Source organism: Eretmochelys imbricata, chromosome 4 (assembly GCF_965152235.1).
Source record: "Eretmochelys imbricata isolate rEreImb1 chromosome 4, rEreImb1.hap1, whole genome shotgun sequence".
NCBI lineage: Eukaryota > Metazoa > Chordata > Testudines > Cheloniidae > Eretmochelys > Eretmochelys imbricata.
Window position 1 is genome coordinate 102,906,978 of NC_135575.1, and position 60,948 is coordinate 102,967,925.

The 60,948-nt window shown below is 42.8% G+C and overlaps 1 protein-coding gene across 1 annotated transcript; it reads right to left on the reverse strand.

Annotated features, from left to right (window-relative positions):
• Positions 1-18,535: 18,535 nt before the first annotated feature.
• DTHD1 (death domain containing 1) lies at positions 18,536-60,532 on the reverse strand. The gene is made up of 10 exons (XM_077816172.1): positions 60,250-60,532; positions 52,957-53,788; positions 52,127-52,457; positions 51,147-51,326; positions 48,763-49,007; positions 45,201-45,365; positions 42,776-43,065; positions 40,629-40,873; positions 19,663-19,720; positions 18,536-18,855 (listed from the first exon to the last, which is right to left on the reverse strand). Exons 1-10 carry the CDS (start codon positions 60,530-60,532, stop codon positions 18,536-18,538), a joined length of 2,949 nt encoding a protein of 982 aa, XP_077672298.1.
• Positions 60,533-60,948: the final 416 nt, after the last annotated feature.

Consider the following 60,948-nt stretch of genomic DNA (forward strand, 5'->3'; position numbering starts at 1 on the left):
AAGGCATTAAGTACATTCACATGCAATCATATTCTACATCACATGTAACCAAAATGCATTTTTCAACAGTTTTGACTTATTCATGGATCTCTATCTTTAGTGACTGATTGTAATATAATCAATAAAATGGGAACCATTGGTTATTAAACCCCTTCATTAACAAGCACGTGTCTTATATAAGAGGAGCTGCTGCCCTAATTAATTCAGGTATACAGCTACTTTCCCTTAGTGTCTGGGCAGAAACTTGCCATAACAACCTCTCATTAAGTGACAGCACTATTGTTCTTCCTTCTTCAGAGTAAAATAAAATGCTTATGATTTTGTGGGAAACAATGTCCTAATTTCAAATGAAAACATTCTTACATGTTATGTTCTTTCTGATAAGTACAAAAAAGTCATTCCAAAATTCTGTTAATTGTCTGAAGTGACATTATTGTGAGTCATCACAATAATCCCTTGAGATAGATTCCTCTTCATCCCTAAAGGCATTTGGCAGACAGGTTTATAAGCATGATGGACAAGTCTGTCACAGCAACTGCACCTAGTAATTTCCACTCTGTGGCCCAAAAAAGGGGATCCACTCTCCGGTCCAGGCTTTTCCGCCATCACTTCTCTTGGTGGAGATCTACATCTCTCTCTATCCCTCCTGACTGGGATATTTCCAGGCTGCAATCTCTATGGCTGCATTACTGCAGAGTCAGAGTCAAACCAATGGTCAGAGCTGGAATTGGAAACCAGGGGTAGGGACCAGCAGCAAGGAAGGAGAGCAAGGCTCAGGGGTCGTGCAAGAAGGCAGGGTCCAAATGTAGCAGCCAGATAGGAATTTATCCAATTCATGGACAACTTCCTGTGCCACCTTCTGACTTAAGTAGCACAGCTGGGCCAATTGGTGGGGCTGGATGGTCCTCAAATCAGGACATCCGTGAGTGGTACCACTGGTAGGGTCAGGGTTCTGTTAGCTACTCAACTCACTAGTTACTAGCAAGCCTCAGAAGGGCTGCCAGGACGTGAGAGTTGCCTAGGACCCATGGATCAGGTAAAAGACCCATGGATAGTCTCTGAGGGCACTCCCTACCCAGGGGACTTTAAGGGAGTCACTGGACTGGGTTTTTAGGCTGTCTCTTATCACAGAATCATTGTGTTAGAAGGGAACACAAGGGTCATCTAGTCTAACTCCCTGAAGGATTTGTTGTGTCTAAACCAGCCAAAAAAGATAGCTATCCAGCCTCTTTTTTCCTTCAGCATTCTCTGTATAAAGTTGAAGTACTTATTCCCACAGCATCTAGTTGTCAGCTGTGTAATTTGGGCCCCTGTCACCACCTGGTTGTCCACCTGAAAGCAGGATACCCATTCTGGTGATTCCTGTACCCCTTGGAGAACGGGAGCTCTGCTGGTCCCATCTTTCCCCATGTATTCCACCCCGAAGGCAGTCATCTGTAGTGGTTGGAGCAGGAGTTAGAGTCAGGAATCAGCCAAGGATCAGAGCTGGTATCAGTCAGAGTCAAGGCAAGGGTTGGTGCTAGACTTGGAGACCAGGGGCAGGGGGCAGGAACCAGGTGCAAAGCTGGGGAGTGGGGCTCAGGAGTCGGGCAAAAAGGCAGGGTCCAACATAGCAGCCAACCACAAACTCACCCAGGTGCATAGATGACTTCCTGTGCTGCCTTCTGGGTTAAATAGCACAGCTGAACCAGTTAGTGGGTACTCCTCCAATCAAGACACCTGTTAGCTGTGCCTGTGGAGGAAGTTGGAGTTCCATTAGCCACTCAGCCTACCTGTTACTAGCAAGACAGGATACAAAGGTTGCCTGTGGACCTGAGTTCAAGACCTGTGAATCCTCACTGTAGTCTGTAACATTTTGGTCAGTTTCAGCAATTGGATTTAGTGTGTGGGTGCTGAGTGATGTTGGTGGTCTTCAACTCTATGGCTGTGTGAGCACTACACATCAGAGGCGGCAGTGTGTAGTGAATGTATAGTTATGAACAGCAGGCTACAACACTAGGGAGGCGGTGGAGCACTACCTGGCTAGTGGCAGTGTAGATGGGGAGGCTCAGTTGGGTGAGTAGAGAGTCATGTAGGTAGGGTATACACAGGTACACACCCACAGGCTTCTTTACTCATCTATGCTGCTATTTATACCCATGCTTTGGGGCTCCCCATGCATGTACTCTGGATGCTGCTGAAATAAGTATGCAGTGTAGACATGCCTTATTATTTCATTTCTCTGTACCTCATTTATTTATATTTTTATGAGGACAGTGCTTTCCTATATTAGAGGCCTCTTTTGAGGATCAAATCATTTGTTTTTGTGCATTTGGCTAGTGGATGATAATTGCCATCTAAAAAGCCTATAAATAAATTTCAAAACCCCATATCCTTTATTAAATGGCTCACTGACACATTTTATGAGGCAAAGGGAAAGGTGTATGACAACAATGTTGTCATAAATATAAAGGGAAGGGTAAACCCCTTTGAAATCCCTCCTGGCCAGGGGAAAGCTCCTCTCGCCTGTAAAGGGTTAAGAAGCTAAAGGTAACCTCGCTGGCACCTGACCAAAATGACCAATGAGGAGACAAGATACTTTCAAAAGCTGGGAGGAGGGAGAGAAACAAAGGGTCTGTGTGTCTGTCTATATGCTGGTTTCTGCCGGGGATAGACCAGGAATGGAGTCTTAGAACTTTTAGTAAGTAATCTAGCTAGGTATGTGTTAGATTATGATTTCTTTAAATGGCTGAGAAAAGAATTGTGCTGAATAGAATAACTATTTCTGTCTGTGTATCTTTTTTGTAACTTAAGGTTTTGCCTAGAGGGGTTCTCTATGTTTTTGAATCTAATTACCCTGTAAGATATCTACCATCCTGATTTTACTGGGGGGATTTCTTTATTTCTATTTTCTTCTATTTTTATTAAAAGTCTTCTTGTAAGAAAACTGAATGCTTTTTCATTGTTCTCAGATCCAAGGGTTTGGGTCTGTGGTCACCTATGCAAATTGGTGAGGCTTTTTACCAAACCTTGTCCAGGAAGTGGGTTGCAAGGTTTTGGGAAATATTTTGGGGGGAAAGACGTGTCCAAACAGCTCTGCCCCAGTAACCAGTATTAGTTTGGTGGTGGTAGCGGCCAATCCAAGGACAACGGGTGGAATATTTTGTACCTTGGGGAAGTTTTGACCTAAGCTGGTAAAGATAAGCTTAGGAGGTTTTTCATGCAGGTCCCCACATCTGTACCCTAGAGTTCAGAGTGGGGGAGGAACCTTGACATGGTGGCATAGTGGTGGGATTAACCTGAAATCATTTTGAAATCCAGCTGAGATTTTTTGAACTAGAAATAGAGATTTTAAAAAGGAATTTTTTTTTTCCTTTGGAAAGGAAGTCCAGAAAGCAGCTGAAACTGAAAGCAGCTTGTTTTTTCTCTGCTTTGTGGCCAAGCAGAGACAAAAGGGGATTATCTTTGTGAATTGCCCTGGGCCCAAAGCCCTGAGGTAAGTGGGAAAGAGGGATACCGGGAGGAAGCACAGGCAGAAATGTCTGTGAGGGGAGGGCTCCTGCCTCATACTGGGAATGAGGGGCGATCAACAGGTTATCTCAAGTGCTTATATACAAATGCACAAAGCCTTGGAAACAAGCAGGGAGAACTGGAGGTCCTGGTAATGTCAAGGAACTATGATGTGATTGGAATCACAGAGACTTGGTGGGATAACTCACATGACTGGAGTACTGTCATGGATGGTTATAAACTGTTCAGGAAGGACAGGCAGGGCAGAAAAGGTGGGGGAGTAGCACTGTATGTAAGGGAGCAGTATGACTGCTCAGAGCTCCGGTACGAAACTGTAGAAAAACCTGAGTGTCTCTGGATTAAGTTTAGAAGTGTGTGCAACAAGAGTGATGTAGTGGTGGGAGTCTGCTATAGACCACCGGACCAGGGGGATGAGGTAGATGAGGCTTTCTTCCGGCAGCTCACAGAAGCTACTAGATCGCATGCCCTGATTCTCATGGGTGACTTTAATTTTCCTGATATCTGCTGGGAGAGCAATACTGCGGTGCATAGACAATCCAGGAAGTTTTTGGAAAGCGTAGGGGACAATTTCCTGGTGCAAGTGCTAGAGGAGCCAACTAGGGGGGGCGCTTTTCTTGACCTGCTGCTCACAAACCGGGTAGAATTAGTGGGGGAAGAAAAAGTGGATGGGAATCTGGGAGGCAGTGACCGTGAGTTGGTTGAGTTCAGGATCCTGACGCAGGGAAGAAAGGTAAGCAGCAGGATACGGACCCTGGACTTCAGGAAAGCAGACTTCGACTCCCTCAGGGAACGGATGGCCAGGATCCCCTGGGGGACTAACTTGAAGGGGAAAGGAGTCCAGGAGAGCTGGCTGTATTTCAAGGAATCCCTGTTGAGGTTACAGGGACAAACCATCCCGATGAGTCGAAAGAATAGTAAATATGGCAGGCGACCGGCTTGGCTTAACGGTGAAATCCTAGCGGATCTTAAACATAAAAAAGAAGCTTACAAGAAGTGGAAGGTTGGACATATGACCAGGGAAGAGTATAAAAATATTGCTCGGGCATGTAGGAATGAAATCAGGAGGGCCAAATCGCACCTGGAGCTGCAGCTAGCGAGAGATGTCAAGAGTAACAAGAAGGGTTTCTTCAGGTATGTTGGCAACAAGAAGAAAGCCAAGGAAAGTGTGGGACCCTTACTGAATAAGGGAGGCAACCTAGTGACAGAGGATGTGGAAAAAGCTAATGTACTCAATGCTTTTTTTGCCTCTGTTTTCACTAACAAGGTCAGCTCCCAGACTGCTACGCTGGGCATCACAAAATGGGGAAGAGATGGCCAGCCCTCTGTGGAGATAGAGGTGGTTAGGGACTATTTAGAAAAGCTGGACATGCACAAGTCCATGGGGCCGGACGAGTTGCATCCGAGAGTGCTGAAGGAATTGGCGGCTGTGATTGCAGAGCCATTGGCCATTATCTTTGAAAACTCGTGGCGAACCGGGGAAGTCCCGGATGACTGGAAAAAGGCTAATGTAGTGCCAATCTTTAAAAAAGGGAAGAAGGAGGATCCTGGGAACTACAGGCCAGTCAGCCTCACCTCAGTCCCTGGAAAAATCATGGAGCAGGTCCTCAAAGAATCAATCTTGAAGTACTTGCATGAGAGGAAAGTGATCAGGAAGAGCCAGCATGGATTCACCAAGGGAAGGTCATGCCTGACTAATCTAATCGCCTTTTATCATGAGATTACTGGTTCTGTGGATGAAGGGAAAGCAGTGGATGTATTGTTTCTTGACTTTAGCAAAGCTTTTGACACGGTCTCCCACAGTATTCTTGTCAGCAAGTTAAGGAAGTATGGGCTGGATGAATGCACTATAGGGTGGGTAGAAAGCTGGCTAGATTGTCGGGCTCAACGGGTAGTGATCAATGGCTCCATGTCTAGTTGGCAGCCGGTGTCAAGTGGAGTGCCCCAGGGGTCGGTCCTGGGGCCGGTTTTGTTCAATATCTTCATAAATGATCTGGAGGATGGTGTGGATTGCACTCTCAGCAAATTTGCGGACGATACTAAACTGGGAGGAGTGGTAGATACGCTGGAGGGGAGGGATAGGATACAGAAGGACCTAGACAAATTGGAGGATTGGGCCAAAAGAAATCTGATGAGGTTCAATAAGGATAAGTGCAGGGTCCTGCACTTAGGACGGAAGAATCCAATGCACCGCTACAGACTAGGGACCGAATGGCTAGGCAGCAGTTCTGCGGAAAAGGACCTAGGGGTGACAGTGGACGACAAGCTGGATATGAGTCAGCAGTGTGCCCTTGTTGCCAAGAAGGCCAATGGCATTTTGGGATGTATACGTAGGGGCATAGCGAGCAGATCGAGGGACGTGATCGTCCCCCTCTATTCGACATTGGTGAGGCCTCATCTGGAGTACTGTGTCCAGTTTTGGGCCCCACACTACAAGAAGGATGTGGATAAATTGGAGACAGTCCAGCGAAGGGCAACAAAAATGATTAGGGGTCTGGAACACATGACTTATGAGGAGAGGCTGAGGGAGCTGGGATTGTTTAGCCTGCAGAAGAGAAGAATGAGGGGGGATTTGATAGCTGCTTTCAACTACCTGAAAGGGGGTTCCAAAGAGGATGGCTCTAGACTGTTCTCAATGGTAGCAGATGACAGAACGAGGAGTAATGGCCTCAAGTTGCAGTGGGGGAGGTTTAGATTGGATATTAGGAAAAACTTTTTCACTAAGAGGGTGGTGAAACACTGGAATGCGTTGCCTAGGGAGGTGGTGGAATCTCCTTCCTTGGAAGTTTTTAAGGTCAGGCTTGACAAAGCCCTGGCTGGGATGATTTAACTGGGAATTGGTCCTGCTTCGAGCAGGGGGTTGGACTAGATGACCTTCAGGGGTCCCTTCCAACCCTGATATTCTATGATTCTATGATTCTATGATTCTATGAATTGCAGGTTTTCTTTGCCTGGAGACAGGGTACTTAACTCCTGCAGGGAAATTCACAGTCTTCCAACCCAGAGTTTTTTTTTTTTTCTTCCTAAAAGTAAATGGGGGGGTGTGTGTTCTACCCATTTGCTTTTTCTTTGGGCTGGGTAAGCAGGTTTCCAAGTAGTTGGAGGTTTTTTGCTTTAATTTGGGCGCAGAGCAGAGACAAGGGAATTGTCTTTTTCTGTAGGCTGACAATCACTATCAGAGAACAAATATTCTATTCCAGCACAGCAAAATTTTACAGCCAAGTTTTGTTTATTTTTAAACCTCGGGTGTAAAGTTAGTTAAAAACAGAGAGGTTAGAATGACAAAATCCGCGGTTCGACTACAGCTGGAATTAGCCAAATTTCAGGCTGAGGAAAGACAAAGGGAACATGAAAGACAGATAGAACTCATGCGGCTGAAGAAGGAACAAGAAAGGGAGGCAGCGAGAGAAGCAGAACAACACCAAGCGGCTGCTCACAGGAGAGCTATGGAAGCAAGGGACAAAGAACTGGAGGAGAAGGAAAAAGAGAGGAAGTATGTGGAGGAGATGGAGAAGATAAAGGCTCAGCAGAATATCCCAACAAACCCTAGTAATCCTTCTCCAAGTACCACTTCCCATCCCAGAAAGTTCCTCACCTACAAGGCAGGCGATGATACTGAGGCCTTCCTAGAAAACTTCGAAAGGGCCTGCCTTGGGTACAACATCTCTACTGACCAATACATGGTAGAGCTGAGGCCGCAGCTCAGTGGACCCTTAGCTGAGGTGGCAGCTGAAATGCCTAAAGAACACATGAACAAGTATGAACTGTTTAAATCCAAGGCGAGAGTCAGAATGGGGATAACACCCGAGCAGTCTCGTCGGAGGTTCAGAGCCCTAAGGTGGAAACCAGACGTGTCATTTACCCGACATGCCTACCACATTGTGAAACATTGGGATGCCTGGATATCAGCAGCAAGTGTTGAATCTTCAGTAAATTTGCCCTTCCTAATGCAAATGGAACAATTCTTAGAGGGTGTTCCTGATGAAATAGAAAGATACATCCTAGATGGGAAACCCAAAACTGTAATCGAGGCAGGAGAGATTGGAGGCAGATGGGTGGAGGTGGCAGAGAAGAAGAAAACTGGCCGCAGTTGGAGCGGAGACCAGAAGGGACAACCCCAGACCACACCCTATTACTGGGGGCCACCCAAGGCCCCACCTACCTCCCGAAGAACCCTCCAGACCCCTTATCGTCCCACCACCCCATTCTCCAGCAACCCACCTCGCCCTAGTGACCCGTCAGCTGGACAATGTTTTAAATGTAACGAGCTGGGGCATGTAAAGGCCAACTGCCCCAAGAACACCAACAGATTACAGTTCATTGCACCGGAATCACACCAGAGGTCTTCAGGCCCAGATACCTCCCAGATACCCTTAGAGCGGAGGGAAACTGAGTGTGGGCGGGAAGAAGGTCACCGCGTGGAGGGACACCGGAGCACAAGTGTCAGCTATCCATGCTTCCTTAGTGGACCCCAATTTAATCAACCCAGAGATCCAAGTGACGATTCAACCCTTCAAGTCCAACTCTTTCAATTTGCCTACAGCCAAGTTGCCTGTCCAGTACAAGGGCTGGTCAGGAATGTGGACTTTTGCAGTCTATGATGATTATCCCATCCCCATGCTGTTGGGGGAAGACTTGGCCAATCATGTGAAGCAGGCCAAGAGGGTGGGAACGGTCACCCGCAGCCAGGCTAAACAAGCAGTGAGGCCTAGCTCTGTTCCGGAAACTTCTATCAGGACCCGGTCAGAGGTGATGGACCCGGACCCCAGGCCAATGTCTGCAACAGCAGTAGTGGATCCAGTCCCAGAGACCCAGACGGAACCAGTCCCAGAACCGGAACCAGCCGAACAACCAACACCAGACCCCGTGTCAGTGCTGAATCCAGTACTTGCAACCTCAACACCAGAGGGCCCCACCGAACCTGAACTGGCAGCAGCCGATAACCCTACACAAGAGGCTCAGCCGGAGCCTGAATCCCAACATAGTGCACCAGCGGAGAGCGGTTCACAGTCAACAGAAACAGCTCCATCCCCTATATCGCTTCCAGAGGGACCAAGCCTACGTCCACAATCCCATGAGGAACTGATGTCTCCAACATCAAGGGAACAGTTCCAGACCGAACAGGAAGCAGATGAAAGCCTCCAGAGAGCTTGGACGGCGGCACGGAGCAACCCACCGCCTCTCAGCTCTTCTAATCGATCCAGTTTTGTTGTAGAAAGAGGACTTTTATACAAGGAAACTCTTTCTGGGGGACACCAGGAAGACTGGCATTCTCAGAGACAGTTGGTAGTTCCAACTAAATACCGGGCCAAGCTCTTGAGCTTAGCCCATAATCATCCTAGTGGCCATGCTGGGGTGAACAGGACCAAAGACCGTTTGGGGGGGTCATTCCACTGGGAGGGAATGGGCAAGGGTGTTTCTACCTATGTCCAGTCTTGTGAGGTGTGCCAAAGAGTGGGAAACCCCCAAGACCAGGTCAAAGCCCCTCTCCAGCCACTCCCTATCATTGAAGTTCCATTTCAGCGAGTAGTTGTGGATATTCTGGGTCCTTTTCCGAAAAAGACAGCCAGAGGAAAGCAGTACATACTGACTTTCATGGATTTTGCCACCCGATGGCCGGAAGCAGTAGCTCTACGCAACACCAGGGCTAAAAGTGTGTTCCAGGCACTAGCAGACATTTTTGCCAGGGTAGGTTGGCCCTCCGACATCCTCACAGATGCAGGGACTAACTTCCTGGCAGGAACTATGAAAAACCTTTGGGACGCTCATGGGGTAAATCACTTGGTTGCCACTCCTTACCACCATCAAACAAATGGCATGGTGGAGAAGTTTAATGGAACTTTGGGGGCCATGATATGTAAATTCGTAAATGAGCACTCCAATGATTGGGACCTAGTGTTGCAGCAGTTGCTCTTTGCCTACAGAGCTGTACCACATCCCAGTTTAGGGTTTTCCCCATTTGAACTTGTATATGGCCGTGAGGTTAAGGGGCCATTGCAGTTGGTGAAGCAGCAATGGGAGGGATTTACACCATCTCCAGGAACTAACATTCTGGACTTCGTAACCAACCTACAAAACACCCTCCGAACCTCTTTAGCCCTTGCTAGAGAAAACTTACAGGATGCTCAAAAAGAGCAAAAAGCCTGGTATGATAAACATGCCAGAGAGTGTTCCTTCAAAGTAGGAGACCAGGTCATGGTCTTAAAGGCGCTCCAGGCCCATAAAATGGAAGCATCGTGGGAAGGGCCATTCACGGTCCAGGAGCGCCTGGGAGCTGTTAATTATCTCATAGCATTCCCCACCTCCAACCGAAAGCCTAAGGTGTACCATATTAATTCTCTTAAACCCTTTTATTCCAGAGAATTAAAGGTTTGTCAGTTTACAGCCTAGGGAGGAGACGATGCTGAGTGGCCCAAAGGTGTCTACTACGAAGGGAAATGTGGTGGTGGTGTGGAAGAGGTGAACCTCTCCATGACCCTTGGGCGTATGCAGCGACAGCAGATCCAGGAGCTGTGCACTAGCTACGCGCCAACGTTCTCAGCCACCCCAGGACTGACTGAACGGGCATACCACTCCATTGACACAGGTAATGCTCATCCAATTAGGGTCCAACCTTACCGGGTGTCTCCTCAAGCTAAAACTGCTATAGAACGGGAGATCCAGGATATGTTACAGATGGGTGTAATCCGCCCCTCTGAAAGTGCATGGGCATCTCCAGTGGTTCTAGTTCCCAAACCAGATGGGGAAATACGTTTTTGTGTGGACTACCGTAAGCTAAATGCTGTAACTCGCCCAGACAACTATCCAATGCCACGCACAGATGAACTATTAGAGAAACTGGGACGGGCCCAGTTCATCTCTACCTTGGACTTAACCAAGGGGTACTGGCAGGTACCGCTAGATGAATCTGCCAAGGAAAGGTCAGCCTTCACCACACATCTCGGGCTGTATGAATTTAATGTACTCCCTTTCGGGCTGCGAAATGCACCCGCCACTTTCCAAAGACTTGTAGATGGTCTCCTAGCGGGATTAGGAGAATATGCAGTCGCCTACCTTGACGATGTGGCCATATTTTCGGATTCCTGGGCAGTCCACCTAGAACATGTACACAAAGTCCTTGAGCGCGTAAGGGAGGCAGGACTAACTGTTAAGGCTAAGAAGTGTCAAATAGGCCTAAACAGAGTGACTTACCTTGGACACCAGGTGGGTCAAGGAACTATCAGCCCCCTACAGACCAAAGTGGATGCTATCCAAAGTCAAAGAAACAGGTTCAATCCTTCTTAGGCTTGGCCGGTTATTACAGATGATTTGTACCGCACTACAGCCAAATCGCTGCCCCACTGACAGACCTAACCAAAAAGAAACAGTCAAATGCTGTTCAGTGGACCGAAAAGTGTCAGAAGGCCTTTAACAAGCTTAAAGCAACACTCATGTCTGACCCTGTACTAAGGGCCCCAGATTTTGACAAACCATTCCTAGTAACCACAGATGCGTCCGAGCGTGGTGTGGGAGCAGTTTTAATGCAGAAAGGACCCGATCAAGAATTCCACCCTGTAGTGTTTCTCAGCAAAAAACTGTCTGAGAGGGAAAGCAACTGGTCAGTCACTGAAAAAGAATGTTACGCCATTGTCTACGCTCTGGAAAAGCTACGCCCATATGTTTGGGGATGGCGTTTCCACCTGAAAACCGACCATGCTGCACTGAAGTGGCTTCACACCGTCAAGGAAACTAACAAAAAACTTCTTCGGTGGAGTTTAGCTCTCCAAGATTTTGATTTCGACATCCAACACATCTCAGGAGCTTCTAACAAAGTGGCTGATGCACTCTCCCATGAAAGTTTCCCAGAATCAACTGGTTAAAATCGTCCTGAGATGTGGAAAATATTGTTAGTCTTTATGTACTTGGTAGTATATTTAGAGATGCATGTGTCTTATTAACTCTGTTTTTCCTAGAACTCCAGGAAGAAATCCCAGCCAGTGTTTCACCCTAGCTGAGATTTGGGGGGCATGTCATAAATATAAAGGGAAGGGTAAACCTCTTTGAAATCCCTCCTGGCCAGGGGAAAGCTCCTCTCGCCTGTAAAGGGTTAAGAAGCTAAAGGTAACCTCGCTGGCACCTGACCAAAATGACCAATGAGGAGACAAGATACTTTCAAAAGCTGGGAGGAGGGAGAGAAACAAAGGGTCTGTGTCTGTCTGTATGCTGTGCTTGGCCAGGGATAGACCAGGAATGGAGTCTTAGAACTTTTAGTAAGTAATCTAGCTAGGTATGTGTTAGATTATGATTTCTTTAAATGGCTGAGAAAAGAATTGTGCTGAATAGAATAACTATTTCTGTCTGTGTATCTTTTTTGTAACTTAAGGTTTTGCCTAGAGGGGTTCTCTATGTTTTTGAATCTAATTACCCTGTAAGATAGCAACCATCCTGATTTTACTGGGGGGATTTCTTTATTTCTATTTTCTTCTATTTTTATTAAAAGTCTTCTTGTAAGAAAACTGAATGCTTTTTCATTGTTCTCAGATCCAAGGGTTTGGGTCTGTGGTCACCTATGCAAATTGGTGAGGCTTTTTACCAAACCTTGTCCAGGAAGTGGGTTGCAAGGTTTTGGGAAGTATTTTGGGGGGAAAGATGCGTCCAAACAGCTCTTCCCCAGTAATCAGTATTAGTTTGGTGGTGGTAGCGGCCAATCCAAGGACAACGGGTGGAATATTTTGTACCTTGGGGAAGTTTTAACCTAAGCTGATAAAGATAAGCTTAGGAGGTTTTTCATGCAGGTCCCCACATCTGTACCCTAGAGTTCAGAGTGGGGGAGGAACCTTGACAAATGTGTATTTAAAATGTCCTTTATGTCAGAATAGTAAACAAAATTGTAGTGTTCTGTAACCCCCCCCCCCCCAAAAAAAAAAAATTATACAAAACCATTTGTGGAAGTTCTAAATACAATCAGTAACTCTTTCTGTAAAAAGTCAGTGTTTGGGCATTTCTCTCAGTCTGTCTTGTATACTTAGTTGTTTCGTACTAAGTAACTAGCTTCTGTCTTAGCTCAGTCAAGTTTCACTTTGGCATGGCCGTTCACTCACAGTTACATTCCTCTGTCTGGACAAACCTGCAGTAACTCCTCTTTGTTTAGGGATAGGATTTTAATTTATTTCTGCTACTCAGTAAAACTCAGATTCTGCTCTCAGTTAAATGTATGCTACCGCACTGCAGGCAATGGGGTTACATACATACAACAGAGCAGAATTTAGCCCTAGGTAGACTCTGTACCCCTCAGTGCTCACCTATTTTCAGTTCAGTGAGTCTAAGCTCAGTGTGCACTCCTACTCAAGAGCTAATATTTGATTTGATTAGATGATGGTAAATCAATATCTGGAGGTCAGTATGAGGAATGGTTATTACTAGGGAAGCCCAATGTCATAGCAACTAGGGCCGGCTTCAGCGTTTTTGCTGCCCCAAGCGGCAAAAAAACAAAACTAAAAACCTTGCTGCTGAACACGGGTTGCCACCCCAGAGCCTGACGTCCTGTCATCCCTTTACATTTGCCACCCCAGGCACCTGCTTGGTTTGCTGGTGCCTGGAGCAGGCCCTGATAGCAACCTACAGGTGACACTTCTTAAATACGAGTTTGAGTAGTTGGTCATTGCTCTTTCCTATAAAGATCCGAGCACTGTGGCTGTCATGTTTTCCTCCATATGGTGAATTTTGATTTGACTGTGGTTTGAATCTAATCATCCATGGCTATAAATTGCTAAAGCATGGTTTTGAATGCTACTGATGGAGAAAAGCTCACCTCATCCTTCTGGTGTAGGCTATGCTTTGACCTGAAATTTGTTTACTTGTTTATGTTCTTACATCACATGGACATGAAGTGTAGGTGAGAGAGGAAACTTTTGATACCTCCCTGCTCCAAAAACTGGAATTGAACTGGGGAAAAATCACATCTTAGCCTCATGGAGGGCTACATTTTTGTGTGTGCATTTTTATGAAACAGAAAGGAAGAACCATGGGATGATGGGAATATGTACAGAATTTTGCATATGTAGAGCCATGGAAGGAATGAGTCTGTTGAACAATCTAAAGGAGGCTCAGTACAAAGTGAGGTTTGGAAGATCTCTGTACAGAAAGGAGAGCCTTGGCCAGGCAAGTTAAGGAACAGCTTCAGTCTCATTGCAATAATGTTCTGCGTGCTAATCTTAAGGGAGTGTTTCTGTATCAGACAAATTTTCCATCCATTCAGAGTCCAATATATTATTGGACTGTTACACCCTATCACATGGCCTATGGTAATTGCTATTCTGTTATACAGTGATAGATGACGTTTTAGCATTTGAACTGCATTAGTCCTCCTAGTTTACTGAAAGTGATTGAACAGAAATTCTAAGCATTGGCAATTGATGTGTGGCAATTTTGTCATTGCTGGATAAGGTTTGGCTTGTATCCTTTTGTTGCAGAACTGTAAGCAAAGTCAGTGAGTTAATAACGGTAAATTAGGAAGAAGAAGGATGTGAACTTTGCTTCACACTAATTCAATTAATTCTGTCCTATTGATCTTCATAAATGTAAGCAATGGCTCTTCTGTCTGAGCCCTCATGTTGGTATCCTTCCCTCTCTAAGTATCTGAATTTGGGTCTAATTTGTATTTTGTTCAGTTGTTTGATATTTATACACCTCTGAACTTAACTTGAATGAAACCCTTAACAACAGAAGGGGAGACGCTGAAAAGAAAAGAAGTATTGCTAGTCAGGAATTTTTTGACAAAGTGTTGGTGGTGGTGGTTGGAAAATACTGAATCATCAAAAATGAAACATCCTGGGAAAGGGCCAGTTTTGACAAATTTATTGTTTCAAATATTGCCTGGAAAAAGTTTTGAAAATGTCAGAATGTCCCATTTTGACTTTCAAAATGCAAAATTCCATTTTTTGATGTGAAACTATTTTTCTGTTTAGAAATTTAAGCTAATTATAGTAATAAAATTGTTACAGTCAAAACTGAAAGGAAACAGAAATAATTAAGCAAAATATTTCAATTGACCTGAACCTAAATTTTTATTTTTGTTTGGATGGTCACTTTGCAAAAACTTTCAAAATTTCAAGCTTTCCAGACAAGAAAAACTTTCCAAATCTCAAAAATGTTCCTGGAATGGGAAAACAATTTCCTGCCCAGCTCTAGAAATACATTCTTTGTTCTCCTATTTCTCAGCTTGTTTCATATAGATTTCTCTCAGCTTCCATTCAGATAGATCTCATATGTATTTTTCATATATATATCTAGTTTTTACTTTCATTTCTCATGCTCAAGACTTTTGGAGTGCCCCAATTATAGTAATGAACTTTATTAGTGATGCAATGCTGTTACAGCAGAAAGCTAGAGAGACTTAATGACAGCCACTTCACCTGTGTCTATTGCATGTACTTCTTTAGCCCTCAAGCAATTCTCACTTTTGTCATAATAGCTCCTAAATCTTCTGACCTGGGACACAGAACACAGCCACCTAGTGAACTTGCTAACAGGAAGTCCTCCAGGAAAGATTTTGTTTAGAATCCTCACTAGTATGTAGGGGAAAAAAGAAAGTTCCTTATCTTATCATTCTGTTATATGGAGATGGATTATCTTGTAAGATTCTCAGTCCTGGGTCTTCTGCTCCTTGGCATTAAATAGGTGAAACTCCCCGATCACTAACGGGTTAAAGCATGAAGCTTGGAGAATTCTGCTTGTTTTACCCTAGGGAACACAAGATTCAAGGAGTGATAATCCTGCCCAGCTGGTATCTTTAGAAAATCTTTCTTCCTTCTCTGTGTACCACAAACAGTGTGGAGTTGTTTGATTTTGCTGTTGAAAGTAAACCTTTTGCTCTCCAAGTAACAATTGAGTCCATATTTATACCTTTGAATAGCTAGTCCTCCAGAAAATCCAAACACATTATAGTAGGACATTTTTCTGAAATTTCCCACTCTCTCCTTATGTTTGTCTACTAATGTATTAGACAGTGGATAAAGGCTAATGTCAGAGCTGATCCTGAGTCCACTGTTTATTGATAATGCTCATCTCAGCTATTAGGTATTAATACTGTGTGGGACTTTAGGATTTGTTCCAAGTACTAGAAGCTGTCAAAGTGTAAGGAGCTCAGAGATGACACTGCAAAAGCAACATTTATTGGTTCTAATTATTGAGACTTCTTTCTTTGCCTTGGAAATAAAATTAAAAGTAAACCCATCCAACATTACAGTAAGTTTTAAAACAACATAAAATGTTTGGCTTTATTCAATACACAGAATAAAAGTTGAGGCAAGCTTCGCCATATCTGAAATTCTTGATAGGCTAGTGCACCTATTGCATTGTTGTCTAAAGTGGATTTTTTTGTTACAGTAGAAGTTAAAATAACTATAGCTAGCACTGCGAGTGGCTTTTCATTCGTAGATTTGAAAGGGATTAAAAAAGCAAGGTAAGCATTATTATCGAAATGTAAGAGAAGCCCTAAAAACTTGCATAGCATTATCTTCTTTATAAATGGTTTGAAGACCTACTCTAAGTCCAAAAGTCAGAATTTTATCCATAAACGCAATTTAGGTTAGAAATGACACATTGTGAATTTATCATTGGTAAATTTCCCAATTGATTACAATGTGCAGATGGTTTATACAACGTAATTAAACTATACATCTGTTTGAAGCCAGCCTACATTACAAGTTTGTAATGGGCCTGACTCACCGTTGCTTTGCACTTTCGCTAGTCATACTTGTGAAGTGCACACAAACCAGAACCACAGCATTTTTTTACATCAACTTTCTATCCATCTATCCTCAGTTCTGATATGATGCCCATTGCTGTACTGTCTGAGCATCTGAGGATGTAGTTATTCTCACAACACCCCACTTAAATAATTACCACTTTTTTACAGCAGGAGAACTACGTGACTTGTCTAAGGTCAAGGACGAGAAAGGTGGCCAGGAATTAGGGCCCTAGCCTAGGATTTGGGAGACTCCATTTCAATTGTGTGCTCCACTTCAGACTTTCTGTGCGACCTTGGGCAAGACAGTTAACCTCAGTGTCTCAGTTCTCCAGCCTTAAAATGGGGATAATAGTACTTCCATGGATAACAGGGGTATTGTGAGTATAAATACACTGTGAGGAACTCAGATACTCAGGCAAGCATAGGTTTCAGAGTAACAGCCGTGTTAGTCTGTATTCGCAAAAAGAAAAGGAGTACTTGTGGCACCTTAGAGACTAACCAATTTATTTGAGCATAAGCTTTCATGAGCTACAGCTCACTTCATTGGATGCATACTGAAATGGCCCAACTTGATTATCATACACATTGTAAGAAGAGTGGTCACTTTAGATAAGCTATTACCAGCAGGAGAGTGGGGTGGGAGGAGGTATTGTTTCATGGTCTCTGTGTATATAATAAAATCTTCTACACTTTCCACAGTATGCATCCGATGAAGTGAGCTGTAGCTCACGAAAGCTTATGCTCAGATAAATTGGTTAGTCTCTAAGGTGCCACAAGTACTCCTTTTCTTTTTTTTCAGGCAATGATGCACATGTAAGTACCTATGATAGATTAGAGGAGCAGGAAATTGAAACCAATCTTATCACTTCTTTGCATAGATGTAAAGGACTGCACAAGGTGCAGAGCACTGGAGAATCAAAGTTCTTACAGAGGAATTGCACGTTATCCTTTATTACTGTATTCTTCTGCAACTGAAGCTTAGTTGAATAAGCTTTATGCTAGACACAGAGGCCATCTTGTGGTAGAATGTAGGTAGTAGCACAGAATGCTTGTAATTTGGAAATAAAGTTCTCTCACAATAGTTTCATGATTGTGATTACGATTTATATCTGTATTACTGTAGCACCTAGGAACCCTCATCATGGACCATTCCATTATGCTAGTTTCAGCTATGTATTTTTACAATATCTGGATCTAGAGTTGCTGCAGAATAAGTAACTAGAGAGAGAAAGTACTCAAAATAATTGCTTTTAATGGACGACTAATGTGTTAGCACAGTATGTATTTGTAATGTGTTGAACTGGAATTCATTTGCAAATTGGATACAATTAACTTAGGCTTGAATAGAGACTGGGTGTGGCTAAGTCATTATGCAAGGTAACCTATTTCCCCTTGTTTTTTCCTACCCCCCCAGCCTCCCCCAGACGCTCTTGTTAAACCCTGGATTTGTGCTGGAAATGACCCACCTTGATTATCATGCACATTGTAAGGAGAGTGATCACTTTAGATAAGCTATTACCAGCAGGAGAGTGGGGTGGGGGGAGAGAAAACCTTTTGTAGTGGTAAACACCCATTTTTTCATGCTTTGTGTGTATAAAAAGATCTTCTACACTTTCCATAGTATGCATCCGATGAAGTGAGCTTAGCTCACGAAAGCTTATGCTCAAATAAATTGGTTAGTCTCTAAGGTGCCACAAATACTCCTTTTCTTTTAGCACAGTAAGTGACCTAAATACAAGATAGCTAGATTCAATTGCTATTGACAAAATGATTGGCACCACTTAAATGTAATCTGGTCTTAGTGGGTTTTTTTCTTTTTAAGAAAAAAGAGTGCATATTTTTGCACTTATGTCTCACTGAATGGACCAAAAAGAAAAGGAGTACTTGTGGCACCTTAGAGACTAACCAATTTATTTGAGCATGAGCTTTCGTGAGCTACAGCTCACTTCATCACTGTAGCTCACGAAAGCTCATGCTCAAATAAATTGGTTAGTCTCTAAGGTGCCACAAGTACTCCTTTTCTTTTTGCGAATACAGACTAACACGGCTGTTAATCTGAAACCTGAATGGACCAAAGTAATTCTTTTGCTGTTTCTAAATTGCTTAAAAAAAGTGGTGGTTGACAGCTTCAACCTGAAGAATTAATAAATTGTTTCTCTTACTTCTATTGTAAAGCTGTAGTTTTCTTACATGTGATAGCTACTTCGGGATAGTCTAATAACATGAGCTCCAATAACTGGATATCCGGAACAAAGTTATACAAGTTTCCTAAGGTGAAAACATCTAGAAATCCGTCTTTCAGTTGTCCATCTCAAACCAGTGTTTTTGCCAAGTGAATGCTTTATTCTCCCACTTGAACCTGAGCTCTTCTGAAAGATCACTTCTGCCACTCTTACGAAGATAACGAGATAGGAGTCGCTGTTTATCAGCTGATCTTGGAAGATTCTTTTTCCAGAAGCAAAGAAGCTCATAGATCTGATGTGTGAGATTATCAGGGCACTTCAGTCTAACAAGCTGAAGAGTGCTCCGACGGATAGGCAGGTGCAGAGAGAGCAATGATGCATTATCTTCTGAGAGCTCCTCTGCAAGCCAGTACAGCAAGTTATCCCACAGGGCCTCTGTTAGTCAAAATGTAAATGCTTTAAAAGGTGTTATTTAGACTTTTTAAAATAATATTACAAATATATTTTAAAAGATCTATAAAATCATTTATTCCTGATGCCTTCTCCTAGACAAATGTTTAATTTTTAAAAAGATCTCCAAAGCTGAACATACTGTAGACTAGGGGTGAAATCCTGTTCCCATTGAGGTCAGTGGGAGTTTTGCCCCTGACTTAAGCAGAGTTAGAATTTACCCTGTCTATGCCTGTAATTTTACACTCTAGCACAAACTTTGATTATTAACTTCCCTGACTCAGTAATGATCATTATACTTTAATTGTGTAGAGGAAATCAGCAATAAAATGCAGCAGCTCAAATATTTTCTACAACAGACCAGGGAAGAGAACACACCTTCCCGAGGAAAGGGCTGAGGGAAAGCAGGAACTTCTTTGACAACCACCGCCTGAAGGTTCCTCCCAGAGGGCCACGTCACTGGAAGATGCAGGCCACTGCAGAGGTGGAGCAACGAGCGGCAGCAGACCTCTGTGGCAAGAGGGCTGCCACACCATGTTGAGCCATGAGGAGGCACCAGTGATGAGCTGACCCCCTTCACAGGACTATATAAGCTATTTGTTTCCCTGCTAAAGTTTCTCAGTAACCTTTTTTTTTTTTCATTTCCTTTAATATCATTTATTTACATTCTTCTGACCTGACTATGAAAGGGTCAGTTTAATAAATGAAAATATTGGCACCAACTAGGTTAGTGTAACTTAATAAAAATAACTTTAAGAATAACTCCCATCTAGTGCAAAAAATAGCTCTTACCTGATGAATCAGTAGAAATTCTTTTTGTGCTTTGTGGCCGGTTGATTAATTTTTCATGCTACCAAAGAAAAAGTATTTAGGGAGGGAGAATGAACAAATCTGCCTGGGGAGGGGGATATGAGGGTGGAAAACAGTAAATCAACGTTTCAAGCAGAGTGCTGCTTATGCCATTACCACATACTGGGCCAGATTCAAAGCTACTGTAATCAGCATACTCCAAATGAAATAATTGAAGGTATGTCTCTTGCAGCAGCTGACAATGGGCCCACTGTACTTGACAGTATGTCTACACTGCAATCATAAGGTGTGATTTGGAGCTTGTGTAGACATGCCCAATTTAGCTTTAATCTAGCTAGCTAATCCAGAGGTGAAGGTGTGGCAGCATGGGCTTCAGCACTGGCTAGCTACTCAAGTAATTTTCCAGGGTTCTTATGGGCCTCAGTGCCCTGATACTCATGTTATCTAGACCAGCGATTCTCAAACTGTGGGTTGGGACCCCAGGGTAGGTCAGGACCCCATTCTAAGGGGTTTCCAGGGCTGGCTTTACACTTTCTGGGGCCCAGGGCCAAAACCCAAGCCTCACTGCCTGGGGTCGAAGCGGAAGTTTGAGGACTTCAGCCCTGGGTGGCAGGGCACAGGTTACAGGCCCCCTGCCTGGAGCTGAAGCCCTTGGGATTCAGCTTTGGACCCCCGCCACCAGTAGGGGGCTCAGGCTTTGCGCTCCTCTTCCCCCCTCCCCCTCCTGGGGCAGAGGGACTCAGAGGAGGCGGGGAGCTTAGGCTTTGGCCTCCCTCTGGGAGTCATGTAGTAATTTTTGTTAGAACGGGGTCATGGTTCAATGAAGTTTGAGAACCCTGATCTAGATTAAAGGTGTGTGTGTGTGTGTGTGTGTGTGTATATATATATATATATATAGCTTGGGGTATCCTTTATGAACAAGTTGCTGCATTTGTGCAGATGTGCACAGTAGCAGATGTTCTAAGATATGATTCACATTGCCATCTATGTGTCATATGACAAATCTATTATGAAGGGGGGTGTGTGTGTGTGTGTGTGTGTGTGTGTGTGTGTATAACATGAAGGAATGGAGTCTAATTTCAGATACTGAAAGAAACGTGCCTGTGCACCCACATGCACTTGGTACAGGTTGAACTTCTCTAATCTGGCACTTTCTGGTCCAGCAACATCCGTAGTCCAGCATAGGTGCCGACTCTGTGGATGCTCCAGAGCTGGAGCAGCCACGGGTTAAAAATAGTGGGTGCAGATCATCCACCGGCACCAAGCTCCTTGCGAGCCAGTGGCCCTGTGCTTACCAACTCCTCTGCCTCCCTCCCAGCGCTTCCGGAGCACCATAAACAGCTGATTCACGGCGTTCCAGCTCTGGGAGGGAAGGAGAGGATCTGGGGCCAGCGGCCGGGCCCCCAGGGAGGGGGTCATTCTGGGCGCAAAGCCTGGGGGCTGCTGCAGCACTTCCTGCACGTATGGAGACCTGCTGGCACTCTGCATTGACCTCCCGTGGTTCAGCAAATTCTCTAGTTCCAAGGCTGCTGGACTAGAGGTTCAACCTATACATGCAAGTGTCACTGTTTACAAAGATGATGATACCTAGCACATACCTAGAAATTGTTGGCTTATTAATTTCATAGCACAAACTTTAGGAAGGGCACACTCTAATAAACATGTTTTGTGGGTTTCACTGTACATGAGGAAATGTGTGAAACTTCTCAGATGTATAGATTAATCAATAATTCTACCATTGCAGCGACACTTACTCTTTTATTGTCTGGTGCAATATGTAATTTTAACACATTATAAGCAATGGTCTGTATTCTCAATGATAAAGTGCAGTATTTTTTCCTACTGCCCTTGATTCACTGAGTTGGGGAACAGAGCCAAAATATTGCCTGCTTTATTCCCCTTTCCCTGCTCCCTTCTACCTGCTTGGGATGGGGAAATTAGAGGTATGTAGCCCCTACTCTTACCTCCCTCTAACAGCAATATGGGGACTACTAACATGGTGCTGCGTGACTTGGCCTCCACCTGACCTTACGTTAACAACCTTTTGAAAAGAGAGACTTCAAATGTTGTTTAAAAATTGGAAAGAAGGAACTGAGGTCTATGGGTATTGAGTTATGTATTCTAAAAGCCACCACAACCATGAGTTCCCTACTCACCTAAGGTTTAGCCTCAACTCTGAGGCTGATTGCTAGCAGTCCAGAAGGTAGGAATCCTAATGTGGATTTTGTGCATGGCAGTGCAAAACCCAATCAATCTTGTATGCATCTGAGGGCCTAATTCATCATTGTAATACACAAGTTTTACAGCAATGCAACTCCCTTGCAGTCAGTGGAGTTGTACCAATATAAAATGATCATAAAGTGCTAGAAAAATAAAGTATTAAATGAAATGGGATGAGAATCTCTTCCAGAGGGGGCACTGTTCTTCTTTCAAGATGACAATGGTCTTTATTTTTGTCTTGCTCAAATAGGCAGTTATATTTAAACATGGAGTTTAATTTGCTAATGGGGATTTAGAGCTAATGGGGGGGGGGGGGAAGGAGGGGGGGAGAAATCACCTCTTGGAATCACTTGATTGTTTTCTCCTCATATTTACTCCACTTTTACACCCGTGCAGTTAGTCCTGATTTATACCAGTAGACTTGAGTTCAGAAACAGGCCTATTGTTTTCTCTTTGAGTTAAAAGGAAAAAGTTGAGGTAGATGTGACGGGGTATATCTGGCCCTTTGAGGCTCCCCCCTGGAGGCCCCATGGTCCTACCACTCCCTGCCCCAGGAAAGGAGCAGTGAAGGTGGATCCTCCAGGCCTGCCTAGAAAGGCTGCACAGAATCAGCAAATCAGAGCCCAGCTAGCTCAGATAAAAGGAACTGCAAAGCCTGCCTAGATCAGTTCCTGGGTTGGTGCATGCTTGTTTGTTGCTGGTCACAAGAGCTCAAAAAGAGAACTAGTAGATGAATTTTGGTGATATTTGCATTCAGTGAGGAGGAAGAGGCTCTGAGAACTTCAGCACTGAGGTACAGGTGAAGACAAAGGGGCTACATGGGAAAAGGCCCAGAGAATAGTATCAGGTAACCGAAGGAAGCAGTATGTGGCTGCTGTGAGGAGGGTCCCTGGGCCCAAGTCTCCCCACCGGCCACAGGGCAGTGGCCTAAGCCCTGAGAACGGGACAAGTCTCCTTTAGAAGCCCAAGCAAAGAGCTGGAATTAAAGGGCCCAGAAACAGAGCTGAACATCCTGGTGAGGGCCGTCAGGTTGTTGGACTTTCCCTACCCTGGAAGGGGTTCATCCATTTTACACTCTGGCTTGTCTGGAGGGCTGAGCTACTGAAGACCTACCTAGTGAGGTCAACAACCTACAGAGGTGCCTGGGGCAGGAGAGCTTGCAGCATCACATCCAGCTGACAAGAGGTACCCACTAGAGGTGAGTGTCACAGTAGGCAACAAAATTCTTAAATGCAGTTAAAACAAGATAGCTCCATCACTGGGTAGCGCTGCTGAATACCAATGTGATATTCTGTGATATTGTGGCACATAAAAATATAAATGTGAGGAGAATGGTCATGGTTTGGACGACACCATTATTTTTTTAGAAAGTCATTTTTCAGGAATTTTATGTTGAAAAATAAGAAAAAAATGAATATAACACTGGAAAGTCCAAAACGTAACTTAGTTTGCAAACTTCTGCTTAAGATTGGATTTATCAGCAACTTCTTTTGATAATATTTTAACTTATTAAGGCTTGGGATATGGCCAGTTCTCAGTGTCATTCTGACTAAAATTGAGAAAATAGCTAATGCTCAGAGCAGGCAGGGGTACATGGAGTATTTAATTTCCACCATTACTGGTTCTCCCCATAATGGAGGTGCCAAAGAGGTCTGCTGTCAGAAGAGAGAAATTAAGGCCAAGGTTAATTGTGGAGGAAGATACTATTCAGTGTGAAGAAGGGGTTACAAGGTTTGGATCCAACAATTTTTAGGAAGAATGATTTTGACATTTAGAATTCCAATGGTCAGTGTACGTATCAAAGTTATCAAAGAAATCTGCTGAGGGTATGCTTCCTATAATAAGGAAGACTGAAAAGGGGTCTCTGTAGGTTTCTGGCTGGCTGGGTTCCTGTTGAATTAACTATCTAATGCTACTGGAATTTCATTGTATTACATGTATTTTTAATGGTGTATTACGGTGCCTACAGCCTTGGATAAGCATCTCTTTATTATTTTGAATCTAAATAAAATAAGGCCGAGTAATATCTTTAAATAAAAAATACATTAGGTGGGTGTAAAAGAAAGAGCTCTCTCGGAAGTTATAATAATTCAAATTGGTTTGCAGTCCAACTTGGTGAAAATAATTTTGTCCTATGCAATTATTCTCAATGAGCATTAGGGTGAAATCCTAACCCCAGAGAAATCTCTGGAAAAACTACTGGCTTCAGTGAGGCCAGGATTTCACCACTAGGATCTAAAACGCATAAGCTTGTGCATTTCTTGCGGGGGGTGTTTTTTTTAATTGGGGGTGAGGGTTGGGGGACATAACTATTTTTCAAAAAGTTAGCTATAGTTAAAAGTCTCATAATTTAAAAATGACGCGTAATATTAACCTTAAACTTTCAAAAAATATTCTTTTGGGCAGAGATTGCGCAAGAAGCATTCTGGGCAGTAAAGAGCTTCGTGGTTTTTCCCCAAAGTTTTACAGGATGCAGATTGGCCTTAGAGGGAAAACTAGCTCACCACATACTAACTCACTATCATATCACTGTAATTAAACACACTTAAGGGGGAGCTGAATACAAATAACTGAAAATATTGTCAGGTGGGTAAGTAGTGGGTCATTTTAAAAGAGATCCCATTTGTTCATGTCACCAAACAACCAAACTGTCTGCTTAGGGGATATTGTTGGCTGGTATAAAGTGTTGTGGGTCAAAATAATGGTGGCTTCTGTACTGAGATAATTGCTCAGTGTTTTCCTTTATTGTTGCTATTGGTCTTTCACTTTCATGAATATGAAGCTTAATCCACAAACAACATTTAAATTAAATTCAGAGTTTGTGAGAGCAAAGTGGTAATTATTTACAGTTCCAAATAGTAATTATAGAGAAAAATACATGAACTGAGGGGCCAGATTCTCATTTTATTTACACTACTGCAATTCTGGGGTAACTACATTATAGTGGTGGATGTGAGATGTTTTAAGTGTTGTTAAATTTAACATCCTCTAGATGCCAGTGTCATGTCTACATTTGCCTTATGTGAAACATGCTTTGAGAAGAAAAAGTCAAAAGCCTGTGGTTAAAGAATAAGCAGTTATGGTATAGAAGGAATGCTCATTATTGTAAACTGGATATTTTTTAGCTTAGATACACTGATCTAAGTGTAAGAAGAGTTATGGTCATTTTAACAAACTATATTTTGTTGTAGTAGATTGCAATGCATTTTATTTGTCTAACTGGAAGAAAATTGGCCCTTTATTATCCCATAAAGGCGAAAAGCCAGTGTTGTTAGGACTGATCCTGGATCTCAAAGAGGAAAGTTTTAGCAGAATTTGGGGGATGGGTGCACGTGTGGATTTAAGAATATATAAGCCCCTCCATTTTCCGTTAAAACTGATTTTTTACTGAAAAATTCTTGAGCTTTTAAAGAAAGTATTCCATTTTTTTATTTTTCACCCTACTTTAGTATCATTCAAATATATAAAAATATTAGGAAAATGCAATACATTGTATAATGTATATATTACAATAATGCATTAGTCTGTGTATATACAAAGCTGCCTGTTGAAGTAAGGCTATGTATTAGTCTAGAAGATACACACAACAAACTGGTTTCAGAGTAGCAGCCGTGTTAGTCTGTATTCGCAAAAAGAAAAGGAGTACTTGTGGCACCTTAGAGACTAACAAATTTATTTGAGCATAAACTTTCGTGAGCTACAGCTCACGAAAGTTTATGCTCAAATAAATTTGTTAGTCTCTAAAGCTTATGCTCAAATAAATTTGTTAGTCTCTAAGGTGCCACAAGTACACAACAAACACGCATGCTCACAAGCTCTGAAGTATGTGTGCATCTGAACGTACTAGCAGTGGTGAGCTGGAGCCGGTTCGCAAGAACTGGTGGTTAAATTTAGAAGTCCTTTTAGAACTGGTTGTTCCGCGTGGGACAACCGGTTCTAAAAGGGCTTCTAAATTTAACAACGGGCCAAAAGTGGCACCTTAGGCGCCGACTCCATGGGTGCTCCAGGGCTGGAGAACCCAAGGGGAAAATTTGGTGGGTGCAGAGCACCCACTGGCAGCTCCCCACCCCGGCCCCAGCTCACCTCCACTCCATCTCTGCCTCCTCCCTGAATGCGCCACCTCGCTCTGCTTCTCAACCCCACCCCCCCGCCGGCTTCCCGCAAATCAGCTGTTCGTGTGGGAAGCCGGGGCAGGCTGAGAAGCAGGCGGCAGCTTTGCACTCAGGCCCAGGGAGGCGGAGGTGAGCTGGGGTGGGAGGGGGGCAAGGAGGGCCACCCGCGCCACAGCAGGTAATCTGGGGGGGGCTGCACGCAGGGGAACCACTTCCCGCCCCAGCTCACCTCCGCCACCCTCGGACTGAGCGGGAAGCCACCGCCTGCTTCTCAGCCCTCCCAGGCTTCCTGCCGAACAGCTGATTTGCGGGAAGCTGGGAGGGGGCGTGGAGAAGCAGAGCAGGGTGGTGCGTTCAGGGGAGGAGCGGAGGTGAGGTGAGCTGGGGCCGGGTGCGGGGTGGGGAGCTGCTGGTGGGTGCTCTGCACCCACCAAATTTTCCTCGTGGGTGCTCCAGCTCCGGAGCACCCACGGAGTCAGCGCCTAAGGTGCCACTCGTGATGTGATCAGTGGGGGAAGTGGCCACTCCCCCTACTCCCTCCCCCCCCCCAAGCTATGCTCCCCCAACCCTAGGAGCCAGAGGGACCTGCCGGATGCTTCCTGGGAGCTGCCCCAGGTAAGCACCTCCGGGACTCCCCACCTCAGCCCCCGGCAGGTCCCTCTGGCTCTTAGGGGTGGGGTGGGCACCCACTATGGTGGCCCATGAGACCATCCTGCCTGGTTCTGGGGGCAGTCGGGGGACAGGGGAGGGGGGTGGATGGGGCAGGGGCCCTGGTGGGGGCCTCAAGGAACGCGGGGGGTTGAATGGGGCAGGAGTCCCGGGGGGGCGGGGATGGGCAATGACCCCCTCGTGGGGTGAGGAGGGAATCGGTTGTTAAGATTTTGGCAGCTCATCACTGCGTACTGGTGAATCTCACACCCACTATGTAAACATTTCAAGCTGTTAGCAGATAATGGTTTAAAGGTTTGACACACTAAAATTGGAAGAAAACAAAAATCTGTATCAGAATATGTTTCAGAACACAAGGAAGCATTTGAAAGTTTTAAAAACAAAAACAGGAGAAAAGGATTAAATTAAGTGTATGCACTGCAAATGGTGTGGCCCAATTATTAAATGCAAACATTTATTTAAATGTTTTTAAATAATAAAAAACAGAAAATGTTCTAAGTGCATTAAGTGCATTAACTCGGCGGAGTGCTTCCACAGTACCGAGGCTAGAGTCGACTTCCGGAGCATTGCACTCTGGATAGCTATCCCACAGTTCCCGCAGTCTCCGCTGCCCATTGGAATTCTGGGTTGAGATCCCAATGCCTGATGGGGCTAAAACATTGTCGCGGGTGGTTCTGGGTACATATCGTCAGGCCCCCGTTCCCTCCCTCCCTCCGTGAAAGCAAGGGCAGACAATCGTTTCGTGCCTTTTTTCCTGAGTTACCTGTGCAGACGCCGTACCACGGCAAGCATGGAGCCCGCTCAGGTAACCATCACCCTATGTCTCCTGGGTGCTGGCAGATGCGGTACTGCATTGCTACACAGTAGCAGCAACCCATTGCCTTCTGGCAGCAGACGGTGCAATATGACTGGTAGCCGTCATCGTCATGTCCGAGGTGCTCCTGGCCACATCGGCCAGGAGCGCCTGGGCAGACATGGGCACAGGGACTAAATTTGGAGTGACTTGACCAGGTCATTCTCTTTAGTCCTGCAGTCAGTCCTATTGAACCGTCTTATGGTGAGCAGGCAGGCGATACAGATTGCTAGCAGTCGTACTGTACCATCTTCTGCCGGGCAGGCAAGAGATGAGGATGGATAGCAGTCATATTGCACCATCTTCTGCCGGGCAGGCAAGAGATATGGATGGCATGCAGTCCTTCTGCACCGTCTGCTGCCAGCCAAAGATGTAAAAGACAGATGGAGTGGATCAAAACAAGAAATAGATCAGATTTGTTTTGTACTCATTTGCTTCCCCCCTCTCCCCCGTCTAGGGGACTGATTCCTCTAGGTCACACTGCAGTCACTCACAGAGAAGGTGCAGCGAGGTAAATCTAGCCATGTATCAATCAGAGGCCAGACTAACCTCCTTGTTCCAATAAGAACAATAACTTAGGTGCACCATTTCTTATTGGAACCCTCTGTGAAGTCCTGCCTGAAATACTCCATGATGTAAAGCCACCCCCTTTGTTGATTTTAGCTCCCTGAAGCCAACCCTGTAAGCCATGTCATCAGTTGCCCCTCCCTCCGTCAGAGCAACAGCAGGCAATAGTTCTGCGCCTTTTTTCTGTGCGGACGCCATACCAAGGCAAGCATGGAGGCCGCTCAGCTCACTTTGGCAATTAGGAGCACATTAAACACCACACGCATTATCCAGCAGTACATGCAGCACCAGAACCTGGCAGAGCGATACCGGGCGAGGAGGCGACGTCAGCGTGGTCACGTGAGTGATCAGGACATGGACACAGATTTCTCTGAAAGCATGGGCCCTGCCAATGCATGCATCATGGTGCTAATGGGGCAGGTTCATGCTGTGGAACGCCAATTCTGGTCTCGGGAAACAAGCACGGACTGGTGGGACCGCATAGTGTTGCAGGTCTGGGACGATTCCCAGTGGCTGCGAAACTTTCGCATGCGTAAGGGCACTTTCATGGAACTTTGTGACTTGCTTTCCCCTGCCCTGAAGCGCATGAATACCAAGATGAGAGCAGCCCTCACAGTTGAGAAGCGAGTGGCAATAGCCCTGTGGAAGCTTACAACGCCAGACAGCTACCGGTCAGTTGGGAATCAATTTGGAGTGGGCAAATCTACTGTTGGGGCTGCTGTGATGCAAGTAGCCCACACAATCAAAGATCTGCTGATACCAAGGGTAGTGACCCTGGGAAATGTGCAGGTCATAGTGGATGGCTTTGCTGCAATGGGATTCCCTAACTGTGGTGGGGCCATAGACGGAACCCATATCCCTATCTTGGCACCGGAGCACCAAGCCGCCGAGTACATAAACCGCAAGGGGTACTTTTCAATAGTGCTGCAAGCCCTGGTGGATCACAAGGGATGTTTCACCAACATCAACGTGGGATGGCCGGGAAAAGTACATGACGCTCGCATCTTCAGGAACTCTGGTCTGTTTCAAAAGCTGCAGGAAGGGACTTTATTCCCAGACCAGAAAATAACTGTTGGGGACGTTGAAATGCCTATATGTATCCTTGGGGACCCTACCCCTTAATGCCATGGCTCATGAAGCTGTACACAGGCAGCCTGGACAGTAGTCAGGAGCTGTTCAACTACAGGCTGAGCCAGTGCAGAATGGTGGTAGAATGTGCATTTGGACGTTTAAAGGTGCGCTGGTGCAGTTTACTGACTCGTTTAGACCTCAGCAAAACCAATATTCCCACTGTTATTACTGCTTGCTGTGTGCTCCACAATATCTGTGAGAGTAAGGGGGAGACGTTTATGGTGGGGTGGGAGGTTGAGGCAAATTGCCTGGCTGCTGGTTACGGTTAGAAGAGCACAGGAGGGCGTGGTGAAAACCAGTTTCATGACTGGCCAGGCTACGGTGTGAAAGTTCTCTTTGTTTCTCCTTGATGAAACCCCCCGCCCCTTGGTTCACTCTGCTTCCCTGCAAGCTAACCACCCTCCCCTCCTCCCTTTAATCATTGCTTGCAGAGGCAATAAAGTCATTGTTGCTTCACATTAATGCATTCATCACACAAATAGGGGGATGACTATCAAGGTAGCCTAGGAGGGGTGGTGGAGGAGGGAAGGAAAATGCCACAAGGCACTTTAAAAGTTTACAACTTTAAAATTTATTGAATGCCAGCCTTCTTTTTTTTTGGCAATCCTCTGTGGTGGAGTGGCTGGTTGGCTGGTGGCCCCCCCACTGCGTTCTTGGGCGTCTGGGTGTGGAGGCTATGGAACTTGGGGAGGAGGGCGGTTGGTTACACAGGGGCTGTAGTGGCAGTCTGTGCTCCAGCTGCCTTTGCTGCAGCTCAACCGTACACTGGAGCATACTGGTTTGGTCCTCCAGCAGCCTCAGCATTGAATCCTGCCTCCTCTCATCATGCTGCCGCCACATTTGAGCTTCAGCCCTCTCTTCAGCCCACCACCTCTTCTCCCGGTCATTTTGTGCTTTCCTGCACTCTGACATTATTTGCCTCCATGCATTTGTCTGTGCTCTGTCAGTGTGGAAGGACAGCATGAGCTCAGAGAACATTTCATCACGAGTGCGTTTTTTTTCTTTCTAATCTTCACTAGCCTCTGGGAAGGAGAAGATCCTGTGATCATTGAAACACATGTAGCTGGTGGAGGAAAAAAAAAAGGGACAGTGGTATTTAAAAAGACACTATTATAAAACAGTGGCTACAGTCTTTCAGGGTAAACCTTGCTGTTAACATTACATACATAGCACATGTGCTTTTGTTACAAGGTCACATTTTGCCTCCCCCCACCGCGTGGCTACCCCCTCAACCCTCCCCCCTCCCTGTGGCTAACAGCGGGGAACATTTCTGTTCAGCCACAGGCAAACAGCTCAGCAGGAACGGGCTCCTCTGAATGTCCCCTGAAGAAAAGCACCCTATTTCAATCAGGAGACCATGAATGATATCTCACTCTCCTGAGGATAACACAGAGAGATGTTGTTTGAACACCAGCAAACATACACTGCAATGCTTTGTTGTACAATGATTCCCGAGTACATGTTACTGGCCTGGAGTCGTGAAGTGTCCTACCATGAAGGATGCAATAAGGCTGCCCTCCCCAGAAACCTTTTGCAAAGGCTTTGGGAGAGAGCCGCGAATGCCAGGGCAAATTAATCCTTTCACATGCTTGCTTTTAAACCATGTATAGTATTTTAAAAGGTACACTTACCGGAGGTCCCTTCTCCGTCTGCCGGGTCCAGGAGGCAGTCTTGGATGGATTCGGGGGGTACTGGCTCCAGGTCCAGGGTGAGAGAGAGTTCCTGGCTGTCGGGAAAACCGGTTTCTCCGCTTGCTTGCTGTGAGCTATCTACAACCTCATCATCATCATCTTCTTTGTCCCCAAAACCTGCTTCCGTGTTGCCTCCATCTCCATTGAAGGAGTCAAACAACACGGCTGGGGTAGTGGTGGCTGAACCCCCTAAAATGGCATGCAGCTCCTCATAGAAGCGGCATTTTTGGGGCTCTGACCTGGAGCGGCCGTTCGCCCCTCTGGTTTTCTGGTAGGCTTGCCTCAGCTCCTTAAGTTTCACGCGGCACTGCTTCGGATCCCTGTTATGGCCTCTGTCCTTCATGCCCTGGGAGATTTTGACAAAGGTTTTGGCATTTCAAAAACTGGAACGGAGTTCTGATAGCACAGATTTTTCTCCCCATACAGCGATCAGAGCCCGTACCTCCCGTTCGGTCCATGCTGGAGCTCTTTTGCGATTCTGGGACTCCATCATGGTCACCTCTGCTGATGAGCTCTGCATGGTCACCTGCAGCTTGCCACGCTGGCCAAACAGGAAATGAGATTCAAAAGTTCGCGTTTTTTTTCCTGTCTACCTGGCCAGTGCATCTGAGTTGAGAGTGCTGTCCAGAGCGGTCACAATGGAGCACTCTGGGATAGCTCCCGGAGGCCAATACTGTCGAATTGTGTCCACAGTACCCCAAATTCGACCCGGCAAGGCTGATTTAAGCACTAATCCACTTGTCGGGTGGACTATGGAAATCTATTTTAAGACCCCTTTAAGTCGAACTAAAGGGCTTCATTGTGTGGACGGGTGCAGGTTTACATCGATTTAACGCTGCTAAATTCGACCTAAAGTCCTAGTGTAGACCAGGGCTAAGTCTTATACAATGTGAACTAGCCAAGGGAAACAAGAACCCCTCTGCCTTCAAAGAAAAGAATGAATTCCCTTCCTAAAGACAGCTAGCTGAGTGAACTCCAAATTAGATACAGCTGTGCCCAAGGGGTGAGGCTCTGATTCTGAAGTGCTGTTAAGTGATACGATAAGTGACTTACTTTCCTGTCTGTCTTCTACAGATAGACTCTCCTTTTCACCATCTGAGAGGGAAGAGGTTTTTTTGGTTTTGGTACTGAAAAGCTTACTAATTTTAATTGCTTTGCAAAATTGAATTATCGTAAGATCAGGAACTATGGCTGGCGTAACTCTGCTCCCATTGAAGCTGGTGGGAGCAGTATAGGGCTAATGCTGAATGCTTCTGAAAATCTCATCCTAAAGCAAAGGAAGTACAAAGTACTAATAGTTTAAAACAACATTCTGTATTGACTACTAGTGTGACTCTTGTTCCCAATCAACCAAAGAGGGAAGAAAGATGCATCTTGAAAGCAAAAATAAACTCCACGTATATAATAGTGCTAAGGGCTTTAATACTTAATGCATGCTAAAAGGACAGACCCTTTCAGAGGGGCTATGACAACCGGAATAGTAGTCTACAAATAGACTGGGCTGTATTGTTATCCCTATACCAATACCATGCACACACTCTGCGTTATCAATATGCCAGAGATGAACAGTACTGAGTAGAATGAGCATTGTGTTTACTGTGCCTGTGAGATACATGGTAGTATAACCACTGTACAGGATTAACGTAAACCTCATAGAACTGGGTAGAGAAAAAACAATGTGGCTTCAGTGTATCTGATAAACAGAAGTGGGTTACATATTCTGAAGAAACAATGCTGGAGAAGTGTATTATATACTTACTGTAATATGGCAAGTGTGTAATATAGGCAGGAAGTTAATTGTGCATGGGGGGAAGTAACTGATTAAATTTCCTGATGAAATGACATAATTTTATTCTCTGCACACTAATGTGATAAGGGTATTGTAACTGCTTCATTAAGTACATCAAACACTGTGTATTAACATCACATGGAATTTGAAATTGCCTGCAGTAAGTTATCAACATTGCTATTGTAAGTGCATTTGTAAGCATATGAAATTGTATGGCGGGCCATGAATGCTCACACAATTGGGGTTGGGGTGCAGGAGGAAGTGAGGACTCTGGAGTGGGGCCAGAAATGAGGGGGCTGGGTGGGGATGGGAGGTGAGAGCTCTGGGTTGGGGCTGCGGGTGAGGGGTTTGGGGTGTAGGAGCATGCTCTGGGCTGGGACCAAGGGGTTTGGAGGGCAGGAGGGGAATCAGGGCTGGGGCAGGAGGTTGGGGGCGGGGGGGTGGCTCAGGGGTGCAGGCTCCAGGCAGGGCTTTCCTCAAGCAGCTCCTGGAAGCAGTGGCATGTCGCCACTCCGGCTCCTACATGGAGGTGCAGCCAGGCGGCTCTTTTGTGTGCTGCCCCTTCCGCAGGCACCGCCCCTGCAGCTCCCGTTAGCCGTGGTTCCTGGCTAATGGGAACTGGTGGGGGCAGCACCTAGGGCGGGGGCAGTGGGCGGAGCAGAACCCCCTTGCTGCCCCTAGGTGTAGGAGCTGGAGGGGGGACATGCCACTGCTTCCAGGAGCTGTGCAGAGTGGCCCCCAACCCTACTCCTCAGCTGGAGTGCCAGAGCAGGGCAAGCCCCAGACCCTGCTCCCCAGTGGGAGCTCGAGGGCCGCATTAAAACAGCTGGCGGGCTGTAGTTTGCCCACCCCTGACTTATATGCATACCTATCCTTGCTTGTCTAGTTTTACTTGTTTTATTAAGATGCTTTTGTTCTTTAGAAGCCAAAATCAATGGGAAGGACCTCTATATAATTAAAATTTGTGGATCACACCACTGAGCTTAAAAATTAGGATGAACGTTTTATAACAACTTGGCCTACAGACCTTTTTGCCATGTTAGTAATTGTAGATCAGGTTATAAAGCACCTTAGCTAATCAAAATCTTCCTTTTAGCTACTAGAATATTAAACTGAATAATCCATATTATCAGACTCATGGAACCCTTGTCCTTTGCTATGCCATTCTGTTTTTGACTCTGTCGCCCTCACTTCCAATGGCATGAGTCAAACTGTGCACTCTCGACCTGTGCCCACTGACTTCCCTGTAAGCTCTTCTGGGCAGGGGCTGAATCTTTTTTTTTAATGTATTTTGTTAAATGCCTAGCAGAATTTTTGGTGCTATAAAATAACAAATCATCCTAGCTTTGCTATGCTATCCCAAATCACATATAAAGATCAAAGAATTATGACACAAATTGATAAAAAATACAAAAATGATTGGCTTTCATTGTAAGCCAGATTCTGACTTTCAGTCAAAACAAAGTGGAAGTGGAACTGGTGCTTACTCAAATTCAGCATTGCACAAACTATTGCAAGAGTGTTTCTTTCTTTGGCTCATATCTCTTTGTAGCAGACTCTTGGATGGGGTGTTAGCAGGGACTGAATCCAGAATCCAACAATCAAAATATAAGTCCTGTACTGCTTGAACTAAACCTATTAGCTGGAAATAGCAGCAGCCTCAAACTTCACATTGACAAGCCAGTAAAGGAGGACAAAAACTCTTTGGATTATACTTCCCCCATGCTTGGGACTATGAATCCCAAATGTCTACAGTTCATAGCAGTGGAATTCCCCATATGGAACATAAACTCATAAACCACTCACATTGACCAGCCAAAAAGAAAGGACAAAGGCCTGGTTTACACTACAAAGTTAGATCAATGTAAGCTGCCTTGTGTTGACCTACTTGTGCATGTGTCTACGCTTACATTTGTTTCCCACCAATGTAAGTACGCAGTTATGGCAACCTACTAACCCTGAGTAGCACTGATGATCGATGTACTGAGGTTGACGCAGCACAAGTGTACACACTGTTAACTATGTTGACCGTAACAGTCCTCCAGCAGCTGTCCCACAATACCCAACACTGATTGCTCTGGTCTCTATTGTAAACTCCTCTGCCCAGGGATTACATAGACTGGAAGGCCCCCTCCCATTTAAAGCCCCGCACATTTTTTAAGTGCCTTTTCCTAAGTGCACAGCTTGGTGAGCACACCTAACAACTCTCCATTGTTTCATGTAATTTCCCAACCCTCCGTGTTGGCTACATGCCCCAGCTTGGAGTAGACAGGAGATATTGGATCTTTTGTGCCTTTGGGGAGAAGAGACTGAGCAAGCACAGCTCTGGACCAGCCATAATAATGCTGACATCTATAAGCAGATCTCCTGGGGGATGCAGAAGAAGGGATATGACAGGGACCAGTAGCAGTGCTGTGTGTAAGTGAAGGAACTGAGGCATGCATGCCAGAAAGCCAAGGAGGCCTTTTGTCAATGCAGTGCCAAGCTGCAGACCTGCCACTTTTATAAAGATGTATGTCAGACTTGGTGGAGACCCTACCACCACCCTGCATGCCACTCTGGATTGTTTCACTAAGCTTATTACCGAATAAAATTCTATTATTTGGAACATAATTAATCTTTATTAGTTCACAACATATGTTGCAGAGTGCCTACCAATTCTGAAGGCACCCACTTGTTGCTGTACAGTGTGACACATCTCATGGGATCAGTGACAAACACACTGTAATAACCATAAATCAAGCACCACACAATTCCTAACAGGCTCCCAAACAGCCAGGCCAGATACAGTACAGTGCACAACACACTATTGTGGTTCACTGTTAAAGTAAGAGCTCCTTCAATGCTTCCCTAAGCTGCATAGTTCTGCATTGAATTCTTCTCATATCTTTTGTGTCTGGCTGTTCAAACTTAGCAGATAGCCACTTTCCCCCTTTGCTTCACACATATTATGCAGCACACAGCAGGTATCTATAACCATTGGGCTATTTTTCTCACACGGATCAAATCTTATGAGTAAACGATGCCAGCAGCCTTTCAATCTACCAAAAGCACATTCAACTCTCATTCTGCACCTCCTAAGTTTGTAGCTGAATCTTTTCTTGCTGCTTTCAAGGTGGCCTGTGTACAACTTCATGAGTCAGGAGAGCAAGAGGTAGACTGGGTCTCCCAAAATCACTATTGAGTGACATTTCAACATTTGCTAATAATCATCTGGTAGTTGGAGGGGGGGTGGGGAAGTCCCTGCTTGTAGCTTTTTGTGTTCTTAAAGATACAAGTGTCATGCACTTTCTGTGACCACTTCACCAGGGATGCATCACCAACATCAGGGTGATCCACCAATGTTTGCATAACCATAGAAAAGTAGCCCTTTCTGTTGATGTACTCTGTAGCAAGGTGGTCTGGTGCCAAAATATAGGGATATGCGTGCCATCTGTCACTCCACTACAGTTTGTTGAAAATCCATCCAGTATCCATCCAAGGTTTTTCGCCTTCCTCTGTAGCATGGGGCACAGGTCACTTGCTGGAGGATTCTCTGCTTCTTGAAGTCTTTAAACTACGATTTGAGGTCTTTAATAGCACAGATATAGGTGTGAGGTTTTTTGCAGGAGTGGTGGGTGAAATTCTGTGGCCTGCGTTGTGCAGGAGGTCAGACTAGATGATCATAATGGTCCCTTCTGACCTAAATATCTATGAATCTATGAATCTCCTGCATGTTGCTGAGAGTCAGTCCTGCCTAGCAGAGTTGATTTAACGGCCCTGCATACTTTCATGACAAGAGCCCCACAGTGTTTTTTCCAACTCCAAACTGATTACTATCAGTCAGTGGGTAACTGGGCATTACAAGTTTCCATAGTGCAATCACCACCATTGATCCACTATTAGTGAAGCTCTCATTCTGGTGTCCGTACACTGGAGGGTTGGGGTGAGCGTGGCACACAGATCCAGGCATGTGGCCTTTTGCAGCTGGAAGTTCTGCAGCCATTGCTCATCATCCCAAGCCTGCATTACGGTGCAATCACACCAGTCAGTGCTTGTTTCTCAGGCCCAGAAATGGCACTCCATCATATGCAGCTGCACTGTGAAGGCCATCAGTGACCTTGAATTGGTTCTCCAAGAAATCATCATGTTCCCTGCTGATTCATTCTTGCAGCTCAGCGAATAGAGGAGGATCATGGATCCTGTGCTTGCAATGCTTATGACAATAGTGGAGAGCCGTGCAGGCTCCATGCTTCTGTCAAAGATGGTGGATAGTGAGGAGGGCCATACAGGTTTTTGGAATTTTGAAAAAGTTTTGACAATTATGAGACGGAGACTGTTAAACACTGAGAAGTTGACACCTTGGTTCCAGGCACCCCTGCATGATTTGTTTCAACCCCACCATGCATTGCCAAAACTTCCTAAAAGACTATATGCTGGACACTGGCAAGTTGCACACTGGGATACCTATCCATGGTAAACTGCTCTGTGCATCGATATAAGCACTCTTTGTGTGGATGTGGAGTGCTGACGTAAGGAGACAAGTATGCCCATGCAAGCGTGATATGCTAATTGCGGTGGCTTAATGACGCTGTAACTTGCATCAACCACAGTTTGTAGTGTAGACATGGCCAAAGTCTAACCCTGTATTCATGAGGGTTTCATCACCACTAAAATGCATATGACATTCCCATTGCCCTTTTGCACGTAAACCAGGGGTAGGCAACCTATGGCACGTGTGCCAAAGGCGACACACGAGCTGATTTTCAGTGGCACTCACACTGCCCGGGTCCTGGCCACTGGTCCGAGGGGCTCTGCATTTTAATTTAATTTTAAATGAAACTTCTTAAACATTTTTAAAAATTAAAAAAAAACAATAGTTGAGTTATATATTCTAGACTTATAGAAAGAGACCTTCTAACAACATTAAAATGTATTACTGGCATGCAAAACCTTAAATTACTCGGCACACCACTTCTGAAAGGTCGCTGACCCCTGATGTCAACCAATGTCTTTTAAGAGACCGAAGTTGAATTAACTAAAGTACTTCCAGTATTTGTCCTTTTTCTTGCTAAGGTTAAAAAGAAGGACAGAAGGCAATTTAAAATGGCAATTCTTGCCAACTGTTTCTAAACAGATGTTGGTTCTGTACACAAAAAATATTTGCAAGAGAGAGAGATCTGATTATGATGCTATTTATTCTACTCAGTCTTTTGTAGAGAAGCATTTCATTTTTTAGGGGGGAAGTGAAGTGCAAATCTTGCCATATTTGAGCATTTCTAAGAAATTACTTTTTTTTTTTTATATATTTTCATTCAGGGCAGAATCTGATCCCTTTCAGTCTCTCCTAAGTAAACTCATCACTACAAACTAGAGGAAGTTTCTTTGGAAACCCAAGGCTTGCACTGATCCCCTGAAGTTATGTATTACATATGTCTGTTATATAATTCCTATCAAGAAACACATTTTGAGAGTAATAAGGCCTATCTTGCTCAAGGGAATTTTGAAATTGCTATATTCAATATAGAAACTGCATAGCAGAAAAAAGGTTAACTTATTCTAGATCCACAGAAGAACTACAACTCTGACATTTCATCAATGCTTACAAATAAGCAAGGAAGGCCCAGACTTATTCCTGGTCTATTCCATTCTAATCTGTAGAATAAATGCGCATACTGCAATTTCAGAGTTATTTAAAGCAGCCTGATTACATACTTTGAATTCTGAAGAGGCAGGTATAGAATTAGGACACTTTGAGCCATATGGTGGCTGGCCCTGTGCAGACTTTCCCATCACTTGTGCCCATTTGCAAAAGGCAAGCCACAGTGAGGCTAGTGAATACGGTACCTGTTAAATGACTTGTGCTGCGAGCACCCTAAAAGGGAGATGGCTCCACTCCCCACACAAGCTAGCTCTGCTGGCCAAGCAGGAAGGGGGAACGCATGCTGCACCTTTTCTGAGGATGGCAGACGTTCTGCTACTGCATGTGTTTATCTGGGAACTCGAGGAGAAATTGTTTGCTGCTTCAGCCAGAATTCCCCATGATGGCATCTAAGAATGGCGTGTAAGGAAACCACTCGAAGCAGACTGTTTTTCTATACCTCAATTCAGGCCCCTCTACTGAAATTATTCAGATTGAGCGGGCTCATTTTTAAATATTGAACCCACAAAATTTACTTCCAGGGATGTGTTTTGGGGGGGGGTCTCTCCAATAATAGAAGTTTTCCAGTCACTAGAGAGCAACTACCAAATTACCAGTGTTCCTGTGCTTGCTTCTTTCATAACCATTGGTATCAGTTCAGCCTTAACTTCCTCACCACACTGGGATTGGAAGGTTGTATTGATAGCAAAGATGACCGTACATTTAAATGGGGCGGGGGGAGCAGGGGCACATGTAATTACTGCAAATTGATAGAATGTCCCATCAGGACATATAAGGGCTCATGTTCTTTGCAATAGAATACAGAAAGCAATAAAAGGTCTTGGCAGGTGATTAAGTACCAAAGCAAAGCTGAAGCACTTGATAGCTGCAAATGTGATTTGTTTCAAGTACCATCCAATGTCATACATAACATGATTCTTATGCACCAAGATGAAAGAAGATGGAATAAACCACAGAACTGGGGTGGGAGGAGGGAAGGAAACAAAGTGAAGCCTGGGTCCAAATAAATAGATTGTCTTTAAGTATCCCCTTTGACTCTCCAGGGAAGGGCCACATATAACTGTTGTAGATCACTTCTGAAGGAAGGCTAACTTTCTGCTGAAAAATTAAAATAAATAAATAAAAAAGGAAAAGGAATATATTGTCTTTTATAACAGAATTTTGAATTATATTTCACTTAAATAAAACATATCCTGGTGCAAAAATATACACAACTTCATTCAGTTTCAACCTTTAGATAGCAAAAAATAGGAGAGGGAGAGAGAAATAAAGAGTATGGTAATGGAGAAACAACATCAAGGAAGGCTGTTTCAGATCTGCAGAAAAGGGACTCATAGCAATAGTGGTGAAACTACGTAAAGGGACAATGGTGGGAGACTAGTGCTATAAACGTGGGAGGAATACAATGGGAAATGGAGACATTGACAGTTGATGTAAATTGGCCTTGACTTTGATGGAGCTATGGCAGTTTACAACATGGTTCACAAGGTCTTGCAGCAAATCTGGGGAGGATTTTAAAAACAAACAGAAGAGTTCTGTAATAAATTGGGAGATGGAGTAGAGATGTTTGAGGCTGAAGGTGACACAATTGGTATTGGAGGTCAATTGGCATTTCTTTATCTGGAGATCTGGGTCTTGAGGAGGCAACCAGTGACATTACAATGGTCAAAGTGAGAGAAGATTGTTGAAAATCTTATGCATGTCTTAGAGATGGAGACAAGCCAATAACGCACATGACAAAGTTACAGAGACTTACCGGGCATGCAAGGGGATGGAGTATTCAGGTTCAAAGATAACCATATATCTATGGATACTTAAGGAAAATGGATAGTCTAAATTCTTCCCTGAGCTCCCTGTGAAATTGTGGCTCTGCACCTTCCCAAACACTGGTCTCTGCCTTAAAGGCATGGTCTAGCCCCCATATATTTAATAATAACTTCCGATACTGACCACTTGTAGCCATTCCATGGTATGTTTTGGAGAGCAGGGGGCGAATTGCAGTGTCCTGGATAAACTTCAGCTGGGGAATTCTCCCCACAATGAATGAGATTCTTTATTTCCAGTCCTAAATTAATACCCAGTGGAGCTGTGCAAGGTGAAAAAGCTACTATGTTTCACCCCCGCCCCCAGTAGTGACATTTTATAGATGGGTTATTTCTGTGTCTGACTGTAGATTGTAAAGCAAATTAGGATCCTTACTGATAAAGGATATATCAATCTCACAAAAATGTCTGGAAGAGAGAGACTTCAAATAGTAAGGAGTTGTGGAACTTACCTTTGGTAAGGTTAGTGCTAACTTGCATAAAGGTGACTGGTCCTGATAGTCATCAGGCAGAAGGGGTTGATCCCACTTCTTGGCTATTGTTTCTCTGCTCATTTTGTAAAATACTGCAGTTCCCTTGTAATGAGGTGAGCTGTAGTTACCAAATTCATCCACTTCTTGGAGTTGGAGCTCCAGTCTGGGCTTTCTTTGTGAATGAAAAGTAAGCCTGTAGGCTTTTCCAAAATTCTTCCCATCATCTGTATTCATTATAAAAACATGTATTTCTTAGACTGAGTTTTAATGTCTGATTCTCCGGTATATAAACACAAAATCTTTTGCGGAGCAAGATAAGTCAATAGGACTTATACAAATAAAATCATACAAAACAAATTGTATTCAGGCCTGGGACCTAAGTATGAAACACAGAGCAACAGCTACACTTTCCTGGCCACTTAAATTAACGGTTACATTATCTTTGCAGTTAGCTGCCTCGAAGTGCCTCTAAGGAGAGATGTGTTGCTGCTTGAAAAGCAATGCACATGGAGATGATAAAATTAATGAAATACAAACCATGGAGAGACAAGAAATGAAAGTCCATGTTGACAATGAAATTAGTACGAGCAGAAGAAAATATTGTATCTAAGGCTCTAGGAAACAATGTGTACTGTTTTGTTAAATGTTACACTTTTTGAGGTGAGCAGCTGGTCAAACTTCAGGACCCTTGAGGATGTTCCAGTTGGGAGGGAAAATTGATGATGGAATCAGGTACCTTTGATGCAATCTTGTTTATTTACAAAGAATGGACAAAGTCCTGTATCCCTGAACACAGGAGAAACCAAAAAACAGGAGACACTCTCCTTGCACACTGGTGCAAACTCCTTCAGCCTGCACTCCCTCCATCCCTCCCTTACCACTCCACCCCCGCCCCCCCCCCCCAGATGTTTTCTCGGTATGCTTTTTCCAGGGTTGTCTTACCAGCTGCTTGTTCAGGCTATGTTTGACTCTCTCTGCTCCTTCTATGTCACTCTCCTGCTTCTGGCTCTCTCAGACCTATTCTTGCCCAAACAATAGCCAGCAGAGTTCTCCACCTACATAGCTCAAATTTTTGAGTAGCCTTGGATGCCCCTCTTTGAGACTGCTATTGTTTCTTATATTTAACCTGAATGAAGGGAGGCTGCTATACTCATCAGTTTAAGGGACTTTAACCCAACTGATAACATGACTATTTGAGATGTGTATTGTCATGTAAGTAAACCTTGTATTATAATGACTACAGAAAGGGGGAAGAGTTGCATGTACATCCATAAGTTTTGCATTTCCCTGTTTTTTGAGTACTTAACTCTGCAACCGTAACATTTTCTTCACATATTTTGTATAACTATGCAATATACTTGCAAAGCTAATACTATTTTTTCACACTGATTTTCTTTGGATGGGTTTCCCCGGGAAGAATTTATGTAATGTGTACAATGTGACCTCTGAAGGTGGTAAGCTACACCCTCATAATTAATTTTAAAACCTGGCAAAGAAGAGCATAAATATTTTGGGTAGGCTTTTCAAAAGTGCTTAGTGTAGTGAATAGTTTTTACCATGGCAATAGTGAATGACAGCAGTTAGACCAACTGTGAGCACTTGTGAAATTTCTAAACAATAGGCTATCATAACATGAATTAATTCAGAGGGCCACCAGCAACAACATTAATATGCCCTAGATGCCACTATCCCTTAAAGTCAATTGAGTTACTCCAGATTTACACTGATGTAAATGAACAGAATCTGTCCTTTTTTATTCAAAATCCATTTAACCCCAATGAGATGTTCTTAAAATGACCATAAAAGAAGATTAGTAGAAAAGGGAGGGCTATGGGTAAAATATTGACTCTATTGAAGTAATTGACAAAATACCAATTAATGTCAAGTGGGCTAGGATTTCACCATATGAACTTCTTTTCATGTAATCAGAGTGGAGTGGTTGCCTATCGAATTACAAGTTTACAAAAAATAAGGACTGAATGACAACAGTGAAGTGTGCCGTTTCAAAGAATTACCTAAATGCAAGCTCACTATTTGCAACAGGTGGAAGCAAGACAAAGTTCTATATTATATGAGATTTGTTCACTTGATAGGTTGTATTTATGTACAAGAAATGGCCAGTTTACCTGAGGCAAATATGTTGCCACTAAATCTAAAATGAATCTGCTCTCCTTCTCTTAGTTGAAACTGTTGCGTTGGTTCTGGAGGACCAAAGTATCCCTCCTCACGCAGGTTTTGCAGCTCCCAGTTCAGTTCTTTGGACAGAACCAGTAAAACAACTATTTTATGAGGGTTTTCTTTTTTCCGATATAGTACGACATTAGCCATGGTGCTGCGAATGGCTTCCTCCAGAGCCTGCATAAATAGAACTAGATGTGTATTGTCCATGGCAAATGAGAGGCGGATGACAATAAAGCTGCATTAAGAAGAAAAGAAGAGAGAAGAAAATAAGTAGTCCCTGAGGTGACACTTAATTCTTTATTGAATTATAAATCGTTTTATTTACCTTTTGCAACTTATCAAGCAAGATAATATAGTGGTTCAGGTAACTGATGACCATTCTATAACATTTTTCCTCCTCAAGGTAGGAAACAAATGCTCAGATTAGTTTTCTGGAATATGACATCAGGCCAAAAGTCAAGCTGTTCAGGATTGAAAGCTTTACTGAAACATTCTCCTGTTGTACCTCATTTTTCTCCCACTAAAGGCCATAGGTAAAATTTTCAATTGTGAGTTTGGCACTTATCTTAAGTCCCACTGACTTTCAACAAAAATCCCATTGATTCCAACTGGGCCATTTAGTAGTAAATTTGAAAGGGAAACAAAACATCTTTTGTGCTGTGTACCTTTTGGATCTTGTTGCCAGAGGACATTATTGAGTTAAAACAAAATATGAAAGGCTAGATATGTATATGAATAACTCATGCTTCAGGGCATAAGATAACCACAACTTGGGGGCAGGAAAGAATTTTCTTGCTGTCTTACAATACGCTATTGAATAACTAAATGATCTTGGTTGTAATGGGAAGGTTATACCTCCATCTGAAACATCCACCAGTGGCACTGACTGCTGTTACACAGAATATTAGAATAAATTCTCAGTGATCAGTTCAAGTATGTTAATCCCTATGTTATTTCAGTTCTCATGAAGACTCAAAACCCAGCTGATGAATCAAAATATTGTAATTGGAATAAGAGGGTAACTGGTTTTGAGGGAAGTAGAATTAATGTGTATCAAAAATGTATAGAAATGATGACTAATATATAGTATGTAGGATCTTCAGCTGAAATATATATTCTCATATTTGATCAACTATATTGTAATTGCAAAGTATAGTATGTACATTACAGAGAATAAATACAAAAGCCGTCTCATTTCAGACCTTTATATCATACTAAATTAAAGATTTTAAATAAGTATTTAAAACAACATGAATTTATATATTCGTTTCATTTTATATTTTTAAGATATGATGAAACTGAGGCAATTTTTTTACATATTTTAATAGCAGTATATTTATGATTCAATATGTAGGGAACTGGTTTTTTTCCATGTTTCTTCCTGATGTGTTTACAGAGCTTTTCACTTCTAGAGCCATTTAGAATATTTAGCTGGATGGAACAATAATGCAAGATACGATAAGCCTCTCTAACCACAGACTCAGATGTAAATCTGGATATTTGACATGAGTAAGATACACAACTTGTTGCTACTTGTATGAAACTTGAGTGTTAGGTGTTCAGTGTTAGGGCATATCAAAATATCCTCTATTTTGCTTTCAAAATGATACAGTAATAAACTACAGTGAATGAGAGAGGTAATTGCTGCACATGTACATACTTTCACCAAACTCCCAAATACTTCCCAGTTCAACACAATAAGGTCTTTATTCTAATGTTCATGGTTTTGAGAACACAGTCCTTATTTTTGCAGAAGTCCCATAGACATCAATAGGGATTTATCCTGCATAAACATAGCAGCACTAAACCCAATATGTATGAAATCATGTGCATAAATTCTGGGGAAAACAAATCACAAATTGATTTTCAAAGGTTTAAATGCATTTGAGTCAACTGTGGTTAGACTCAGGTTGTTTTGGTTTCCAGGCATGATCTATCATACAAAATTTGTTGGCAGAATCTTTACATAAACAGAGAATTTTAAGTGAATACTGGAGAATATATGTCAACCTGAAATCTTAAAACTGACAGTTATGCTCATCCAGCCAGGGAGCAGAAATACTGTCCAATCAAAATTAATTACTATAACTTAAATTTCAGATGTCAAGTGCATTCTGTGTTATGTTTGTGCACAATATGCAGATGAAAAATTATTTACCAAAATAATTTTTGGCATAATTATTCATAACATACAAATCTAAGATAGTCATCCGTATCTCATGAAACATTTACAGACTGGAAGAGCCAAACTTTGGCAAGTAAAATAATTCTTAGTGAATGATTTCTCAACTCTAGTAAGTTCCCATTCATTAATTTCTTTGGATATGAATCTTTTACCTAAATAATTGAATGAAATTATTTATATGTTACCTTTCTAAATACTCATCTACTTCAAATGATACAAGTCCGTTTCGTGCATTCCGCACAATAACATCATCAAGCACAACCCACTCCTCTTCTTTGCTTCTGTAACCCAATACTTTCAAGGATTCACCAAGATTCTCTCCATGTTTTCTCACAGAGGCACTCATTGCCCTGGACAACCACAAGACAGGAGAAATCATTACAAAGGTTAAAATAAAGTTCTGTGGATATTAAATACTTGTGTTGTAGCAGTGTCTTTTCCCTTCTTTTTAATCTGCCTAGCTGCAGACCATCTGGGATGGCTTGTCTCTTACTGAAAAACTGCATCTAGAAAATGGCATGTATGGACTGGTTTGCGGGTATACTCAAGCTCTGTAGTTTGGAAAGGTTCATGTCCAAATGAATGTAGTTAACCTCTAGTCTAATATTGAGCAAAACTTATATCAAGGTTTGCTTTTGACAAGGTCATCTGATTTACACTGATTCACCAGAAGTGGAAATACACGTTAGCCCTGTGTAAAACCAAAAGTCTGATCTTGGGGAAAATAAAACTAGCCTTCCAAAACTAGTTATACTTGTTACGTGAACCAAAATATAAACTCATAATAAGACAGTTAACAACAACTGGGGAAATTACAGACAATTACACACTAAGATGCTGTCTATCGGAGCCAGAGAAACACAGCAGCTAGGAGACATGGTTTATTTCTGACTTCTTCAGCTAGATCAGAGACCTCAGCAGAAAGGCCACCTATCAAGGAAGAACAAAATTAAAATAGTTTCTGCTGAACTGGAGTGAACAGTCTGATCACATGAGACAGACTCAATCAGGGTTACAAAAAAAACACAATGTGACTTCCTCCACCCAGCCTATCCCTATAAACAAAGTTTGAATTTTAAGGGCCCAATTTTCAAAAAAGCTGAGCTCCTTCACGTCCTGTGGTCTTCAACTAGTGCTGTGGGAAATCAGGTGTTCTGAAGAAAGCCTAAATATACTCTAAAAAATGGCCTGAGAAATTCTGCAGATATCCAAAGGAAGCAAAAGAGTTTGCATCAAGATTATATGGACGCTGCACAGTATTTCATGAACATGTATGTTCAGTGGTTGAGCTTTTTGGACAAACTACCTCCCTTCCCCTCCCTCCTCCCCATACCTGTGTCCTTCAGACGTTTTGTTTTAGTTTGAGCCCTGTTTTGTATAGATCCTGAGTCTCTTTCTGCTCTACATTACATGTATGTGGTATAAGATTATGCTTTAAAGAGTTCTAAGACATTTATTGGTTAAATATAAAATGGTTCAAAGTACTAGGAATACGTGAAAATAAGTTGCAGTTTGTTGTTTTATTTTGTGTTAATCCAGGCCTTGAACACTATGTAATGTATAGGAGCAGAAAAGCTTAAAACTATGTGGCTCACTATTCTTAGGCCATTGAATCAAGTTATTCAGCCACATTAAATTGTGTTTTGAGACATTTTAGTTTGACCCCTGTTTTATACTCTTTCTCCTCTGCATTATACCCTCTTTCTCCTCTGCATTACAGGTATATTTGTACTAACTGAAGTAATGAAGTATCCTGGGTCTTCAAGGAACAGAATCCATGTTACAGGCACACTTCAAATTAGAACCTAGCATAAATTCAGGTACATCTGAAGTTCAAGTCATGTACTTTACACAGCTCCAGGCTGACAGCATTGCTAAGTGTGGGCAGGTGAGATGCAAGCATTTGTGCACTATCGAACACCCGTGGTACAGGATATCAGTTTAGAACTTTCTATAAGCAGTGATGACCAACCTTGCCAAATCACAGGGTGCATCTATGATGAGGATGAGGGTCTACAAGGGATTAGAATGAGACTTAATCCTTTTTAAAAAGTGATCTAAGGAGGTTTCCAGAAGTGAAAAATTGGAACAGTTATTCCCTTTACCACCTAAACCCCTGCTTGTGCGGCAGCCTATTTGATTTTACATGATAGAATATATATTATAATTTTCAAAGGATCAGTAGGATTGGTTAAACCATCTCTTTGGGATTTAGAGGAGCAACATTTCTAGGCTGACATCAACCTGCTCCAACTGGCCCCTAAAAAGAAATCCCACTACCTCTGTTCCTACTACAGGGTTTTATCCAGGCTTTCACCTAGGGAAGCAGACAAGTGGGTTTCGTTGTCAGGAGCACTTCATTAACCTGCCAGTTAAGAACTACTATTAGGAATTGTCACCAAGATTACCAAAAGTGACTAGTGATTACAGCTGTCTCTATTTTCTAAGGGGGAGGGGCTGATTTTCAGAAAGAACTTGGTGCTGTACATCCACCCTCTGATCAAGCTGAGCATAGGCGGCGAGTTATATGGGCCTGTGGTGCCTATACTCCACCAATATTTAGGAACATGGGCCCGGCTCCACCAATGTTTGGGCTTAGCGCACTTTGGGGGGCTCTGCGCTTCAGCAGGATGCTGGGTCCAGGGTGGCCTGAAGGGCTAGCGGGGAGCCTGGTGCTGGCAGCAGCAAGCGACATGACCCAGCGCCAGCATGGCCCTGCTCCACCCCCTCCCCATTCCACCCTTTTCCCCCAAGCCCCCACTGCACCTCTTTCTGGCTTCCACCCCATCCCCCAAGCAACGCCGGGGGCTGGGCAGAGCAGGCTTGGGCCAGGTTGCGTCGCTTACTGCTGCCAGCACCAGGCCCCCCACTAATCCTCCAGGCCACTCTGGACCTCATGTCCCCCTGAAGTGTGGGGCCCCCAAATCACGGGGGCCGGGGTGGTTGTCCCAGTCTGTTCTATGGACGGGACAGCTCTGTTTGGATCCATTCTGGGCACCACCAAAAATTATATAAACCTGGCACCCATAAAGCTGAGCAGTGCTGGGCACCGTGAAATTAAGGCACTCAAAAAATCACTAGGTTTTGGAACTCTTGACCCATATAACCTTCTGACCTTTTAGAGTAGAACCCAGAGACCAGGCTGGCCATCTGCCCATTATAAGGTTGTTGTCCTTGATCCTTCTGTGCTTTGAACTATTTGTTTCACATTGTACTTGATGTCATTAATGGCCATGAAGAAGCATTGAGTAGGAAACAGAACTTAGAGTGAGTGGGTTTTTTGGTTTGTTCTGCTAGGAAATAAACTCAGCCATCTACAGCAATGAAGGGTGAATCCTGGACATGATTGTAGCTGCACCCTGACTAACACTGAGTTGTATTCTGGACTACTCATGGAATAAAATACTACTCAGTGTGAGTCAAGCTGGCAAAATCTGGAGTTAAATAAAATGAAAACAGCAAAATTCTTCTTTACTACATATGTCTCAATTTTTCCCGATCTTCTGTTAAAAACCCTGGGTGATATCCCCAGCTGGTGTAGGTCAGGGTGGTTTCATTGAAGTCAATGGAGCTATGTTGTTTTACATCAGTTGAAAATCTGGCCAATTATATTTTTTGAAGAGGACACCTTCAGAACACTTTAAGGTGAAGAATATATTTTAATATAAAACTAGTTTGGTCAGGGCTATTTGCAATTCCATTGATGCCTTGATCTTGCTGGATTTGAGGGTAGAAGTTCTCACTTACCAAAGATGATATGCAGTTGTAACCCTGGTTACAGTGGCACTAGATGCTGTTCCATGTTCTGTTGCATCTCCCGATCTCTTTTTTTCTGGATTTGGAGGACAGGGTAGAATAACACTGACTGACTTGTTAAATGGCTGGGATGAAGGATGCTGGATATGAACCAGTGGGCTAGTAGACACTACTCCATGGTACATGTCATATTTTGCCTTTAATATGGAAACCAGTGATGGCTCAATTGGCTGGACCTATGTATAGCAAGTAACAGAATAATTAATGTACAAGTACTTAAATGTTGCTTTTTTAAAAATCATTTTAGTTTAACTTCAGGAACTGGAGGAGAGTTGCATTTCACAAAATCTCTTCCCATTTTTTAATTGAGACCGTCTAGATTTTTTTCTTTAACTCTGTTGATGAGCTCTAAGATTCTTCCTTTCCCAATCATTTTTCCATATGCACAACCACGTGCTTTGTAACAGTGTCATCAGAAACTGCTGCCATTGTTAATTAAATAATTTGGACTCCTGTTAGTGTGTGTGATTGTTTTAAAAGGTAGAATTTATACACTACCTTTTTGTCTGTACTCTTATATTCTTTTTTATGACTCTTTTAATACACATTCTGCTTGCCAAGGATTTTAAATTCATGCTCTGATTTAACTTGTTGTTTTTATTTACATATTACAGCTAGGTCAAATCTTGAGGTTCTTAGAGTAAACTCTCACTGGCTACACTGGAAGTTTTGCTTGAGAAAGGATGGAGGTGAGGACAAGAGTATTCATATCATTATTAGTAAAAGTAATTATTTACACATATTTGCAAAAATAGGGTCAGATTTTCTGGATGCACTAGATCAGGGAAGCTATAAGGTAGCCAGTTTTCTCTCCCAGATTCTCGGTCCCTCGTACAACAGCCTTCCAGTTCTCTAACTTTGGACCAGCTGGTTATAATCCCCTAGGATCAATATATTATCTAGGAATAGCTGAAGCATATCATAGTCCAGCCATTCCTGACCTCCCAACTCTAGGAACACCCTCTGTGCTTGTGACTCTAAGGAGGAAGGAATAGGAACAGGTTTTATTGGCTCTATGCCTGCTGGGGACATCCACACAATGAGGTATTCCCAGCATCGGACTTATAGCAGCGGTGCCCAAACTTTTCCTGTCATGCCCCCTCTTACCAGTAATGGAATCTGTCTGCAACCCCCCTCTATTACTGCACAGCTGGGGGCAGAACTGGGGCTAGAGGCAGAGCTGGCTTTGGGGCAGAGAGCGAATGAGGGCAGAGCTGGGCTGGGGGTGGAGTTGCGACTGAGGTTGGAGCTGGGCTGGAGTGGAGCAGGAGATGGAGTAGAACTGTGGCTGCGAGCAGAGCAGGGGGGCGGAGTAGAGCTGGGCCAGGCCTGGAGCTGGGATCAGAGCTGGGACGTTGGAAGAGCAAAGGGTGAAGTGGGGCTGGAGCTAGGGCTGGGGCTGAGAGTGGAGCAGCGGGGAGAGTGGAACTGCAGCTGGGATCAGAACTGGGCTGGGGTTGGAACAGGGGTGAGAGTGGAGCTGCGTCTGGGGACATCATGGAGCTGCAGGTGGGGTCGAAACTGGTCTGGGGGCAAGGCAGGACTAGGCAGCTTTCAACCTGCCCCCTGAGGGCTGGCCAGAGCTCCACCAGATGACCTGTCCTGCAAAAAATATTCCTCTGCACCCCCCAGGTGAGCATGCCCCACAATTTGAGGACCACTGACTTATAGGGAGACAATGACTCTTTTGCAGTTCCAGATTAGCTCAAAGGGAATGGATCAGAGTGGAGAAAGTTTGCCTACAGAATACACCACTGCCTGACCCAAAGACTTCATGTACTGTGTAGATTTTTTAATTATAATTATTAATATTGTTGGAAATAGTCTTGTTTCCCAGAACATAGCAAGCATACAAATAGCTACTGCTTCATTTATATCTGCTGTGACAGGGTCAGGATAGATGGCTATAGGAGAGTAATAGAAGGCAGATATATTAGCCCCAGGCTAAGTAGGTCCCTTTTCCCTGGGTAAGGTAACAGGGAAGGTTCCAGAACAATCAGGAACCTTCTGGAGACAATTAAGACAGGCTGATTAGAACACCTGCAGCCAATCAAGAAGCTGCTAGAATCAATTAAGGCAGGCTAATCAGGGCACCTGGGTTTTAAAAAGGATTTGACATGAAGCCCAGGTCTGTTATGCATAAAGGTTGCAGAGTCCCTCTTAATGTCCACTCCATATCCACCTAGCTGTCTATGCAGTGGAACCACAGTAATAACACTGTTTGGAGGCCTTCATCATTATGATGGGTTTCTCTTTGGAACTACTCATGTGACATGGACATGATGCGAAGAAAAATATTAATATTTCACACTTACCTTTAACTGCATGGTCACTGGAGAACTGAACGTTTCTGGAGGGTAGTAGAAAGAGATTCTAGAATCCATGCTTAGCTTTTGTGAGAGCCCTTTCTTTGGAATGGTGAATGTTTCTTTTTTTAAGCATGAAACCACAGAAAAAATACCAAGCTGGCAAATTTTCACCTCTGCAAACGTCCCCTTTGGGAGAAAAAGGATGCTACAATTGTTAGTAGATTATCATTTCCGGTGGATGAACTAACTGTATTCTGAGAAGCAAAATGAAAATAACTTAAATGTTATTACCATTTTGACAGCCTGGTTCTCTACTGTGTTACTCCAGTAACTTTCAGTGGTGAATAAGGCTCAGTGTTATTAACAAGTTTTCATCCTATGTTTAGTCAGTGGGAGGGTGGGTGTATGCAGATATAAGTGTTACTGTTCTTTAGGTTAAATGCAAAATAATCTCTCCTCTGTTTCATTTACCAAAGAATTGTCAACTTCACACGCATGCTCACATTTAAAACAAAACAAAACTGTAGAGTCATCTGTATTCTGGGGCAAAGTACTTCTCCAATTAATGTTTCTGAAGAGAAGATGTTAATTGGGGAGTTTTGTATCAAATCAATCATGGGGAATCTTGGAGAGAGAAATACAATTTAGTCTAAAAAAAAATCAGGTTAGATCCACACTGAACCAAATTATACTCTGAGCCACCTGTGGGAGGAAGGGAGGATAGGCAGCTTTAGGTCACCTTTATGCCTCCCTATCTTGGGGGTTGTTCTGGGGGCGTGAATTAGCACCTGAAACTTGAGGCACCCAAAACTAATGGTCACCTTAGAAAATGTGGGTCTTCGTATTTAGGTAACCTTGGCAACATATGAAATTCATGATGGAAAGCATGGCTTATTAATCACTTCTTTAATTGCAAAATTTAACTCAACCTTAACTGTTCAGCCACAATAGACCCTGTCATAATACTCAAATAAGAATTCACCAACCTTCTGGTTTCCCTGGTACCCATCAAAGGAAATGGGAGTTAAGTAACTTGATTGAAAGTTCATATTGGTCACCTTCACCATGATGTCTCGATAATTTCCTCTGTAGCGTGCAGTGAATGGGATTGCAATGTTGATAGGAAAGGGGATTAGTTTCCCCTGGTCTAAGCACGCAACACTGATGACATTGCTGACCAGCGCCTCAGAATCTTCCACCACCAAGGAACTCATGTCATTGATGATCCTGCATACTAAATTTTCAAGAGTGATGGAAGGTGCTGTAATATAACAGGCAACTTCAGGTTCAATATTACCACTCACTTCTGCTAGAAATCTGCAGAAAAATACACAATATTATTCTCTGGGCTTTTTTTGTCCTATATTATGTAAGCAATAAACCAATTTATATATGCATTTAATATATTTAAATAATAAATATATCCAAATTATCCACCTATCTTTTCAGTTTTTATAAAGCACAGGGAACTCATCAGTAATACCTTGCATTAACTAACAAGTGCATAGGACCTAGAAAAATATCAGTAACACTGATTAAAAATGTATGTTACAAATTATAGGAAAGCTGCCTAATTTTGGGACCTGATCCAAAGCTCATTGACATCAATCAATGAAATCTTTCTACTGATTTCAATAAGTTTCGAATCTGACCTTTTATGTGCTCAAGATTTCAGGAAGCTACATTAAAATCTTCAGTGCAGAGTTACATTTTTATTTAGTGTCCATACTAAAGGGTGAACTGCCCTTTATGCACGTCCAATGGCTGGAGTGCACGCAGATGTGTGTTTACAAATAGTCAACTTTTTCATACTTACTCTTTGTTAATCCAGGGACTTGATCTTTCCACTTCTTCTGAATCATTTGTTGAAAGATTCATAGCAGGTGTATTGCATATATTCTCCGACCTTGCAGACTCAATTGCATTGTTTGTGTTGTTCCCATTAATCTCATAAATTTCCTCCTTTTTCTCGTCATCTTTTTCTTCTTCACATGAATTCTCTGTTGGTTTGTGATCTTCATATTCCATCTGAGTTGGAGGTTCTTCACTTACTGCCTGTTCTTGATCAGAAAGATTGATTACAGATCTATCACAGATATCTTCGGACTTTCCAGATACAATTATATCATCTCCATTGCTCCCGGGAACTTCTTGAAAAGCTCTGTTTGGGCATTTCTTATTATAAGGCCTTGCTCCATGACTTTCATCCTTTCTGTTGCAATCTTTTTGCTCTGTATGTGACTTCTGTAGGAGCTTGTGATCTTCATTTTCCATTAGCTTTGGGAGGTCTCTGCTTACTGCCTGTTCTTGATCAGGATTTTTTTCACTTACTGATATAGCAGTTTCTTTTTCCACTGTTTTGTTTTCACTTGACTGGACTTGGTGAATGTTCGGACTTTTCCTTTCATTCATGGGAGAAGTTACCTGGAGTCGCTGACGTACACCAGCAGATACTTTCCCAGAATGTGTCTTTTCTCTTTCGCACACAACTATTTCATTGGAAACATCTTGAACAATCTGGGATTGAGATTTATCATCATGTCTGCATCTAATATCATAAAATTTGTTTTTTGCCTCTTGAAGATGTGTAACTGTATCCAGAAAGAGTTCATTTATTTTCCGAAGACAACCCACAAGAGCGATGATCTCTAGAAAAAAATGTAATTAATTGAGTGTCACTGAAATATTAGTGATAGTATGCAAAAAAAAGTCAATACACACACGAGAGACAACACGGGTAAAGTAATACATTTTACTGAATCAACTTCTGTTGGTGAGAGAGACAAGCTTTTGAGCCCCACAGGGATCTTCTTAGGTCTAAAAAAGATACTCTGAGATCGGAAAAAGAGCTCTGTGTGGCTCAAAAGCTTCTATCTCTCTCACCAACAGAAGTTAGTCCAATAAAAGATATTACCTCACCCACCTTGTCTCTTTAATATTCTGGGACCGACATGGCTATCACTATATTACCTAATACATACACAAAGAACTCTGCACAGCTATGCAAATGGCTTATGTATATGCATATTGGATAATATATTCTGTTTCTTTTCTTTCATTTTTTATTTAATACACAATAAAATATTTATTTCAAAAGCAAAGTGAATTTGAGTGACTTAGTTGATGAAGAACTGGATACTGACTTATAAAACTATAGTCTCAGCCCTCCCAGAACTTCTAATTAATACTAGTTTAATGATCAGACAGTAGCTAAATTCTTGAAGACAACCAATTCAAATCAGAAAACTGCTGCATAATAGCTGTAATTAGCTCAGGAGCAGTCCAATATTCAATCTTAATTATTTTTCTGTCCAGAAGGCCTCATTCTGCAAGGCGCTGACCACTCTGACCCTGATCCAGCAAAGCAATTAAGTATCTGAGTAGTGACAGAGACTTCCCACATGGTTAAAGTTAAGTGCCTTGTCGGATCAAACCCTAGACATGGTGGAGATTTCTTCTAATGAAAGCTGAGAACACTCCTGTGCGGAAACACAGGAATTAGTTGTTGTTTCTATAACAACTGTGTGACAGGTATGGCAATTTCTTGCCATATCCTTGGGAGACCTTACTGAATTAAGTTTAAGAATCTTTGAGGTCCTTTGTATTACATTAATTGTTTATGTAACTTCTGAAAGAGGGAGAAGTGAAAGATGTGAGACTTGGGGGTTCAAAGGACTATACTCAACAATGTGCCAGACAAGAATGGATTTATGGAACAAAAAGTGTTAAGTGGTTTTACTGGGGAATACCTAATGGAAGTTAAATGCAAATCCCCTACCTCCAGTTATGCCAAAAAACCCAACAAACCAAAACCCAGCCTTTTGAAATTATGCCCTGAGGAGTGGGCCGTTGTCTGCTGATCACCTCATACATGAAGCCAGAAAGGCCCAAGCTGTGTAAAAGAAAGACTGAACTATTCATAGCTGTACTCATTCTGAAGCTGAAATAGTTATGAACTTGTAACCACAAAGAAAACCCAGTTGCAGGTGTTGAAGGACTGACACCTACCAGAGATCGAGGTTGGAGTTGGGGTGACCTTTTAAAGCAGGTTTGTAGGTTCTTTTATTGTTTTGAATATGTTCTCTATAATTCTTTCACCTTTAGAATGAATGTGCTTACTTACAGAGAGCTGTATGGTAACTTGTAACTGAGGGCAATTATGCTGTTCATAGCCTCTAGAGAGAAAATAAAGCATTGGTGCTGGTCTGTTTAGGCAGTCTGGCTTGCTGGGAATATCACAGTGTTGGCAAGGAACTTTGCAGCCTGGAAAAGCCCCTGTCAGGAGGGGGAGAGATGTGCATCTCTATTCAAGAGAGGTGTGACAGCTGAGGAGCTGGGATCCCGGTGTGGTGCACTTAGTGGACGAGGGAGGAAGGCAGGCTGAAACTGTCATATATGATGGCAGTGTATGAGGGATCTATGACAGGGTGAACTGCCAGAAGTGCTAACAGCAGTGAAAGCAAATACTGCGTAAGGAAATAGCACAGAGGAAAAAAAAGTCTCATGGTGTTTTAGGGAAAGGAATAGAGAGAAGAGAGACTGGGTGAGGGGGGAAATGGGTTAAGAACAGCTGAAGAAAAGTCAGCAGCTTGAGTTATGTAGCGAAAGGCAGTGCAACCCTAAGGAGTGGACAAAGGTGCACCTTGTTGACTTGCTGTTTTCTGATGACGGGAAGAGAAATGATGGCTCAGGTTTGCAGGGAACATCCAGCCCATTGAAAGAGGGTCCAACAGGTGGGGAAAATCTTGGAGCCAACTCCTGGAGATAAGCAAGGAAGAGGCTGCCAGAGGCAGCAACTATGTCTCATGGGGATTGAACACCTCACTGCAACAGAAATTGTGGACAGACTGACAGAGTACAAGAGGCTGGAGAGGGACAGAGTGCGACTGGAACTCCAGCTGTTAACAGACCAGGAGTGGCGGTGCCAGGATGAGAAAGAAGAGAAGAAGAACCAGAGCCAACAGGAGGAGCAGCATGAGGAAAGAGGACAGGGAACATACCAGCTCGAGATGGAGAGACTGTGCCAGGAAAACTAAGCTGGTAGATGAAACCAAACCCCCTGTACCTGTCTCTGTGAGTGGCATACACTTCAAATTATTTCCTCATTTCAGGGCGGGGGATGACAATGTTTTTGAAGCGGAGTGTGAATTGAACAAGGTGGGAGAAAAGAACATGATGTGGTGGGTTGCTTCACTACTGTCAGGGACAAAGGACTTGGACATTTTCACCCTTATGGACAGAGAGGACTACAAAGACCAAAGGCACTCACACTAGGCTACCAGCTCCTCAATCAACATCTCTCGGATGGAGACCCTCTTCTCTCTTCCTTCTATCTGGGGTTTTTCCAAGCTGCACAGTTCTCTGCCCACACTGTGATATTCCCATGAAGCCAGACTGCCTAAATAGGACATTGTCTGCATTTTGCTTTCTCTCCAGAGGCTATGAACAGTGTTTCCCTCAGTTACAAGTTACCACACAGCTCTTTCTAAGCAAGCACATTTATTCTGAAAGTGAAAGATTTACAGATAAAACAAATTTAAAACAATAAAAGAACCTACATGCATGTTAAAAAGCTTATCATACCACCTGAAGTCTCAAGTTCTGGTGTCAATCCTTCAAAACTCATAACTGGGTCTACCCTGTGATTAGAAGTTCATAACTTTCTCAGATTCAGAATCAGAACAACCATGAATAGTACAGTCTTTCCTTTACACAGTTTGGGCCTTTCTGGCTTCATGTATGAGGTGATCAGCAGACAATGGCCCATTCCTCAGGGCATAGTTTCAAAAGGCTGGGTTTTGGTTTATTGGATTTTTTTGGCATAACTGGGGTAAGGGATTTGCATTCAACTCCTATTAGGTATTCCTCAGTTAAACCTTGGGCCTTAGATCTTGGCCTCATATACAAGACAGTCAGTAGACAATGGCCCACTCCTCAGGACATAGCTTCAAAGGGCTGGGTATTTTTGCATAACCAGAGGTGAGGAATTTGCATTCACCTCCCATTAGGAATTCACCAGGAAAACCACTTAACACTTTTTGTCCCAAAAGTACATTCTCAGGCACATTGAACAATATAGTCTTTTGAACCCTCGGGTCTCACATCTGTCACAGCTCCATCCGTCGACAGATTACATACTATCCCAGCCCACAATAATACAAAAACCATGCATGTAACACAATGGATTCCAAAGATACATAATCTTAATTCAGTAAGGCCTCCCAAGCATATGACAGGAAATTGCCATATCTGTCACAATGTGACCTTATAAGAAAAATGGATTATTTTATTTTCCTGATTTGTCTTGTCTTATGCCCTTTCCTGGAAATTCTTGCAAAGAAAAACGTTCAAGGATTTTAGATGTATTACTTTTACAGCAACCCTCAAGCCTTTTGCTGTCAACTCTGTAGCAATTGGAGAGTTTTGGAACTGTCTCTCTTCATTTATTAGATGCATTACAAATCTCTGGGAGCATTTCTCAGCATATTTCTGTTCAGTACTGTGTGATACTCACAGGCTTGTTTTTGAGGTTAAATCCAGTGCAAGTCAAAACAAATAAAAAAGTGATAGAGATGAAACACCATATGCAACACTTACCACTTGCAAAAGATTGAGAGAGAGGGGGGAAAGGACACCAAATAGGGTGATTCTCTTCTGAATAGAATCCAATGACTCACCTTCACTGCTCCTTCTTTCCTTCTAATGAGGAAGCTGTCTAGATTAATCAATACCTTATTGTTTTCTACATGAAAAATAATTGTATTATATGATAATGTTATTGGTGTGATGCGATAGATTAGATGGGCCTTTTCTTTCAGTCCTAGTTTTCAGTGGCTTATATAAATCTGTCTCCAAAAATTACATTTTCAAGAAAGTTTTTTATATTTGTCCTCAGCCAAGGAATTAACATTTGAAAGATCCAAAGAAAATGTATTTAATGGCTGTTCAATTACCAGAGTATGAAAAGTATATATTTTTTTATTTCTGAAGTTGGAAAAAAATTGTGCAGATGCATTTTTTCACTCTAGCAACTGTAAACTGCCTTGGATCTGAGATTTCAAACTTCAAAAAAAATGTAGATTTCAATAAAGAATGAATGATTTCATAATGTGAAAAAAATGGTTGAAGAATAAAGAAATGAAGAGAGTGGATATAGCATGATTTGCATGCACCCTTACTGGCTTAAGTATGTGCCATTATAGGGCTAAATTGTGCATGTTGTTTACTAATGTAAATCTGAGTAAATCTGAATTTTACTAATGTAAAAATTCCACTGTCTTCATTAGAAATGCTTTGCATTTACAGATTTACTAGAAGAATTTGGTGCGTGGTTTGTACAGTAAATATAATTGATTCAAGATATCTTACCTTATGGACCAGCTAGCATATACTTGGTAAGGTAACAAAGGGAATCCCAAAATGTCCCTATACCATTCTGGCCTTAAAGAGGGCTTCATTTAGAATAAAGTCCTATTCTCCTGTACCTGTCCCTACTTCATTATCTACACCAGCTATTTCCAGCCCACCACCACACTAGCAGTCAGAGGCGCAACTGATTCCTAATCCAATCACCATGGTTGCCCACTACAGCAGAAACTATTTGCCTGCATCTAGGTGGTTTCAATTTGTGTGTTATTTACTAAATAAAGTTGCAGCCATTAAGCCATTTCACCTTAAATTTGTCTCATATTTTCCTTACAGCCTACACACCAATTTATGTACAGCGAACATGCATATTAAGGCTTTAAAGCTGACACTAGATACAGTAATACAAAATATTGCTACAGATGCTATGGATATTACATGTAAACTCCAGTTATGCAAACCCCCATTACCTGAAATTTGGAAATAAAAATGTAGGTTTTTATTTGAAATTTTCAGTTTTCCCCAGTTCCATTTTTTTCATATATTCTTGAGCCATTCTGAAAACTGAGGTTTGCCTATCCTATGTACCTTTGAATTTCCTGACCTGTATGTGTTTAAAAGCTGAACCATATCACTGCGTAGTAATTTTAGACTATTCACCAACATTGTGTTAAAAGAGCCTTTCCGCATGTTGTTCCAATGTTAACCTTGAAATTTCCTGCTGTGCATTTTTTAAAAGCATGTGATCACTTTAAGGACTGTACTTTCCTTGTTTTTCTGACCTGAGATAACCCAGTTTCAGAATACAGTGGCAGTCTATGTTTAAGTGTCTCCTAACTTCTTTACTAACTCGTTATTTTATATGAAAGAGAGAGACTATGGAAAAGAATCTTTTTGGAAAAAGAGAATCAGAGAGTTCTGAATGAATGAAAAGTAGCTAATACAGATCACATATACATAGTTGGGAAAACCAAATTGCGAGCAGGTCTTTTCTCACTAGAAAGCTCTTGTATGATCTTGGATATCTTACGAAAACCATAGAGCTAAGACTCATAAGTACGGGCATAGCTGAAGATCTGAGTCAGGAAATTGTATCTCTCAGTCTCTTAATCCTGGTGTGCTAAACTAAAATATTATTAAATGCAGAGATTGTATTTTTCTGCTATATTTTGCTAAATATTCTTGATGTGGTGGGATTTGGGGGAAATTTTTGGTTTGAAAAAGCATGCTATCCTTTGTTCAGGATACTATTTTTAATGTGAATCCCACATGAAAGCACATAATTGACCCATTAAATGTAAATTTATGTAATTAAATACTATTAGCAGACCAGTTTAACAGTACATTAAGAAGGGGAAAATCTAGAGTAATTTAGTTTCCTCAGGAAAGACTGGAGGAAGACTTTCTGGTTTGCTTGAGCTATGCAGGATCAGAGGGCAGAAGAGCCAAGAATTGGCCCTTACTTGTTTATTTTTATACAAATAATAATGCAAAACAATATAGATAAGGAAACTTTATATTCATTCAGTTTAATTCATTATTCTACATGGAAACCTTTTTTAAATCACTATCTCTTCAGAAAAATACATGGAGAGAATAAAAAGTAAAATATATTCTACTGAAAGAACAAATATTGAAGTTCCAATTAATGTAAAATGTGACTTCACATGAGCATCAGAGGGCAAAATTTGGCTTACTATATATTAAATAAATTCTCTTTATGGTTAAACTCATCTTTACTTGCCTTGACTTGAAACCAATTGCTTGTGTTTGTTTTGAAGAGTATTCAATAGCTGGCAGGTGTCTTGTAGGATCTCTGTATTGTGTTGTAGCTGTTGGCTGAGGGAACTGCTGAGTTCTTGCATGAGAAAGATCAATCTAGGCATATACTCCGCTGTATCTTCATTATCTTGAAGGTCACTCTTTAGCAGTGTTTCTCTTGTCATTAGGTTTAGATGCCAAATCTGTTCCAGTACTTGACTTGATTTATCTGTACCAGGTGTTATCTTACATTCAGCTACTTCCATTTTTAAATATAGAAAATATTATTGTAACTTCTCACATTCAGAACACTTCCAAAATATTGTAGCTTCAGTTTGTAACTTAATTAGGGAATAAGAAAAATGTTGCATCGTAGTCCTACTGAAAAATCAAGTACCTAGCTCTGAAACTCTGAGCTTAATGTTGACTATTAAAAAGTTACTAGGTGACAAAAAGGAGTGGCTTTCCAGGAACTAAAAGGACTACTGTACAAAGAGATGTCTGTGTGTACCAAACTGATTTCAGAACATAAATGTGGCAAGATTACATTACTGGAGTATACAGCAGTGCTGTGATTTTCAAGGGATCTGAGCACCTGCATTTCAATAAAACTAGTTCAGTAAAATAAATAAAAAATAGTTCAATAAAAATGGTCAACCCCTCTGAAAGTCAGACCATAAAT

What these genes read in the sequence shown, in the direction of transcription:
- DTHD1 (XM_077816172.1), bottom strand. Translation starts at nt 60,532, where the DNA reads ATGGAAGTAGCTGAATGTAAGATAACACCTGGTACAGATAAATCAAGT. An exon ending in GCAATTGGTTTCAAGTCAAG is followed by an intron (nt 53,789 to 60,249) that starts GCAAGTAAAGAT and finishes ATTTTTTTCTAG; the next exon opens with AGATCATCGCTCTTGTGGGT. An exon ending in GGTACCAGGGAAACCAGAAG is followed by an intron (nt 51,327 to 52,126) that starts GTTGGTGAATTC and finishes TTTCTCCCAAAG; the next exon opens with GGGACGTTTGCAGAGGTGAA.